The following is a 72089-nucleotide window of genomic DNA, read 5'->3' on the forward strand; positions in this document are numbered from 1 at the left end:
GGAAGAATGGTATACTAGTATCTGTTTTCATATAGCATACACCTAACGCTTATATAATGATAGGTGAAGAAACCCGGGTATTCGTAGGTAACATGATCGATTTAACAATAGCTATATTGAGTTTAGAGGTTCAAATGTTGCTATTATGTGAATGAATGGATAAAATGGTAGAACTGTTTCAGACGGTACGTCCAAATGAATAAATGTTATTACCTTACATCAAAACAATTTTGATGCTTTTAGCAAGATTTTGAACACTTCTTTTGATATACAAATAGTTAAACAGCAAATTTACGTAATAAATAATTGTTGAATGAATCCGTATATGTGTAATAATATTGTCCGGCGGTACCACTTAAAGTTTTTGACAATTAATTTCCATTGGTAGAGATACTTTATTACACAATGTCATGTATTATGTCGTACTTGTGAAATCCATCTTGGGGTCAGTTACGTCTTGTGGCCTTTCGTTTGAGAGCAACTACAATTAGCATTACACCGGGGTCCATCACGGTGCTGTCTAGATCATGAGACAATGAAAAGAGCCGTTTTTGTCCATGAAAGTTGTAGGTACCTCGGCGAAAACGTTGAAAGTTACCTTCGAATAAATCAATTTGGACACAATTAATTACTCGGTAAACGTTTAAAATAAACCACACATTGACAGATCATTTATCCCCTTCTATGTACTATTTCAGTACATATTTTTCAACAAATAAGCCGTATTCAGTTTTGCATGGCAGGAATGTATGTGAATTCGCAACTTTCATCAGCATATGATTTGATAGCGAACGTAATTTAGTGCTTCCTTAATGTTGCCAATTGCATACATTGGTAGGTAAATCACGGGTTTTCCTTAATAGCATCAAGCTTTTAACGCATCACATGCTCCACATCCCACTAGCCCTATATTTAGAAACTCTCCAAACCAAAGTGATAAAAATATAATTATACCATAGCAACCATACTGCATGAACTATTGATTGGGGTTTTTCATTATATTTTTGATTCAGAAAATTTGCATCTATGTTTGGTGTTCACACACGGAATATTTTTCAAATTCGATTTATATCATTGTTGTTGTGCTTGTTGCTATTTTTGTTGCTACTATTTTTTGATGAAAATTATACATCTACCTAAGGATCAATACTCCTTTTTCAAACATTTTTCAAAACTTCTTGCCCAAACAATGGCAAAAGGAGACTCATCAGGAGATACATTATTACGACATATTTGGTGTAAGGAGATGTCGTACATCTTTCTAATAAGATCATCAATCTACTGGAGGAACTAGATTCTCGGCACTCTCTTCCACCATCATTTAGCGTGTGAAGGTCCGGTTTTCAATCAATTTACTCTTGTCTCTGAAGTCGAAATCTCCGATCTGATAAAGAGTATGCCAACAAACGGTTGTATCTTAGACCCGCTGCCGACCGACCTTGTGAAACAGTGTGCTGATGATCTTGTTCCCCTGTTAACTTGCATTATTAATAAGTCCCTTGCATCCGGTATTGTTCCTGATCACTTTAAGCAGGCCATTGTTGTTCCTATTTTAAAGAAAAATGGGCTGGATCGTAACGATCGTAAGAATTTTGGACCAGTTTCGAACTTATCATTCATCTCAAAAATTCTTGAAAAGGTAGTTCTTTGTCAACTACGGCAACATCTATGTGATAATAACTTGTTGGAAATTAACCAATCTGCTTATAGGAAGGGCCACAGTGTGGAGACCGCAGTACTGAGCGTCATGGACAATTTGCTGACCAATTCTGATGACACGTTAATCTCTCTCACGTCACTCCTTGACCTCAGCGCTGCGTTTGATACGCTGGACCATTCAATCCTCCTTAGGCGCCTTGAATGTAGTTTTGATATCAGAGGCGCTGTACTTAATTGGTCTACATCATATGTCTCTCAACACTTCTAATCTGTCATTGTCAATGGATTGATTTCCGATCCCCATCCTCTTTTTTACGGTGTCCCTCAAGGCTCCGTACTCGGTCCAGTATTATTTACATTATATTCTCAACCACTTTCCGACGTCATCATCCAGCACAACTGCTCTTTTCATAAGTACGCTGATGATACCGAAATAACTCAATGTGGCATGCCTCAGGACTTTGTGTCAACTATTCAAGAGTGTATTAATGCTGTTTTGTGTTGGATGGATAGTAATAAGATCATGCTCAACACAGATAAGACGGAGGTTATCACCGTTGGTACGGCTTCTCGTGTTAGCCAGATTGAAGATAATACTATACACATTTTGGACTCTGATATCACCTTTCAAAAATCTGTTAAAGCCATATTATAACATTTTCAAACAAAATAGATTAGCATTTCTTTGCCATAAAATGTTAGCTTTTACTGTCAGATGTATCCCCTTTTATTTTTTAGCCGAACAACTACGGCAAAGCAAAGAAAATTGGAATTTACTACCAGCGCACATGTCGCCAATACGTACCACTCCTTCGGTCATGCTGTGGTACTACCCTTTGTTGTGTATATCACCGTCCCGCACGCCGTGTACGTACTGTGTGTTATGAACATTGTGTATGCGTTCGACTAATAATTCCATCGTAATAATAAAGCGCCGAATCCGGCGTTTTATTCAAAATCTCGGATTTTGACAAAACTACAGCACCTAGATTCTTGATTTTTGAAGGGTATATTGGTTTAATAAAGTACAATTTAATCGTGTAAAAAAAGGAATTTTAAAAATTCAGTGAGGGCGTCTTCCTCAGCAAATGTTATAATATGGCTTTAAGTACCTCGGTGTTCGATTAGATCAAACTTTGTCTATGTCTGAACATATCAGTGATATATGCCGTTCCTCATTTCTATCTTTGAGACGAATTGGCTGCATTCGACCTTACTTGTCTGATAAAGCAACATCATGTCTGGTTAATTCAATAATTCTTTCGCGGCTCGATTTCTGCAATTCCATCTTGGCAGGTATCACTGCTGATCAACTCAACCGTCTCCAACGAATTCAAAATTGTGCGGCCCGTCTTATTGTCAAAAAGAGAAAGTATGAGCATATTACAACAATCTTCATCGTGCTTCACTGGCTGCCCGTCGACTTGCGCATCCAATTTAAACTGTTCTGGCTTTCCGTCACTTCGATGGCACTTTACCAACATACCTGTCATCTGTGCTTTGTACTTATTAAACTTCCCGCTCCCTTCGATCATCCACTGAAAAGATACTCAAAACTCCTCGGGTTAACCTCATATCAGCTGGTGAACGCTCATTTCATTTTGCTGCTCCAACTGTTTGGAACTCGCTTCCAAACAGCCTTCGTAACATCCCCACAATTTCTCAATTTAAACGTCAGCTTAAAACCCATCTCTTCCGTCAAGCTTTTTCCCGATTCACAGATTTAATTGCTTCTTTATTTGTTTGTCTTTTTCATGTTTTTGCGCGCTCTGAGTTCCGCGGAAGACTTTGCGCCTTAAAAGAACCATTCATTATTCATGTTCAGCTGTTATTATTATCTTGTCATAATCATGAAATAAAAGCATTTATTTATTTCGCCAATGTTGCCAATAAGTGTTAGTAAGAGTATGAGCGGCGCTACACGAACTAATGGCATTGTGCTGTAATGCTATTATATATAATTTGGAAGGTGTGCTGTTGATACACTGCACGATTAGGAAGTGAAAAAAAACAGCACGCTAATAGAAAACATAAAAATTTAAAAAATCCACGCCGTATTTCCAAACACAACACACAAACACAGCACTATAGGGCGAATAGAAAACATATGAATTCAAAAACTCATGATGTTTTTCCAAACACTGCACTATAATATAAAACATAAAGAATTAAATAAATTTATGGAGTATTTCCAAACACAGCACCCAAACACAACACTATGATATAAAACATAAGAATTGAAACAATCATGCTGTATTTCCAAACACAGTACATAAACACAGCACTACAGGCTGAGTCAAAAAGAAGTAAACTCAAGTTTGAGGGGCTGTAACTCGAGATCTGTAAGGAATCTGCTAAAAATACCACTAAAAAGAGCAAATTCTACACGTTTAAATAAAAAAAGAATTGTTGCAATTGCTCACAGCAAACTGAAGTTATACTCTTTTAAATACAACCACCCATTTTTGTAGCTGCACACGATTCCACTTCAAGTAGGGGCCTACCTATTATATTGATTGGTAAGGCGCGATATTCAAATGCAAATAAAGTTCTGTGGCAGGTGCGGTTTCGATCAATAATTCCTACAATGTTAAAGGGCTCTTTTCAATATGAATTTTACCTCATTGCACTACATTATAATAATATAATAAAACGGGCCAAATGACAACATGGCACCACAATTTACCGCACGGGAACGCACGTTTCTGTCAACGAAGTATCATGAAACTAAGAGTCCCACTGACATTCAGCGTGTTTTTCGTCTCCAATTTCCTACAGCTAACCAGGTTTCATGTAAGGGAGCAGTATATAAGAATGTGAACAAGCTCAATGTGCATGGGAAACTAAGGAATAGACAGCCGGAAGCTTCAGGCAGACCACGAATTGCTAGATCACAAGTGAACATTGCTAGAGTTAGACATGCGTTACAGCAAGACCAAAGATCAGCTCAATCCTTTACCCAACATTCCCCAATCAAGCTTCTGCCGGATCGTTCGTAAAGACTTGAATTGGTATCCCTTCAAACTATAGTACCGTCATGGACTTTGTTGAATATTAATTAAAAGCAAAAGTTGTCTTTTCAACAATCAATCCTGTTAGCACCTTGCTGATTCGTCGAAATTGAAATGGATGAAAAATCAATCAGCCGTGTGCAGCTACAAAAATGGGTGGTTGTATTCAAATAATTATAACTTTAGTTGATTCGTCGAAATTGAAATGGGTGAAAAATCAATCAGCCGTGTGCAGCTACAAAAATGGGTGGTTGTATTCAAATAATTATAACTTTAGTTTGCTGTGAGCAATTGCAACAATTCGTTATTTAATTTAGACGTGTCGAATTTGCTCTTTCCAGTGGTATTTTTATTTTAAGCAGATTCCTTGCGGATCTCGAGTTACAGCCCCTCAACCATGAGTTTACTTCTTTTTGACTCAGCCTGTATAATAGAAAATATAATTTTACAAAATCCATGCCGTTTTTCCAAACACAGCACACAAACACAGCACCATAATAGAAAACATATGAATTGGAATAAAATCCATGCTGTATTTCAAAACACAGCACTTAAACACAACACTATGATATAAAATACAAGGATTAACAAAATCATGCTGTATTTCCAAACACAGCACGCAAACACAGCACCGTATACTAATAGAAAACATAGGAATTGAACAAATCATGCTGTATTTCCATACCCAGCACTAAAATGAATACACGGGATCGATACACGTGAATGTGCTATGCACGATTTGATATTCAGACGATAAATCTTTGGATACCGGGGTAGAAAATGATGAATATCTCCGTAATTTTTTATTCTAAAGAAGCCATATTTTATCACCGTTAAGCGCCAAACATATTCAAGGTCATGTCAAGGTCATCTGAGGTCTGCTGTTGGATTGGTGTTATCATCTTTCAGTGGGGAACATTTTCCAGGTTATCTGAGGTCAACAGAATATTGATTGTCGGATTGTCAGGAAACTTGCTTGGATTGATATGCATGGAGATTTTTGTAATACAATTATGAATTAGATATACTTAGCACACATTTTAAGAGTAAGAGTAAATTTGTATTTACTATATCCTTGGTGGTATTTACCAATAAATACCCATATGTCCCATCCGGTAATTAGTTTACACATAAAACAAATTACCAGCATATCATGGACTATCAACATGATCAATGCAAATTATGAAACATGGTCTTCATCCGTGGCATTGTCTTTTTAAAGACATTTCTTGTTTTCCTTGCACTTGAACATATGTGTTGAAAGGATATGATAGTCGTTAGCTTGCGTATTGAGAAAGAAGCGTGCGTATTGAGCTCAAAAACTGACAAAAATTCTGATTTTATATGTGCCGAACTATAGCGCAGCGTAGGCTAGCTGCACTCACTCGCTCGTGGAGGCAGTCTAAAAGCAGATGACCTCATGGCGTATAGTATGTTCACCCACACACACAGAGGTCAGTTACCAGGCTATTATCAGTAGCCTTAGTCGGATGTCCCTCGGCTCATTATGCGTCTCAAAACTATTAAACAGGTCGGAACAAAATAGCCATGCGTGGCTGTGGATTCAACCTACCATGGCGATTTCTGCCATGAAGATATCGGGGCGATGACACTGTGCAGCACCTAAACACAACACTATGATAGAAAACATAAGAATTGACAGAATCATGCTGTTATTTCCAAACACAGCACGCAAACACACCACTAAATAGAAAACATAAGAATTTAAAAATCCATGCTGTTTTTCCAAACACAGCACTATAATAGAAAACGTGAACGTGTGGTTCTTGCATTTGCTCAGATCTCTCAATTTGAAGGATGTTATGATTAATTGCTGTGTGCTATGTTGTATAGCACCTATTAAGGGGAGGCGGTCTTTTGTGCGTAATTATAGAGTGCCAGGGGATTCACTCTATCATTATAAAAAATATTTAAAGAAATCAAAGAGCCCTAGTAATAAAAATTGTAGTGTAATTCACGCCAGATACAATTTCTTTTAATGACAAAAATGAATTTTTGTAATCGATCAAAAACCAAACGTTTTATACAAATTTTGAATTTAACCTGAATCCGTAAATATGGCACCTCTCGCCCTTTTTCAGGTCAAGGCTGTTTTTACCATTATGCAGCGAATCATTGTTGAAGCTATTTCACATACATGTCTAAAACACTCTAGAGAAAGAATTTTGCCATATACTGCTGAAATATCTTTTGTTGATTTCGAATGATAATGTCTTAAGGGATCTAAAATGAGCGTTTATTGCGTTTCGACAGTATTTTTTATGGGACATGAGAGCACCTCAGACCTATCGAATTGCATTCTGAATACGAAGCATGTCTTTCTGATATCAAATAATTTTCATTTTTTGAAAATCACAATATAATACAAATTTTATGACAAATTATAAAAATTTGATATTTTTCAAATTTTTGATATATAACAGTCCTCGAAGTAAATTATATAAATCTAATGATATATTCTTAAAGTAGGGATGACCAATGAACCATCAACTTGATTAGAACACTCCCATAGACATGCAGGGAGCTCAACTGTGCACTGCTTGCACAGACATTTCTAAATTGATCCCATTCTTTTATTTTTCAATATTTTTCTGTAAAAATTGGGAAGTTAATGCCAATTATATTTTGTAACTGTCTTGCATATTACAGCAACATAACTTATTTCATTTTCCTGTAAGTGCGAGTCAAAATTGGTCCATCGCCACAGTGCGCTTAATTGCCAGTGGCTGAGTTCAGCACTGCTCAAGAATGGCACAAAATATTCATGTCAATAATTTCAGGTGAAAAACATGGCCTACTGAGCTGTAATTTGGCAGAGTTGCCAGTAATACCTCTATCATACCCTCTGTAAAAAGGTTAAAAAAATGAACAAGTAGATCTCGAGTTACAAATTAAATCACCAGCTTCCCTTTGGAATTTCCATACTCCTTTCGAATCATGCTAAGAAGACACCTTTCTGAACATAAATGTGAAGTTTCGTGCCCATACGATGTATTTTTCACCTGATTTCAACCATAAACGTTTTCTTATATTTAGGCCTATACCATATACAACTTGCTGCTGGCTATACCTTGTTTAGAACTTTCAAAAGAAGTACCTGAATGTGCAACCATAACTGTTTCAAAATAGCCCGCGAAAGTCATGCAGGTAACTCCGAGGTCATGTATTGAATTGTTTTGAATGAAGAATACTACGGGAACCAGCACCTTTTGTTAGAAGTCACACATGAGCATGATGAGTGAAGTGGATAACCTCTATTGTTGTGAATGAGTCAATGACCTTCAATGACACTTAAGATTTAATTTGCATACACCTACTAATTGGTCATATTAAACCCAATAACATTGAAATTTTTGGTTGTGAAAAAAAAGTTTACCTGGACTTTGATTTTGCAATTTTGATTTTGTGCCATATCGGCCATCTTGGATGATTTTGGGCAAAATGTTCTCTAAATCCATGATTTCAATGCCTCGGTTTGAAAAAATAATTTATGCCATTGACTAGTAAAGTGCCATTTCATAAGAAACCCTTTGATACTTTCACAATATGCTTGTTTCATGTTTGCATATATGTTAAAATAAAGAAATATATAAAGGTAAATATATGCTTATGCCAATTTTGCTCCCAATTGATATTTTTGGACCTTGTCATTTTATTTCGTTCCAATGACCGGTCAGAATGGGAAACTTTGAAAATTCATAATTCGAAAAGTTTTTGACCGATTTTGACAATTTAACCACCAAAATACTTCTATTGATGAGTTCTATTCAGAAAACAATATTTTGTAGCAATAGGGGCAACATGAAATTTTGATGGTTATCCTATTAAAGTGTATGTAGCAGGGAGGAAAAGTTGACGGTCAATTGAAAATTTTGACCTTTCATATTGAAGATATGGATTTTTTTCCCAAAAGACCTATTTTTTTTGGAAAAAAATCCATATCTTCAATACGAAAGGTCAAAATTTTCAATTGATCGTCGGCTTTTCATCCCACCTACATACACTTTAAGTATAAATCATCAGATTTATAAAGTTTACTTCGAGTACTGTTAAATATCAAAATACCAATTTTTAATGATTTGCCATAAAATGTGTATTACATTGCGAATTTCAAAAAATCAAAATTATTTGATATCAGAAGGACATTCTTCGTATTCAGAATGCGATTCGATATGTCTGATGTGCTCTAATGTCCCAAAATAAATACTGTCCAAACGTTCATACCCCAGCCCTTAACGTCCTAAATTTTAAGGTCAAATTTCTAAAATCAAAACAAAACATTGCGACGCAGATATTCCCCGACTTATGCAATTTCATCATCGTATCAGTGTCGTTATTATTTGTTTGAGCCCTTTTCCAAATGTTCGTGCTATTTATACATAAAACGGCCAATCTATCTTTACAAAATGCGTCATTTTAATGTAAACAAAAGGCTAAAGATAGCATTATGAGATTTATCTTTTATTATTACACTCTTCCGTTCATCTGCCTCAGTGGCAGAGCGGTAAAGACCGGGACTAGACTGATAATCAACGACGCGTGGAATCGTTGGTTCGAGTCCCCTCGAAGCCTGTGGGAACTTTTTATTTCTTCAAAATTCATGATCGCATTCTGAAATGAGTCACTTGTCGCTAAATCGTGTATCGTATCCTTAATCATACTGTTTTGTTGCTTCAACTTGCAGGATATTATATTAATGTATTTCATGCCCTCTGTTACATACTAGTTTTTGTGCCATTGTAAAAATTCATTGCATTCACGCTTTGTGCTGTTGTACAACACATTAATGTTGTTGCTTGAAATTGCTTGATAATAGAACTGATAATCAAGTTCAAGTCATCTGAAATGGTTTCATGATGCAGTCATGTCTACAGTAGAATTCATCTCGACCTTTGCAGGACTTAAACCCCATTTAAAGCTATTAAACCAAGATAACACTCATTGAAGCAGCTCAACTGATTAAATCAGATCTTCTCTGGTTGTGCACAAGTGTCTGTTTTACATGTGCGACATCGCAATAAAGCTGGTATTATAGCTTCAGTTGGGTAACCGATTATAAAGGAAACGAAAGGAAACAATGGTATGTGTACCTTTGTTCACGAAATGAGACAATGACCTGCTTTTTGTTAACCAGCATTCTTCAAAATGAGCAACATAATGATTGTTGACTTAACACGGTTTGGAAATAATTTCTTCATATTTTTGGTGTTATCTGTCGTTTACATAACCTTCCTAAAACACAAAAGTGCGACCCTCTCCAAACATCTAAATTAGCTAAAAATTTAGGACATGTTACAAAACTATATGTTCTAGAACCTATTTAGAATAGTTTAAATGTAGCTTGTACCGTTTTTTGTGGCATCCTTCAGAACGGAGCGGTCCGTTACCAATATAGCTCAATATTTTCGGTCAAATCTCCATTCAATTAACACGGGAGTTGGCTAGCTATGAGCTAGCTATGCTTTGCCCTCACTCATATTCTACGAAAGTGCGACCCTTCTGAACATCTAACCTAGCTGTAATTTTAGGTCATGTTAGAGAAATATATTTGCTAGAAGTTTGGAGAATAGTTAAAATATTGGCCGGTTATTTTTCACACAGTGATGTTAACTAGGCAATGCCCATGTACCTATAACATACACTGTTTGTAGAGGTCACGCGTCAATGGTGAGAGCACTGTGTATTGTGTATAGGAAAACGGACAGTAACTGCAGTATGTAAAGTATAGTCGTCTGTGATAGCATCTGAATATGGGTGATAGTGTCGGTGCAAATGAAAGTTTGGAACATAAATTTGTTAATTCAACAAGTTTTCACGGTATTGCTCAAATCGCAGACAGAAACAAATCAACATGGCTACGTACTGCTTGGATTCTTGCCTTTGCTACTTGCACCGGTGTATGCGGATGGCAAATATACCTAAGATTCGAGGCGTTACACGATATCAACACAATTGTGTCTCGTGTATACAAAAATGAACTCGACTTTCCGGCAGTTACTATATGTAATTTTAACAGGTAATCATATTTTATATACTATGACACAGATTTCCTTACATTGAACCAATAGACCAATGAGTAAATAGTCAAATATCGGTGTAACACTATAAAAGTCTCGTCAAGTTAATTAACTTCTTGAATTATTTTGAAAGAAAACTGCCTTTTACTTTGCGCATAATGTGAATGTGATGCCGACAAAAATTAACAAACATCGGACTGGTGACAATTCAGCAGTTGTCGTAAGCACTCCTAACAAAAGTTGTGCTTTTAAAAACACTTTTGTTTTTCATTTCACATTAGGCAGTAGCAGATACAAATATGACAGTGGTTGTTCTTCACCCGTTTTGGGGGTGTATTTTGAATACATCCCAGCATACAAAACGTGTTTAAAACATATATATTAAGCATGTTATACTTTGCTTTTTGGTTTTAGGGAAAACGTTTTAATAACATTTGTATGAAAATACGCTGCAACAACATTGTCAAAATTTTAATAATAATTTTGGCAAAAAATTTTTGTCAAATATTTTGTAAACACTTGAATAACACTATGTAAGAATATTTTGCAATAAGTTTTCGAAAAATGTTTTGAATGTTATGAAAACATTTTATACCCTTTATAAATACTCTTTTTATAACCCGCCATTTTTAGACAATGATTTCTAACCTGTAATATCGAAAACATTTTGTGTTTGCTGGGGATGCCTCTTCCAAACGTACCATTAATTAGATGATAAAATGTAAAGTATAACGTCTGGTCATTTCAATCCATTGAGACGTTTGCACTAGCTAGACTTTTCAAAAACAAAAAAAAAAAAAAAAACGGATTGGAAACAATCACTTTGATGCAGCTTGTGTATCCACTCTGCCAAACACATAAACCCTTTAATTATTAAAGGCATTGTCGGTGATCCCCGCTAAGGTGTAAACATATTTGAAATTTTGAAGGAACAACTTTTAAGTGGACAAAATGTGTAAAAATTCTTATTGATCATTTTTAATATGAAAAAGTGATGCGGAAGAAAACATCAGTGCTGAAAATGTTAAGTTCCGTTCAATTGCGTAGGGGCGTACATGTCTGATCAACAGACTCATCCAACATAACGTCACCCTCACTGAAAGCCAAACTGGAGTCTAGGTGACTCTAAAAGCAGAGTCCAGCCACTCTGCGACTCTATGTCTAAAATGACTCCATATTGGGAGTCATTTGATTCCCTTAATGAGTCATAAATTGCTTGACTCCGCTGAAGAGTCACTGTTGATGACTCTACACAGGAGTCATTTGACTCCCAATATAGAGTCATTTTAGACATAGAGTCACGTAGTGGCTGGACTCTGCTCCTAGAGTAACCCAGACTCCATTAATAGAGTTACCCTGACTCCATTACAGGGTCACTGCGACAGTCTTGAAAAAAAGACAAAATAATGATACACATAGATGTATTATCAAGATAAAAATTCAAAGTAAAGACCTACCGGAATAGGAGACTTTACTCTGAGTTTAACGCCATAGGCGATTGTCAGACGATACGATGGAGACAATTTAGCTTGACCACCCTCCTCTTGGAATGGGAGAATATACATTCCATGGTGTCAAGAACCAAGCAATTACAGAGTCTGACTCCCTTGAAGAGTCATAAATTTCTTGACTCCGTCGACGACTCTGAATGTAGAGTCAATTGACCCCACAGGTACAGTAAACTGACTCTCCTGTGATAATCAGGTGACTCCTTTGGAGAGTCAGTGCTAGTTTACTCCACTTAGAGTCACTTGACTCCATTCTGGCTATCAGTGCTCATAACAAAATTGCCTATTAGTCATTATTATATGTTTCAAATTTGCAATTTTAAGTTTCTGAGTAATAAACCCATAATTTCCAGCCGCATTCTTCATTAAAGTCATAATGTACGATCTTTTTTCAGAATTTACCTTTATTTTTTTCAAAACCGATTTTTTGGCATATTTGTAATACTTACACATGTTCTAACTTAAATCTATGAGCAAACTGTCAAATTCGTCCTATTTGTAGTAAAACGGGACGATTTTCTGTTGGTCCGACATAAAGTCATAATTTTTTAGATTATGACTTTATGTCGGCCACGATCGCAAACCGTAGTCTCCTACAAAACTAGTTGGTTACGCTCCCTCCACATGTGGAGGGAGCGTAACCAAACTGGCCGCGTAGGAGACTAACTCTGAGGCCGCACTCGCTGTCCTAATCCAAATAGTGCGAGATGTTTCGAGTCGGATAGAGGTGAAGTTTATGATGTTGTTTCTTTGCAAATTCCCAATGTTTTTCGCGTCCAAATGTATTGGGAACTTTTATAATGATTGCATATTATCATTTTAGAAGAAAAAAGAAAAATCTAAAAATTTAAAAAGATCGTACATTAAGGCTTTAACTTGAATACATCTCTTTTGATGTTATACTTCATTGTATTAAGAAACACATCCAAGGTTTTATTGGTTTATTACTCAATAGGGTCAAAATTGCAAACAAGTTACATGGAAAAATGACTTAGGCAGTTTTGTTATGAAGCTGACGATATCAAATTGTGCCCTTATTAGTGTGGGTGAGCCCGGGGGAGGTACCACTTTTGGGGCAAAGCTGCACTGCTGCCATATGTAGTTAACATCATTGGCTACAAAAAATGCGTCCTTGAATTCTTTTGAGGAGTGTATTATTAAATACTACCCGGAGCAAACGTTATTAATTGAAAATTCCATTATATTTTCCCCAGGTATCGAGCATCACAGGTAACAGAAGAAGATTTGCCATTTATTCGCTATGCTTTGTTTGCTGAAGAAGACTATTACGGCGACAGTTATGATGATCATAGTCAATTTGATATGTCTTCATTTGATTACTCGGAATTTATTCAGAACCGTACATTCAACTACACAGAGTTTACAAAACGCACTGGGTTTGTTTTGGATAACAATACGTTACTTGAGTGTAAATGGCGTGGTAGAGACTGTATTGCGGACGTAAGTAGCCTCATCCCTCAATTATCTTTAAAGGTATTATATAAGGGATATTAGAGTAGAACCACTCTTTTAAGGTATAATACAGGGTGGCCCATAATTAACTTTACCCAAATTCAAATGTTATTTTCTAAAAGTTGAAAAGTCTGTTTCAAATTGTTTTTCAATATTCTAAACACTCACCTTCTTAAGGGTATTTGAATGAAAAGCAATTTAAATTAAAAACGTAGCTCCATTTCAAAGTTATATGGCCAAGTTTGTCCACACGTAACCCTGTGGTGTGTGTTTATATAAATAATGCATTATTAGCTGCATTTTTTTTCTACATGTAGCTGTTTTAAAATTTATTTGCAGCACCTCTAAACATAAAATCTCCACGCATTTTACGTTCCGTTTCTGTATTTCATCCTGCGTACAATCACGTCCGAGGGACAAAAACACTCTATTCGTAAGTGATGTGACGCAGGAGCCAAAAGCCTTACTTGTGGACAAACGTGAGTTTGACCAATTCACTTAAAACTTGCGTCTCCGTTTTAATTTAAATGACTTTTCATTCACATTTTCATGAAATACTCTTAGCAAGTTGGTCTTTTAGAATATGCAACAAAAATTTAGTCTTTTAAACTTTCAGAAATTAACCTTTTGAAATTGGGTAAAGTTGTTTTTAGACCACCCTTAAAAAGAATCACTTCAAACGAATCCTATATTAGGAGGACGGGTTAGTGTTGTTGTTTTCCCACTCGGTTCTCACCACTGCGGCCCGAGTTCAATCCCGCGCGTTGCAACATATGAGTTTGGTTAATTATAATAATATAATAAAAGACATTTGAGCGCACTAATGAATGAAAGGGTGACCTCTAGGCGCTATAAACAACATAGGTTTTTAAAAGAACATCAAAATTCAAATTACAAATAAATTCTATAACAGTATAATACAAAAGTAATAAACTACAATAGATAAAATCATATATCAAAACATTGCTACAGTAATACCATAAAATCTCTACTAATAAAATAACGAGCTCTGTGTGTCTGTCTGTCCGGCAATGCGTTTCGCCGCGCTTCGACGCATCGATCCGATATTTCGGATATATATAGATATCGGGCATTCCACGTTTATGGGGTGGTTTGAAAGGTCATCGGAGGTCAAGGTCAAAGGTCAAAATTTCAAACTTTGTCCGATGGGGCCCAAGCTTGGTGTGTGGAATCCTTGATACAAGGCGAATATATGCCCGAAATAAAATCGAGGTCAACCGAGGTCAAAGGTCATTACGGAGGGGTCAAATTTCAAACGTTGTCCGATCGGGCTCAAACTTGGTAGGTTGAATCCTTCGTATGAGGGAGCATGAAAAACATTATATGGAGGTCATCCGAGGTCAAAGGTCAAAGGTCCTGGATTTCAAACTTTGTCCTATCGGGCTGAGCACTGTGTGTCTGTCTGTCCGGCCATGCGTTTCGCCGCGCTTCGACGCATCAATCCGATTGGGCTCAAATAATGTAAAAGTATCAGGAACGCAACATTTCTTAAACTACAATTGCTTTCAAAATCATAAATAGTAAAAAGCAAGCATATATAATATTGGTTGCCGATCCATGCTCGTCCTCGCAGGTTTTTCTCCTGGAGTGAGGGTGAGGGGGTGCTTTAATAATAATAATAATAATAATAATAATAATAATAATAATAATAATAATAGTAGTAATAATAATAATAATAATAATAATAATAATAATAATAATAGTACTACTACTACTACTACTACTACTACTACTACTACTACTACTACTACTACAATGGTCCTTAAATTTAAATTTGTGCTATTTTCTTTATTTATTAACCGATTTTAATCAAATAAAAAGGTAATTATACACAATAAACAATTGCCATTCTTATAAACACATTAAATTTGATCTTCGATAATCGTATAAACAAAATTTGTTATTTTTTATTAAGTATTGGCCATTAGTGGACACTGTTAGGGACCAAAAGTGATGGCCTGTTAATTGATCTTTATAGATGATGTTCAGGTAGTAAAAAAATAGTAAAAAGCAAGCATATATAATATTGGTTGCCGATCCATGCTCGTCCTCGCAGGTTTTTCTCCTGGAGTGAGGGTGAGGGGGTGCTTTTTCCTCATCGGACCTCTTCCCATGTCCCTGTCCCGTCATTCAGCTGACATCCCTTTAAGGGGGTACTACACCCCTGCCCAATTTTGTGCCTATTTTGCATTTTTCTCAAAAATTATAGCGCATTGGTGACAAGTAAGATATGTATATTATAGGGGCAAGGACTGCAACTACTGCACTGGAAATTTTATTTCAGCACAGACAACAGTTGTGGAGTTACAGTCAAAAATGAGGGAAAACAAATATTTGATCAATAAATCAATAACTACTTACCTTGCTGAATTTTTCGTCTTAATATCGGCAATAAGAGTGTGGCTTCGGCCGAATGTTTTAAATACATGTCCCTATTAATCATACCTTGAAAGAGCGGTTGTTACTGTCCTTTATAATTTCATACCTTGGTTTCCACTCTTTTAGGAGTAATTCTCACTCTTTTAGAGTGATTTTCACTCTTTTGGGGCGTAAATGTTTCACTAAGAGAGTATAATAAAAAAAATGTCCTGAAGAATTTGTTAATAAAGAAAATAGTGAAACTGTCTGTTTGGACCTTTTCTCAAAACCCCTATACAATCCCAGTTAAGGGCAGAGTAATGGGAGAGAACATGGACCTTTTCGAGCTTCATTATTTCTTAATTGTATGTCCAAAGTATATAAAACTATACATTTTTGGAAAGGAAATGAGTCAAGGAATCCCATGGTGACGTCAGATTTGTTCAAAAATCTCAAGTTTTTGAAAAAATCACCAAAATTCACTTTTTTACCCAACTTTTTTGTGACAACTTAGAAAAAAATCCGTTCGGAGTAAAAAAAAATCAGTTAGCTTTTCATGAAGAAGAGACATGAACTTAGGGAAGGTTTTTTTATTTTTTTGAAATTCGTCTCTTTTTTCGAAATATTGAAAAAAACATGTGAAAAAAGACATTTTGTCACTCTATTAAGCTAAAAATTGCACATAATTGTGTATATTTTTGTTTAAAACAAATATTTTGAAAAAATGAAAAAACCTTCCCTAGACTTTGATGTACTCTGAAGGATAGTGCAAAAAGTTTACCCTTTGCTTGCATATTTTTCGAGTTATCTTGTCACAAAAATCGCACAATATTGTCAAAAGTGAACTCTGAGAAATCGACGTTTTAGTAAAAAAAATGTCAAAATTATGCACAAAACGTCCTTAAATTTTAAAACGGTAAGACTTTCACACTTGTAAAAGCTGTATTTGGTGCATGGTCTAAATATGCATCTTTTTGCACCAATGAATCTATAATCTCTGCTTTCAGTGCGCCAAAATTCAAAATAATTAAAAAATCTAAGTGGCATGTTGACTTCAAATTTTTGTTTTGTTTACACCACATTTGCTGGCGTTAACAACATACCGAATGCGCCTTGACTGCGTTGGACATACGCGCAGAGTTGCGCCGCGTCACGCGACGCGAATCGCGCGCGTAATCACAATATTTCGCATTCGCGCATTTCTGACTCATTATTTCCCGCCAATTTACTAAGCTGTCTTGATCCATGTGACTTTTTAGAGTTGAAAAGAGTGAAATGAATCAAGCAAAAATACGAATAAATATTAGCAAGTTGTATTTTATCAGTTTCAAGTGAAAGAATACATCTTAGTGTTGATAAATATCAAAAAATCTCAAATTCGGTCGTGGACGAATGTGTCTTCCATTACTCTGGCCTTAAGTCTAATTTTTTATAAAGGATTATTATTATTATTCCAGTTGAAATCAATATGCATCGCGTATGAAAGACATTACCTTAATCAAATCAATTCAAATTGGGTTACCTGAATGGGTGACTCCGTTTGATGCCAGTAGTATATACGGCTCTAGGGACGTTTTCTTCCGGGTCACGAGGTCAAAGGTCAACCGGAAGTGATCAAAGGTCAACCGGAAGTGGCCAAAGGTCAACCGGAAATTTCGCCATTTTAAAAAGGTCAATCGGAAATACCGCCATTTTTTTACCAACGTTAATATTTAAGGACGTTGATATTTAGGGAAGTGCATAAAGGCGTATATACTACTACTGATTCCTGCACCCCCTGTGTGGAAGATTAAAGGATTTCAACTGGAATAGCCAGTTGCAATTGTGCCACTCTCGATGATTTATTATTTTTCTGGAATCGACTGTCAGTAATTACATGCCTTCCAACAAAGTATGATCACGAAAATAAAATGTGTCCTTAAAGCCTTAATGTGCGATCTTTTTTCAGGATATACCTATATTTTTTTTCAAAACTGATTTTTTGGCATATTTGTAATACTTACACGTATTCCAACTTAAATCTTTGAGCAACTGTCAAATTCGCCCTATTTGTAGTAAAACGGGATGATTTTCTGTTGGTCCGACATATTAACATAATTTTCAGATTATGATAATATGTCGGAAAGATCGCAAATCGTAGTCTCATACGAAGCCAGTTTAGTTACGCTCCCTCCACATGTGGAGGGAGCGTAACCAAACTGGCTGCGTAGAAGACTAACTCTGAGGCCGCACTCGCCGTCCAAATTCAAAAAGTGCGAGATATTTCGAGTGATAGAGGTGAAGTTTATGATGTTGTTTCTTTACAAATTCCCAATGTTTTCACGTCCAAATGTATTGGGAACTTTCATAATGATGGCATATTATCATTTTGGAAGAAAAACAGAAAAATCTAAAAATTTAAAAAGATCGTACATTAAGGCTTTAATTTCAGAGCTATTTTAGGCGGGAAAAGTCACTGCACGTTGGCAAGACAATGTTGTTATTTTTGTCGCAGTGGGCATCGGAGTAGGGGTAGTAGGAGTTTCTGAGATTTTTAAAAATCACGCGTTAAAATCACTCATTTTGATGACATATTTGTAACCTCACATAGACTTCTTTCAAACATAGGAGGTAAAGGTGTGATATGCACATTGTGCAACTAATTACCGACTTAAAGGAAGTGTCCGGCAATCACAACATTAGGTCTTATATGTTAGAAAAATAATTATCAAGCACGAATCACATGGTTTTATTTCAATCAAACTCATATTAACCATAAAAACGAATAAAAACAGCCGTCTCTCAACACGCGATATTCAAAATTCCCGCGCCGAAATGTTCTAGAGCAGTGATGTCATGGTTATTTGTGCTCATTTGTCGACAGGCTTCATTGAACTATTGGGACGTCACTGCTCTAGACAATTTCGGCGCGGGAATTTTGAATATTGCGTGTTGAGAGATGGCTGTTTTTATTCGTTTTTATGGTTAATATGAGTTTGTTTGAAGTAAAACCATGTGATTCGTGCTTGATAAATATTTTTCTAACATATAAGGCTTAATGTTGTGATTACCGGACACTTCCTTTAACCAAAAGAAGAAGAAGAAGAAGAAGAAAGGCGGACCAGCCAGGTGAAGGGGAGGCAAACCCGTCCTGCCATTTTGCTGCTAAATTGACTTTACTGGAACAAATGCGCGCATAGCTCGCAAAATTTTTCAATTTTAATGCTGAAATGGACCAAATGAGGACAATTATTACGGCGTAAAACTGGGCCAAAGGAAGATTCACTCATTACAGCTTTTGGTTAAATTTCACGGTCCTGGTATATGGAGTCTGGAGGTGTCTACTACAATCCATCAATACATGTGTAGTGGAGGCTCATACCAGATGCTTTTCCACTTGAAATCCATACACCCCATATGAAAGATGCCCTTAATCTTCCACATGTACAGGGAGTGTGAATTTCAAATCAGGTTATTTGAATGGGTGATTCCATTTGAAATCTGCACCCCCTGTGTGGGAGATTAAGGTCATGTCTTAATATATTAATTTTACAATTGGGTTTCCTTTAACCATCATGGTTTCAATCTCACTAATTTCCATCACATCACATATTGAAGCTGTCATCATACACCCCTATAGATATGTAGGGCTGTGTGGATTTCAACTGAAATAACCCAGTTGATGAGGATTGCGCTCTATATTGGTGACAGCTTTAATACGTGATGTGATGGAAATTAGTGAGATTGAAACCACGATGACTAAAGGAAACCCAATTGGGAAATTAATTGCCATTGTTAAGCCCTTTTCACATCAGTTGTCCATAATTAAAGTGAAAGTTTGCCATAAATGGGTATAAAAGAAGAGGTCCAAATCCACTGCACTGCATTGTTTGTCCATTTTCCCCGATATTGAGCCAGAGGGGCTACCCAGCAAACACAAAACGTTTTCGGCATTATTCGCAAAAGGTTATAAAAGGTTGTCAGAAAACGTTTAAATGTCGGGTTATATAAAGGGTATATTAAGAGTATAAAACGTTTTCGTAAACTTAAAAAACATTTTTTGATAATCTACTGCTCAGCAAACAAAAATGTTTTACAGAAAACGTTTAAATGTCGGATTATATAAAGGGTATAAAAACGTTTTAATAACATTCCAAAAACATTCTTGAAAACTTGATACAAAACATTCTAAACAGAATGTTATTTTGGGGTTGAAAAATATTTTGCAAAAATGTTTGCCCAAAATATTTGCAATAACGTTTTAAAACGTTTTCATGACCTTTATATAACCCGACATTTAAATGTTATTAAAAGGTTTAAAAAAACATTTTACGAACATTTCTGTGTTTGCTGGGTTCAAATATTTTAACATAATGTTATTTAAGTATTGACACAATATTTGGCAAAAATGTTTGCAAAAATAGTTTACAATAACATTTGTTGAAAACATTTAAAAATATTTTGTATAGTGTGTTTTCATACAAAACGTTTTAAAACGTTATCATGACCTTTATATAACCCGATATTTTAATGTTATTAAAACGTTTTTACCTAAACCTAAAGCCAAAATATAACTTATTTAAAACGTTTTTAAACGTTTTTTGTGTTTGCTGGGTATCAAGATGCCTTATTTATTATCAGGCCTACATGCCATATATGTTGCGCGCGTCCTTGCTTTTTTATTCTCATCCAGGGCATAGCCACCGAGCAAAGGGGAGCATTATTATTTCCAAATCGACTCATTGACCTGCTATATGTACTAAAAATGACTTAACCGAGACATTTTCGATTTTAACACTAAGTGATTCGTCAATTTGAAAATCCCGCTTCATTCTTACACGTATAAGATGCAACCTTACACGTGTAAGATGCAATCTTACGCCTATAACCTTACACGTTTGTCTTACACGTTTTTTGGACCACTTGGCCATTCATACGTTTTTTGGACCACTTGGCCATTCATAGAGAATAAACGCACAACGTGCGTGGGCATGCGACGCATAAGACAACAGGAAAATTGAAGACAGGTGCATGTATATACAGGTGCGAGTAAAAAGGCTGGTGATGAGGTTACTTCAGACGGACATCCCTCAGAGCAGTCTTGAAGCAGTTGAGGGATGTGTATGCAGTTGGGTCTACTGGTAAGCGGTTCCACTCCCGGATGGTGCGAGGGAAGAACGAGCTGGCATACGCTGAAGAGTGGGTACGTGGAAGGAAGAATCTGGAACTGTGGCCTCTGGTGGACGATGCAAGTTGAGACATGTAGTGGTTCCAGGGGATGTCGACTATTTTGTTACTGATTTTGTACATCATGTGCAGCCTACTCTGAAGGCGGCGTTCCTGGAGTGATGTCCAGCCAAGATGTTTAAGCATAGTAGAGACGCTGCTGTACTTGTTGTAATCCCCCATGACATACCGAGCTGAGCTGCGTTGGACTTGTTCCAGTTTACCTGTGTTTCTCTGTGTGTGGGAGTCCCATGATGTAGCAGCATATTCTACTGTTGGACGGATGAATGTGTTGTAGACAGCTTCCTTGACCTTGTGACTGCCATGGCTCAAGTTTCTAGAGAAGAAGGCTCTGGTACTGTTGGCTTTTTTCGTGATGGTGTCGACATGGGTGTTGAAGCTCAACCGAGAATCCAGGCTGACTCCAAGGTACTTGGCAGAGTTGACAACTTCAAGATTCTGGCCATTGATGGTGTAATTGGCTGGAATTGGTCTACGCTTGTTGGTAATCTGTAGTACCTGACACTTTGAAACTCATGAGCCATTTCCGCTCCCATTCCTGTAGGGCATCTAGGTCTTGTTGGAGGCTAGACTACCTCGTAGTCCACTTGCCCATTGTGCATACTCTGGATATTGTATTTAAGCTTAAAACTCTGATTTAATTAATGTGTGCACAATTGATAGATTTTCACATCTGATCTTTTCAGTCACCCTACTCCCTCTGTTTGTTAGCTTCCCAAGTGGACTACTGACTTTGGATTGCGGTTTACATGCTTAACACGGCTGTCTATGAGCTTCTATGGATGAGATTGTCGGAAATCTGGCCTACTAAAATTGGCCATGATGTAATGCATCTTTAATTGGATCTGGCTTGTGATTGGTCGACCAGATCTCGTTATGGTTTAAATCCTCCGGGTACCTGTCATTACCATTAATAACTACATGGTACACAAGTATGCGGCATTTGTGTTGTGTAATTGCATGAACGCGTCAGTAAGTGCGTCTTGTATTTGCTTGCGGTTAAATTTGATTGATAAACAAGTATGATTGACAGTGTGAGTGTTAGGGACTTTGCCCGTTCGAAATCACGTTTAAAATTGAAAGTCCATAGTCGATTTTTAACCTGGAATTTCGCGATTAATAAACGTGCAGATTCTAAAATCAGAATTGTTCAGTATTGAAGTGCCAATACATTTATGACATTATGATTATGTTGCATTCAATAAATATAAGCCTACGTACACTTTACTTTTACTGTCACTAATATAATTATATAAACTTTTTCATAACAATTTTATACTAGTATTTTGATGTAATAAATATCAGTATAATTTCGAGTTCAACTGAATGCTTTCATCATGATTAACATTAATAACATGCTTTTACTTATCAAAAATCGACTATGGCATAGTCTAGTTGGAGGCTAGCTGAGTCATCTGTAGTAGAGATGGAGCGATACAGAACACTGTCATCAGCAAAGAGTCTGGTGGTAGATGTGGAGACACAGTCAGGCAGATCATTGATGTAAGCTAAGAAGAGAAGGGGCCACAGAACGCTGCCCTGGGGCACACCTGAGGTGACAGTAGATTCAGTGCTTCTCTGACCATCGACGACAACAGACTGGGTGCGATTCTGAAGGAAGTTGGTGATCCATTTCAGGGTCTGGCCTCTAACACCACAATGGTGGATCTTCTTCAGGAGGTGGCGATGGGACACTTTGTCGAATGCCTTCTCAAAATCAGGCAGCACCAGATCGATTTGTGCCTTGTTGTCCAAGCCCTTGGCTAAGTCCTCTACAGTGACGATCAACTGGGTCTCGCATGATCTATGCTGGCTGAATCAGTGTAGAGCGTCAGATAAAACGTTGTTGGCAGAGAAGTGGCGGATTACGGCACAGTGAATTATGTGCTCACATAATTTACACAGCACAGATGTTAGAGAGATTGGACGATAGTTTTCAGCCTCAGAACGACTTCCCTTTTTGAAAAGGGGGACGATATGTGCCTTCTTCCAACTGGATGGTACGGTGCCTTGGTTAATTGATGTCTGAAATAACAACTTAACTGCTGGTGCAATCTCTTCGGCTGTTTCCTTCAGCAGCATGGTAGGAATCCCATCAGGACCGGGTGCAGAGAATGGCTTCAGATTTTTAAGAAGCTTGATGACGCCATTAAGGCTAACGTGAATGTCATCCATGGAGGGATACTGGCTGTCTCCCAGGTCAGGGATTGGTGCACCACTGTCTCTGGAGAACACAGATGTGAATTGCCTATTGAGGATGTTCGCCTTGGTCTTTGGGCCGGTGTGTAAGTAAACGCCATCCTTCAGAGGTGCAATACCAGAGCTGTCAAATCTCTTGGACTTAACTAAAGCACCTAGCTTCTTACTCCTGTTGCCTGGTTCACTGCTGATGATGTCGTGAACATAACATAATATAAGATATTAAAGGCCCATTCAGTAATCCCAGCGCAAGTTAAAAAAAATATTTATAAATAATTGCTTAAAAATGAAGGATATGTCATTCAAATTGTCACTTGATGTTTTTGAAATGAAGAATTTGGCAAAAACGAAGAAAACAGCAGTAAGTTGAAGCCCTATTCAAATACATGTAGCTAATTTATATACTGTCAGTATAAATTACAGATTCATGTAAATGCCTAATTCTGACTTAAATACACGGCTTTCGGCTGAACCACTAGTAGGCTATGTTAGCACATCTATGACAAGGACAAAAGTACCAACATCTGAATTTTGATGATTTTTACGACCGTCCGAATGAGCAAACCACTGAATGGGCCTTTAAGATTGAATAGTAGCTGTAATATATGACATACATAAATACAAGAAGGTGATTTGGATTTTGGTGAGTTAGTTTGAAATTCAAAATCAGTAGCATAATAATGACAATATTGATAGTGAAACATTCACATCCATGAGCAGTAGGGATCTTTTTGGAAAGCAATCAGAATAAATTATAACTAATTAATCTTAGCCGGTTTTATAGCCGGGCTTTTTTTAATAGTAAATGAGGATCATTTTGCTAAACAAGAGAGCTAAACCAAAACTTGCATGGTATTATAAACGCGCTAGAACAATTTGAGTATAGTTTATAATGTAAATAGCTACAAATCAATTAATTGCACTTGTCTCTTCGCTGAACTTTTGAACAGGTTGAAACAAGTAATGTGCATTATTTTGTAATATAAGATCATAGTTCCCAGTGCACTTTGTTGCTGTTTCTACAGAGGTGAGCTCTCTCAGACAGTCTGTTGATAGTTGTTAATATTGATGATATAAACAGAGGAGGCATTATAGCCAGAAAACCATTTTCCTTGATATTCAGATTCTATGCCTTGACAGACACTAAAACAGAGTTTGTTTATGTGGGATAGTAACACCTGTAATCCAATAAATTGCCGTAACAATCGTGCAATTCACGGTTGTTTGACGTATATAGAATTGGCTTCATTATTAAGTAAATGCAAACTATAGGTGGCGCTATTTATCATAAATCATATTTATTAATTTGCCAGGGTTAGGTAATCAATACTGCCATTTACACAGGTGAAATAAGCAAGAAAGAAATTTTATAAACATATCATATCAAAAAATAAATGGAATTATTTGTATTAAAGGCCTAAAAGAGTAATTTCCAGTATCTAAATAGCGCCACCAATCTTGTCATAAATAGATACATTTTATATCAGAAAAAGCTTGAAAAATGCTGTGAAAGTGACTAATGTTGTTAATAAGGGGAAATTAAAGTTGAAAACGACTCAAAAGCATCTGTAAACATTAGTAGGATACCGCATTAAGCTGTTTAAGCCTAAAATTGGGTTGTACATGATGTTTTGTTTGAAAAACTAATAAATGATTGCTCCGACTTGGTTAAAAAAACACAGGCAATGAGTTTCTCTAGTCATAAGGATTCAGAAAAAGTATAGTTGGACCTATCTACGATGTATGGTGTATTGTTGATGAGCAACATGCGCGTATTTGGGGGGAGGGCTTTGGGGGCGCCAGCCCCCCGGGGTAAAAGCAGGGGCGGCAAAAACGAAGGGGCGGCGGAAGAAGAAGGGGCGGCAAACGAAGGGGCGGCAAAAAGAATTAGTAAAGAAAAAAGGGCGGAAATTTTGGGAAAAATTGTACTATACATGAAAAATGTTGGGTCAACCTTTTCGGGCTGTAGAGGAAGGGGCGGCAAAATTGAATTTTCTTCAGCCCCCCCGGGGTAGGGGCGGCCACGGTACGCCACTGAGCAAAAAGGTAACATTGTGACGTAATAAGTCTCCGATTTTGTTGAATATGGTCTCATATTGTAGGTCTTTCTATGATAAATCAGCAAAATAATAGTTTGTGTTATAGGATGTTTCGTTACCTCAGTAACACATTAAATTCGACAATACCTACTGAGTTCTATTGAATCATGACCTTGCCAAATAATTATTGTTGTATTACCTGAATAAGAAAGCACCCAAGATAGTTAAAACTGTTCTTTTCTGATTTCTTGCAACCAGAAAAACAATTTGAGACCAGTTTCATCAAAATCAGAGCTAATTTCATTTTAGTCCCCAGCGGGGGCAAAATTTGACATATGACGTCACAATTTTGCCCATAACTCCATAACCGTAAATCATACGTAGGTCATCAAAGTATACTTTTTTCTGAATCCTTATTACCAGAGGATCACAATGGTGTGAGTTTTGAACAGGTCACGTCTGAGTAATTTTGAACTCGACCCTTTGTGCAAAGTTCAATGACCTTTTTCTACTAGAATGAGGGTACTGTTAAAATGCCTCTATAGCCTAGATTAATTAGCACTATGGGGTAAGATGGGGTAGGTGGGACAATGGGGTAAGTGGCACACTTACTATACTAGATCTTCATTGCAGCACTAAATCCACCAATACGATACCGAATGGGGACTTACCCACATTGCAAATATGTTTGTTATAATCTCACTGCTCAATATTGGACTTTATTTGGTATTTGAGCTGTGGGAGATGCTTGAGACCAACACCACCTTGATGTGGCGGCCAACTTTGAGGAATTATACTTATTTATTACCAAATATTTAAAAGTCTTTGCTGAGAATTAGGAGACATTGAGAGATAATATAATTATTTCATTTACCATAAAAAAGAACGCTTTTTACAAGCCTGATAGCAGAAAATCATGATAAAATCATGCAATTTAGCCAATTAGCGCCTATTTAGTATGGTGTCCCACTTACCCCATCCACTTGGGGTAGGTGGGACAGTGGTTCTTGAAATTAATTTTTGATACAAAAAAATAACAAAATTTAATTGTATAAATAAATAATGTATAATATAATGCCGCCAACAAGCTCAAAAATTAAATTAATACTGAAAACGCCTATTGAATGATTTGATTATTGATTTTGTGGCTGAAATCCGCAAATCGTGGTTTTTTTTTTGATTTTGTCACCAAAAACCAAGAAAAAAGTCTGCCTCATGTATAATGTATTAAGATGAAATTAATAAACATAATGATAGTATAGTATTACTATGTTTTTGGTATAATTATGTTATTTTTATAATAATGCCCAAATGCTCCAATATAAATATACATTGCTGTAAAACAATGTTCTTTTAATGTAATAATATCATAAATATATGTGTCAAATTTACCCCTACCCCTTATGTGTCCCACTTACCCCAAAGTGTTGGGGGTAAGTGGGACAGTTGAGTCATTACATAATTGGCCCCGCCATTCTGTACTGAATTGGAGTATCGCCCCAAAACTAACACCAGACATTGTCCTAGGATTATACTTGAATTATAAAAACATAAGTCCAATCTTTATTCACTTACATGAGTTTTATATCCAATAATATCCTTAAGTGTCCCACTTACCCCCATCTTACCCTAAGCGTATCCTTTAGGGGTTTAGTGGTTGGGGTGTATATAGTACATGGTGTTACGTAGAATTATCATAAGTCAGTGCAAAATTTGCTACACTAGTGGAATCTAGGTTATTTTGCTTCCTTATACCCCAGGTAACAAAACCTGAGTTGGTTCCATTTTTTTCGAGTGTGTCTTCGGCGGCCATTTTGAAATTCAAAATGGCCACTATATTTAGCCTTTTTAAAGCCGTATTTGTCCATAAAACGCACAAAGTCATATTTTTCTTAATGATTATTTATACTTTTGATTGTCAAAATCCACTAAGAACACAATTAGGATCATTGTCTAGAATCCAAGATGGCTGCCAAATCCAAAATGGCCGCCAATTTGTCTAAAATGGTCTGCGAGCTATAAGGACATTGATTTCTTTCCTTTTTCCTGATTATTTTCACTGCTTATGTTTCTGTAAATCCACTGAGAACTAAAAACTTAATTTGGTCCATTTTCTCCAATTCAAGATGGCCTCTAAATCCAAAATGGCCGCCTTTTATGGCATACCGCTTTGAACAATTACTGTCATTGAGAGTAAAATCTTATTTCTGTCAGATATGGATAAGAAAATGATTCTAAACATCTGTAGTGCAACAAAATTGTTTAAGGAGATTATAGGTGCATTTAACCTTTCAAAATGGCCGCCAAAGTGTCTTGAAATTGGCTAAGATTAATTTTTCAGCATTTATGCAATGAAATGCAGAAAATCATGTTTTTAAAAGTTGAAATTTCAATATTGTAATTCAACTTCAAACATTTATGATAGAGCTGACCTTGAGGCATTCAAATGCCTAGTTGTCATCATAGGTTCCTCAGTTGGTGCACAGCTGCAGCTGCAGGCCTATCATATTGGTACACTTTTCATTTGCTCTACAATCACATTCTTCTGTACAAGTCAGATTATGTCGTCTGCAGGAACATCTTCTGGAGCATTTGCTTATTCCACATCCGCACCTAACAAGCTCGACAACAGACTCGGGAGCTATTGCAATGTCTGACACGATAGGTACTGGAATGTTATCTGCATCACTCGACCATCCTAGCTTGATCGGGTCTGTAATATTTGGATTTACCACAAGGTCTTGACTCCAAACATATGCTTGCATATGCGCCCGCATAATGTGTTGATGCCACGCACAGAAGTTGGAGGGATGCTTCTTCTTGTGTACTAACACCTGTCGATGGCTGCAAAACTTTGTTTGCCAGGTAGATTGTGAGGGAGTCCTTAGTTTCATTGTTAGCCAAAAATAGTTTTGAGTCATGGATGGGGGTTGTGTCAGCAACAATGTAGGCTCTCGCTGATGATTGGACTCCTAACTTGCGACGTCTGATTATATCTTTGATTGAGGTTTCTCTTCCATAATTATCAAATATGACACGGCAACCTTCATAGTCACTGTAACACGTCTGCATGTGAAAAGCAACATGAATGATGTTCCGCCATCGACAGGAATGTGTTGATGCCACGCATCAGAAGTTGGAGGGATTTTATCAATCCCCTGGTTGGCTCTTGAAGCGTTTCCAACTCAGTTTTTCAGCTGTGTTGGCATGTAGGTCATATTTTTGCCCATGAGTCTGCACAAAAACCTATCACAACCTGAAACAACACTTTGAGAAGGCATTTCTGCATCACCAAGTTGACTCAGTGCTGTGAGTTCTTCAGGTGTTGATTCAGTAAAGACCTTGAAGGCGGTCTTCTTGCCTATACCTCTGATATGTCCACATGTGTCGCATCCTGTTAAACAATGAAATCCCGGAAGCGCTGCTGCTTTTGATGTCCCAAGACATTTCAGCAAGATTTTCCTTTTGTTGTCACCTGTTCCCATAAGCGTGGTTGTCTGAAGACCAAGAACCGTGAGTCTTCGAATAGCAAGGACCATAACATCTGTATCTTGGGTTATGATATTGACATTCTTTCCAGCTTGAGAGATCTCTGCTAGCTGCATATCAATATAGCATGATTAGAGTGTACTAACACCTGTCGATGGCTGAACATAATTCATGTTGCTTTTCACATGCAGACGTGTTACAGTGACTATGAAGGTTGCCGTGTCATGTCATATTGAATAATTATGGAAGAGAAAACTCATTCAAAGATAATCAGACGAACATCATTCAGACAACTATGCTATGGGAACAGGTGACAACAGAAGGAAACTCTTGCTGAAACCAATACATATCCGTCTTGGGACATCAAAAGCAGCAGCGCTTTCGGTATTTCATTGTTTAACACGATGCGACACATATGGACATATCAGAGGTATAGGCAAAAAGACTGCTTTCATGGCCTTCACTGAAGCAACACCTGAAGATCTCACAGCACTGAGTCAACTTGGTGATGCAGAAATGCCTTCTCAAAGTGTTGTTTCAGGCTGTGAGAGGTTTTTGTGCAGACTCATGGGCACAAAAAATGACCTACAGGCCAACACAGCTGAAACACTGAGATGGAAACGCTACAAGAGCCAACCAGGGGGATTGATAAAATCCCTCCAACTTCTGGTGCGTGGCATCAACACATTCCTGTCGATGGCGGAACATCATTCATGTTGCTTTTCACATGCAGACGTGTTACAGTGACTATGAAGGTTGCCGTGTCATATTTGATAATTATGGAAGAGAAACCTCAATCAAAGATATAATCAGACGTCGCAAATTATGAGTCCAATCATCAGCGAGAGCCTACATTGTTGCTAACACAACCCCCATCCATGACTCAAAGCTATTTTTGGCTATAACAATAAAACTAAGGACTCCCTCACAAGCTACCTGGCAAACAAAGTTTTGCAGCCATCGACAGGTGTTAGTACACAAGAGGAAGCAGACACTCTAATCATGCTACATGCAGCAGAGATATCTGAACCTGGAAAGAATGTCCGCATATCATGACCCAAGATACAGATGTTATGGTTCTTGCTCTTCGAAGACTCGCGGTTCTTGGTCTTCAGACAACCATGCTATATGGGAACAGGTGACAACAGAAGGACAATCTTGCTGAAACCAATACATATCCGTCTTGGTACAACAAAAGCAGCAGCGCTTCCGGGATTTCATTGTTTAACAGGATGCGACACATGTGGACATCAGAGGTATAGGCAAGAAGACTGCTTTTAAGGCCTTCACCGAAGCAACACCTGAAGAACTCACAGCACTGAGTCAACTTGCTGATGCAGAAATGCCTTCTCAAAGTGTTGTTTCAGGCTGTGAGAGGTTTTTGTGCAGGCTCATGGGCACAAAAATGACCTACAGGCCTGAGACGGAAACGCTTCAAGAGCCAACCAGGGGATTGATAAAATCCCTCCAACTTCTGTGCATGGCATCAACACATTCTGCGGGCGCATATGCAGAAGGTTTGGAGTCAAGACCTTGTTGTACATCCAAATATTCTAGACCCATTCAAGCCAGGATGGTCGAGTGATGCAGATAACATTCCAGTACCTATCCTGTCAGACATTGCAATAGCTCCCGAGTCTGTTGTCGAGCTTGTTAGGTGCGGATGTGGAATAAGCAAATGCTCCAGAAGATGTTCCTGCAGACGACACAATCTGACTTGTACAGAAGCATGTGATTGTAGAGCAGATGAAGAGTGTACCAATACAGCTCTGGGCACCAAACTGAGGAACTTAAAAATATTGATAACATAGATGATGAGTATTGATGACAACTTGGCATTTAGATGCCTCAAGGTCAGCTCTATCATAAATGTCTAAAGTTGAATTACAATATATTTCAACTTTTAAAAACATTATTTTCTGCATTTCATTGCATAAATGCCGAAAATTAATCAAAGCCAATTTCAAACACTTTGGCGGCCATTTTGAAAGGTGAAATGCACCTATATTCTCCTTAAACAGTGTTCTTGCACTACTTTAAGATGTTTAGAATCATTTTAATATCCATATCTGTCAGAAATGAGATACATATATTTTATTCTCGATGATAGTAATTGCCAAAAGCGGTATGCCATATTTTAATAAAAGGCGGCCATTTTGGATTTAGAGGCCATCTTGGATTGGAGAAAATGGACCAAATTAAGTTTTTAGTTCTTAGTGGATTCTCAGAAACATAAGTAGCAAAATAATCAGGAAAAAGGAAAGAAATCAATGTCCTTATAGCTGGCAGACCATTTTAGACAAATTGGCGGCCATTTTGAATTTGGCGGCCATCTTGGATTTTAGAAAATGATCCTAATTATGTTCTTAGTAGATTTTGACAATCAAAAGTATAAATAATCATTAAGAAAAATATGACTTTGTGCGCTTTCGGGACAAATACGGCTTAAAAAAAGCTAAAAATAGTGGCCATTTTGAATTTCAAAATGGCCGCCGAAGACACATTCGAAAAAAATGGAACCAACTCAGGTTTGATTCGTAGGGATATTCAGAAGCTAAAAAGCATTGGTTCCACTAGTGTAGCAAATTTTGCACTGGGTTACGTAACACCATGTACTAATACGTTTCGTGATTTATTTGCGATCTGAGTTCAGGGTTTCTTCAATGCTGTGCTTGTTATAAACGATACCTCTTTGGAACTTACCACCTAAAATTAAACGGACAAGCCCCAAAGTCATAATACAAGATGGAGCACATTAAAGACCAATACATATATTACCACTGAAAATTCAAAGCATCATATTGATCATTATTTATATTAAAAGCATAATGTCCAAGAAGTGTTATGAATAAGATATCCATTTCATCTCAGAACAAATATTGTATTCTTTTAGCTCTCTAACCATGTATCAGGGATATTAATCATATCCTGCGTGTATTACCTATGGCATCCTTGATCGTATGGAGAGTTGTATGTAAAGGCCACATAGAAAATGTTAAGCAGCTTAAAACCTCTCGTGGCGAATTGTTTTCAATAGTCATTACCAAAGTCATTGTGGACCCTATTATTGTTTTCTAAAATGTAATATTTTGTATTAATGTGTTGGACACTATACAGCAACCTTTAATATGAGTAGTTTTATGTGTATGCCAATTTGAAAGCTGATATACAGGGCGTATCAAAATAAAGTAAACAGTTTGAAAGATGCCACTAGAAAACAGAATTAACATCTTGTCCATTCACATGTCGCTATGTCAGGCTTGTTTTTCTTCCTTTTTCACAAAAGTTTTATTTTTTTTTTGAATGGTATATAAAGTAACATATCTGTGGTAGATGTTGGTATTCCCAAGTGTGATTTTGACGATGCATGTGCGTGTCGGAGATTTTGTGTGATTTTGCAACCTCAGCGTGACATTTACTACCATTGCGTGACATTTTACTACCTTGGCTTGAGAAAGTGCCCGAATGCGTGACTTTGACAGCCCTGTAAATTATATTGACATATTTCCCAACTATAATTGATAATTCAAATGTTTATGTTGCCAATTCTTACATTAAGGGAACGGATAGTAACGTTTGTACAGTACTTTTGTGGAACATGAGAGCACATCAGACATATCGAATTGCATTCTGAATACGAGGAATGTCCTTCTGATATCAAATAATTTATGGCAAATTATTAAAAATTGATTTTTTTTTTTGTTGTTGAAAATTTTATGATTTTTTGGAAAAAAATGTATAACTGCAATACGAAAGGTTAGAATTGTCAATTGATGGTCGGCTTTTCCTCCCAGCTACATACACATACCATTAGATTTATAAAGTTTACTTCGAGGACTGTCAAAATTTAAAAAATATATACATTTTAATAATTTGCCATAAAATTTGTATTATATCGCAAATTAAAAAAATATCGGATGCAATTTGATATGTCTGATGTGTGCTCTCCATCTCTCATATCCCACAAAAAATACCGTGCAAACGTTGCTACCCGTTACTTTAAAGGTCATATATATTGCTCGGACAACATCATATCATTGGCAAGCTAATATTATGAAGACAATGAAAATGACACCTTTTTTGAGAAAATAAGATGTTTAAAATTGATATTCCGCAAAAACCAACTTAAGCGGTGAGTTTCTTCGAACGAGACAGATTTGACCTAGAAAAAAGTTGACGTCATGAAATGAGATGTGCCTGCTTTCAGAGAAGGGAATGTAAACGCTCTCAATGCGCAGAACGATACTGTTGTTGTCCTCAAGTCTAATCAAGTGTTACAAATTTAACGGTTTTTAAACATATGTATAAAATCAGCCGCTTCTTTTTTATATATTAGGAAATATTTGGACTAAACAATAAAAAATATTTTAGACCAATTTTACCGTGCAATTTTAGAATTTGAGCGTGATGTATACCCATATTGTATTTATTATGCAAATAAACAATTTGAATGGCCTTTTGTTCCAACATTCCCGATTTATCGTGGAACAAGGTCGCATATTATATACATGACTGAATGTCAAAAGAGCTCATATCCAGAGGTCATGTGTATGTAACATGACTCTTCATTTACTGTGACGTCACCAGTCTCCTGCCATGGAAATCAATTTGCTTCGAACAGGGGGAAGGACCGTAAATTGGTGTACGAGGCAGAATTTACAAACACAATTTCTCTTTTTTCAGGAGAAATACGAATAAAAAAATTGCAACGAGTGTCAACTTATAATGTAATAATTATTATCTTCGAATGGAGTTAAACTTGTTTTTGCAATAGATCTGCCCTTTAAAGTAAATAAATAGGCCCAAGTGTCGCACAAAATAATAGAGACCCAGGTACACAGTCAGAGTTGAAATGTGTATAAAGTATAACAAAAACAAATAACTACAAACATAACATGTCTTTTAAATATATATGTAGATTGCTTGCTGGAATTATAATAATAGAAACAAAAATGATAATAATAATAATAATAATAATAATAATAATAATAATAATAATAATAATAATAATAATAATAATAATAATAATAACAATAATACCATAATAATAATAATAATAATAATAACAACAACAACAACAACAACAACAACAACAACAACAACAACAATAATAATAAACAACAACAATAATAAACAACAACAACAAAATCTATTAAAAAACACGTCATTCAAGATTCCCAATTCATCGTGTTCATTGGCTCAGGTTTTTTGTGGGAATTGCTCAAAATAATTTTCAGTATTTAGCTTCCGATACCATTGTGTACTGTGTAATATGTATTCCTGTTCCAAAGTTGTAACTGAATAAATTGACAAATGCTATTAAAGAAAACATACATCAATTATTTCAACATCACTTTCAAAAAGCAAGTTGATTTCAAGAGATGCCCCATAATTTCCCTCATCCTTCAGACCCAAACTTCCGACATTAACTTAATCGAATAATATTCATAGGAATGGTCACCTAATAATAGAGTTTATTGTTTATAACATTCTAAGAGACTATTTTTCTCTTTATGGCAGAACTTCACTCATGTTTTTACGTCTTATGGGAACTGTTGGACGTTCAATAGTGGGAAGGACAACCGTGGTAATGATTTACCCATCTTAACAGAAGACCAACCTGGCTCTGAAAATGGTTTGAAATTGATCATAAATATCCAACAGGTAGGAAAAGTTAATATTAACAATATCTACTGATACAATAAACATTTGTAAAGAAAAGATTTGTCTTTTGTAAAGATGATCTTATTGTGAAGCATTATCTTCTTTGAAATAAGCGTTTTCTGTTAACGGTACGGGCAATTTAAAATCGAGTTGCGAAAAGTTTTTTGATACGTTCATTGATTTCTCAAAAAGTAAAAATCGCAGTTTAACAAATAACGGTTCAAATGAAAGCCAATATTGGGGGCTAATTATTGTATCACTATGAAAGGCCTGACACCAATATAAACATTTGTTTCGGTGACCCAAGTTCATGGTCATTTCCGCCCACGCACTTTTTTACAGATGGCCTGGAATTTCATATTTCGGTTTCAGCGATTGCCCGAAAAAAGGTGGTATGTTTTTGAAAAGCGTTTCCGCTTGGAATGTAGATAGTTATTGTTACTATTACTCTTCGCGATTTTAATTTATGCACTCTTTAGCCGGCAATTTTCAATGCATTTTACATATTAGAAATGTCGCTTGCATAAATACCGATGTTTTTAACAGTATCGTTTTACCTCATCAATTATGCAAATTAGGGCATGTGTACAATTGTACACATTGTGACTTAGTGACGACGTTTACAATGATTTTTTGGATTTTATTTGCATTATGACTAAGTAATGGCAGTAAAACTTGGTAACATGTGTGAAGCAACAAACTAACTTCAACCCTTTGTTTCTTTTTTCTGTTGTCTTCATACGTCCGTATCTGTAGGCTCTTAACTGTCACTAATTTGGTATAAAATGCTAATAAACAGTTCTTGTCTTTGGAGAGACCGAGAAAGACATCACCCTTAATAAACTTGATTTCTGAGACTAATTTTGTTACTCCACCCTACACGATCCATTTTCGGGCACATCACCGACCAGTTACCTCTGTAATAATAGGCCTACAGAGTGGTTTTGCCAAAAAATGTATCCAGAGCAAATTATAAATTGAATGGAAGCATTAACAAAAGAGTTATAACTACTTATAATGATGTACAAAGTATACTAAATAACTCCTATATATTGATAAGATTAGTCACACTGTGTACAACTGAACACAATATATTTACAAGGTGAGACACACTTTGTACAATTGTACACACCATTTTAAAAAAAATCTACACCACATATGTTTGAAGCATTTGATCAAAATAGTGTTCCATGTTTTCTACAGGTCTTACACTAACCCCCTGACTAGAATTTAGCCTGTCCGCAATGATATTTCATATAAAATCAAAAAGGGAAAGTACCTGTCTTCTGGCAACGTGCTGTAGTGGGTGATGCCCTCTTAGATTATGAAAAGTGACATTCAGTTAGGCGATAGCATATGAATACACAATTGTGCACATGGTGTTTGATTGCAGTAATAGGCTTCCCCTGGTATACAGGGAGCAATAGAAGTCCATGTGTACAATTGTACACAGTATGTACGAAGGGGATAATAATTGTTACTCTTTTGCGGACGGCTAAATAGCGAATATGTGACCGTACACCACGAATGAGCCGTAAATTTCGCAACTTCAATTTTGTTTTATTTCGTGTTAAGAAAATATATATCATAAGCTTTAAAATACATTTGACTTCAAACGATGTCCAGAAGATGTCCAGGGTTATGGGGTTATGGTTTGTTGAACTTTGCTACTTCAACAATTAATGGTATACCTTTTCGGTTCTACACGTGTCTCTTTTCCCACCTTGTTGGCGGTCATTTCAAATCATCCCCAAGTCAACGAGGTTCAGGAATGTCCTCTCATTGTTAATTGTTGGCTATACATACCTAGAAAAAATACAATACTTCGTAACCCATCACTTGAACAGGATTTAGCCAAAGCAAACAAAGACTAGAGATAATTAAGAATTCTATAGACATAATTATGTAGAAGCTTATTATCCTCTTCAGCAATAATATTATTGATTGGTTTAAACGGTGTTTGACTAGCGTAGGCGTAATGAATATTTAAGTGAAGTCCTTAATTTTTGACATTTTTTGCCCAAAATAGAAAGTTTCAAAACTAATTCGCTTAATCATGTTGACCTACTTACAAAGATATCATAAAGTTTCAGAACTACATCATACGGAACGTGCCAAGTGAAACAGGTTTTACACGGGAAAATCAACCAATGTATAATTGCATTTCTAACAAATAGGCTATGGCCTATAAAGCTAATAATGGTCATACGGCTGCAACGATTCATTTATCTTACTTAAAACTGAACACTCTGTTTATCCTTACAGGATGAGTATACAGAAACATTGAGTGGTAACATCCAGGCAGGTCTCAAGGTTCTTGTTCATGATCAGGCAGATCCACCACTTATGGACTCACTTGGTTCAGCTGTACCACCGGGATATTATGCATTCATGGCGATAAGGAAAGAAATGGTATGTATAATTGTGTATATGAGACTGGACTACTTGAAACTAAACTAATCTAAACTAGTACTTAAAGCTACTGAACTAAAATGTAAATGTTTAAATTTTGTCATTTTGCAAATTGGAATTCAGTTATTCTTCGGCTCAGACAGTCTTTGGCTATAACACAGAAAGATCTCTCCAGACTACAGAAATTGCAGAACAAATGTTGATATATCGCAAGCCCAAGTCTGATCATGTGAGCCCACTCTTAAAGAGGAAGTCCCATCAGAGCAGTTCTTCTGAATTTGACAGGTGCTAATTTGACAGGTGCTAATTGATGTTTTAATGCTATTGTCAAATTCAGAGATAATATTGTCACTGATTAATTTGATAACCAGGCCGGTTTGGTTCACCCCAGAAGAACTGCTCCGGCGGGGCTTCCTCTTTAAGAGATCTTCATTGGCTAGCAGTTCATAAGAGAATCAAGTTCAAGACACTCACGCCTGTGTACAAGTCCTTGGGCTCTTCCCTCAGTACATTTCCAACTGTCTCACGGCCAAGAGCTCCATACATGCTATGAGTGCTAGGTCCAGTGAGAGTGTTAACCATTCCTCGCACCAGGAAATGTCCTGGGGATAGAGCCTTTTCAGTGACTGCTCCAAAGTTATGGAATGACTTACCATCTACAATGCAGAATGCCATCAGCCTGGACTAATTTAAGTCATTGATCAAAACTCACTTTCCTTAATTTTTGCTACAACTGCTTTCTGTATTTGCATTTTGCGTTTTCTTTTCAAGGCGCATAATTGGAATTGATTCCTCCTGTATTATTTTAATATTTTAGTTCATGAACTTAGAGCCTCCATGGGGCAAATGTAACCGAAGTAAAACACTTGAATACTACGACAAATACACACTAAGCGGATGTTTTATCGAATGCAGGCTGACACTTATATTCGAGAAATGTGAATGTAGGCCTATTAGGTAAGTGGATTTATTTTCTTTGAACAGCAACTTTTATGTATAAATCGTGGGGTCATCCTTTGTAGCCATATAATTCAATGACAAAAATAATTCGAAGATCACTCCACCTGGAGCTGGGGCTGATGGCAACCTGCATTACCAAGACAGTTTTAATTGTATTACATAATTTATATATATGTATATATTATATAATACTTTATGGCACGTGTTTGGGACCTGAATTCAAGCTCTGGTATGTATTAGAAAAACAAATGAGAAATAGACCATCACCTGAAACAATTGGCGTCTTGTTGAGATATGGTGTGCAGTCGCAATAGTCGCTTGGAAGGCGAGACCCCGAAAAGTCAAGCTTTCTGAGCGACTAACATTTAAGCCTGGAAACTGGTCCAGTCCCTGGTTTTATAATCACAAGAACCACAAGTATTGTTATAATTGATATTGAACATATTGAACCAATGTCATGAGTCTATCATGCAGATCTCATCCATAATTTGTATTATTCCCTTATATAATAGATATCCAGGTATTGCCGAAGTGTGTACCCCATATCAAACAGCAACCTGTGTTAAAGATGTGCTTAGTAAGTATTCTTCCGACCGATATACCAACTGTGGTTTAAGACAGTCAGAATTTCAAAAGGATACGCCCACCCATCACATAGCGTGATAAAATAGCGTGATCACATTGATATTGGGTGCCTTGATGGGAGCCAAGGACCAGGGCATTGACTTAAAAAATTGATTCTTAAAGGAGTGTTTCGTGATCCTAGCAACCTCTTTTTATGACATTTTTCAGTACATATCCACGAAAAATGCCTATTCCTAAAATTTCAGTTGATTCCGATTTTGCGTTTGCGAGTATATGCATGATTATGTGTATTACACTGTTCCATAGACAATGTTGTAATTTCGTTCTGGTGCACCAGAACGAAATTCAAATTTCACGATATCTTTGCAAAACGAATTAATCTGCAAGAAATATTTTGTACTTAAACATTATGTAGCCAGAGGTTTCCAGTGATATAAAAATCTCAACTTTTTTTGAGAAAAATGGGGGATCAGGCTGTGGATCACGAAGTGCCCCTTTAAGAAGGATCTCCTTTATTATGTTGTGAAGTTGTATCAAACTAGTCCAAAGAATTCACACTTATGTGCAGATTTTTCGATAAGTAGCAGTCTTTTTCGTTGCTAATCTTTATGCGATGACCACTGCACATAATGTTGTTAATGTAATGAAAAAGATTGGAATAAGTGAGAATTACATCTGCATCCTGTAGGACATAATTATAAAGATGCCACCGCCAGAATACATTATGGTGTTGCCAAAGAGATGAGAATAGCGAGAGGAGTGATACAGGAAGGCCGTGAAGTACATTTTCACCTAAGATTTTCACAGCCGAACTGGAAGATATTTTCGAAAAGTCCGGCTGGAGGGAAAATGAATCAACAGCGGCGGGGAAATGAGTGAGGGGTGGGTTGAGTGTGTGAGTGAGTATAATGAGCGAGGGATTGGAATAGTGAGACTGAGGGATATTTTTGTTTTATAGGTAATCATTATATTAGTGCTTAAGCATACTCATGCCATGTTCTCTTCCGATGTGTTTATCATTGGATTCAAAAATTAGTACAAAATTACTCATGCTTGTGGGTTTGTGAGTTTGCATGATTCATTTGAAGGTAACGGCAAACACTTGAAGAAATATTTTGACAGCGGTTTTAATTTCAATATTGTTGTTTAATCAATTCTGGTTGTTTTGTCTTTCTTTCTTTTTTGTATTTTCCTTCACGGAAAATGACAATAATACTTCTCACAAACATGGTCATTTAAGGCGAGTTTAAATCCGGTTCTTTAGGGATATGCGAATGTCCAGTTGCATGCAATCACACAGAGTATGTAACATCGATATCATACGGAGCTGTACCCAGCCAAAGCGTAGCCGATGAAGCATATCAGCATTTCAATGAAACTCTTGAATATCAACGGTAAGTTTGCAAGACCTTCCACAAAAACACCTCAATGTTGTCAGAACTACATTAACATCATATTCATCCGGAAACTCATGAAAGTCGATCTTAACATTAATAGCAAAATGAAGTTTCTGGCCCCTCACTTCGGGGTGATTTCAAATACTTTTGATACCCTCTTGTACAACATATTAATCAGTAATAATGCCATTATATTGCCATCTGAATGTTTTTGTTGGATAACTCAATAACGATAGGTCGTAGATAGCACAAACTATACATTTTCTTAATCCTCGTCACCAGGCGAGTAATTTGATATGTCTTTTTAACAAGATCGAAGCATTTTCAGTTGTTTACCCCTGTGTGTGATCTTTCGTGACCTCTACCGAAAAACGTACCCTACAATTGGAGTCCACTACCCCCTAGCAGTAATCTAGAGGGTCTATACGAACACTCCATGGTATCAAAGATAGTTTGAACAAATAACATTTCAAAATAAAGGAAAGGGAAAAAATTGCTCGAAGACTATGGTTATACCAGTACATTGTGACAGGTTTGTTAGTGATGTGCTATGTCAAGCAATGTATCAAGTTGGGGAGGGTTTATTTAACAGTCATTTCCTCCCTTTGGCTAAGGGCAGGTTTTATAACTTTTATGCGTGATTGCCCTCATACAGGGGCTGTACAATAATTATGCGTAGGGTGAATTAAAAAAAAATAAAACCACTCTCCCCCCCCCCCTTTTGACTCGCCAAACAAAACAGTACCCCTTTACACGTGAGTGGGGGAATTTTGGCAGAGAAAAAATAACTTTCAAGCATTTCTTTTTTTTGGGGGGGGGGACATCTAATTTTTTGGGTTACCTGTCAGTGTAACGCAATCAAGTAATATGTTTTTTTATCATTTTCTCTTTCAGAATGAATTTTGTTGTAATAGATATTTTCTACGAAGCGCTCAATTTCCAGTCTTTTAAAGAGAATAAAGCAATGACGGTTTCAACCTTGATAAGTATGCATTAGCTATTATCCAATGTTCTCGATAAAATACAAAGTAGCTATAAATCGTATATTTTAAATGGTTAACCCACACAATTCACACGTATTGAACACGACCTATATTTTGCGATGTTACTCATAGCAATATTACATGAAAACAATTTCCAGAACCAATGTTCTATTCATTTTAATCACATTAAACTCCCATGCCATTAGCACTTGAGCTGCATTTACTCGTGTTGTTAATCTCGCTCATTTGATCATTTCTCTCCATTGTTGACAGGTAATATTGGAGGAAACGTGGGATTATTTTTGGGAGGCAGTATTCTTACATTCGCAGAAATAATAGATTACGTATTGCTCAAGTGTTGTGGTCTTTGTAGTGCCGAAAAGAAACGGGTATCAAAGGAAGATGTCAAATCAACTACAGGAGAAAACACGCAACAACAGGGTCTGGATAATCCAATGCAACTTTATTAAGAACATTCCAAATAAAGGCCACAGTATCTAAATTATTGTTACCTATCGGTTTTCATTGATTATGTTGAAGACTGCCACAACAAAATACAACCTTACTGGTATAGAATACAGCCATTTTGGAAGCAGGCTTTCATTTTCAAATTTATAGGTACCAATCATTTTGATACATCCTGCTATGTCTTTAAAAGCGAATTTCTCGACGAGTGGCTTAGCAGTTGGCCTGTCTAACTTCAAGACTTAAGAGGTCGTAAGACCAGGCTTAACTGAAAACGCTTTTCCCGAAGCACGGCTACAATAGTTTCGAGGCTTCGTTAGCCTGTGGGCCAGGCTTGTAGGATTAGCCCAGCCTTCGGTTAAATTTGTATTTCTCGATATCAGTCTTATATAGCCGCAATCTACGAAAGCCTGTTAGGCCAGGCTTACAGCGGCTTTTTGTGGCATTGCCTCAGAGCAGGTCTTAGATCGTAAGCCTTGGTCTATTTCAATTTAGAATTTGTTTAAATTGTAATGCGAACTTTTTTTTCATATTTTGTTTGAAGTGTGTAACAATTTTTGCTTTACTTTTTAGGGGAATCACATTTTTCTTCCCTGTAGGCTAACAGTTTTACTATTTTTGGGATGCAAAGATAAAATAATGAGTAAAAAGCATAGAAGAATCATTCATACAAGCAGGACTCATAATAAAGTCAAATGGAAAAAAATACATAAAAGACACAAAAACAGAAAAAATAGGCTTGCATCAAGTTATACGGTATAAGCCCAAGCACAAGACCGCGGGTCTGGGCTAGTCTTCGCGCTGGTAACATTGCGATAATGAAAAGGCAACCTTGTTAGTACGGTAAACCGTGAAGGACAACAGCTTATATGCACATCTATATACCTCCAACTGCCTATACAATTAAAGTCGCTGGTAGAAAGGGATACAGTTGTCAAGCGTTAAGCCTGTATGGCCACTAAGACTAGGTTGAATTTGCGTTTAAGGGTATACGACGTATTGTTGGTCGAAGCAGCCAAAAAGTAATTTTCATTATTTAAATCAATATATTATTGAAAAATAACACTTTGATGTTTTTCAAAAGTTCATTCTACAAATTATATACTTTGAAAAAGTGCTTGATTTATTGTTGTTAATGAGTTATATACCTTTTACAAAAGTGTTGTTGTTTCAGCCCTCTTTACAACATAACTTAAGAACCACAGGAGCTACACAAGTATATCTGTGATCTTTGAATTCTTCTACACGTTCGCTATGAAATGATCACTGCCGTTTTTGCAATAGCTCACTACCATTTGCAAGACGTTGTGAACTACCAAATCGCAACAGTTTAAAATAGTTGCTAACCTTAAGTAATCCTGCTTGAGGTACGACTCAGGCTTCGAGAGCGGGGTAGGCTTAGTAGCCTCGAGGCCACCTTAAGACTACTTAAGGCTTACTAAGACTGCTGTCGAGAAACTCCCCCATAGAGAATTTGTTGGTGCATAAATATTTTTGACTAGTAAGAGTGGGTGCAATAAAATAATAGCAAATAAACCTTCACTGAAAGCCAAACTGGAGTCAGGGTGACTCTAAAAGCAGAGTCCAGCCACTCTGCGACTCTATGTCTAAAATGACTCCATATTGGGAGTCATCTGACTCCCCTGAAGAGTCATACATTTCTTGACTCCGCGGAAGAGTCACCATTGATGACTCTACACAGGAGTCATTTGACTGCCAATATGGAGTCATTTTAGACATAGTGGCCGGACTCTGCTTCTAGAGTAACCCAGACTCCATCTATAGAGTCACCCTGACTCCATTACAGGGTCCCTCCGACAGTTCGGAAATAGCACAAAATAATGATATAGATGTACATCAAGATGTGTAATTCTATTTTCTAAATTGTATAAATTTTATTGTTACACCCTGTACATAAGCCTGTTTTGTTTTTGAGCTTCCCAAATGGCTTTATTAGGGTAGGCCTAGCAAAAAGTTTGTATTTTACACTATTTTCGGCCATTATCATGATAAAAAACAGGGCTTTATTACGACAATGTGCGTGCGGAAAATTGTTGGTATTTTACACTATTTTGGCCCAATGGGGGGTGAATTTTGGTGGAAAAGGCCTCCTTGCCCTTTTTCTTTTCCTTTGCCCTCATTTTCATTTTTTTAGCCCCCACCCGCTGGCTACCCTACTGCATTCAGATGTCTATTAACAACACTTTGTATATTTTTTTCCTATCCCCCTGTTGAACCGAACTTTGCGGACAAGCGCCATCACAAAATAATGCTGAAAACTCTGCTTTTAATATATACATTCGTATCAAATATTCAACAACGCTCTTACTACGCAATTTTATACTTATTTTCAAAGGATGAAAATTTAGTTGTAATATGGTTGTGGTGTTGTAGTATGTATGTGTTGAACAAGTACATCAGGATCGGTATAATTAAGGTTCTTTGTATCTGATCCAGAAATTGCACTTACTTGTGTATGTTTTACCAACCACAGCACTGTTGGTGAGTAGTGACTGCTAGCTGGCAACCGATGCTATAATGAAAGCCCGGAGGTGTCACTCCCATTGTGGCCTGTACACCATCCGCGATAATGAAAACGCGTAAAAGGGTAGTTTTTCGTGGGTAGGCACGATACGCGCGTAACGTGTTTAGGGTGTCAAAAACATGAAATATTGGAAAAAAAGGGTAGCAAAATTGCAATTGCTAATACGCGGAAATGAAATTTAGGGTATGAAATTTGATGCAAGGAAGAAAATCCATGTTTAGGGTATCGTTTTAGCCAAGGGTTAAATCCTTGTTTAGGGTCCTTTTCAAAAGTTGATTATCGCGGAGTGGTGTACAGGCCACAATGGGAGTGACCCCCCCCCCCCCCGGAATGAAAGACAAAGATACAGAGAATTATCGCGTCTGACGTCATCTCAAACTCGAGCACGGTTTGTTTACAAGTGTCGTGATGATGACTTGCTGAACGCGGATTTATAACCGGGCGCCTTATTGTTAATTTTGCACCTTTCGACATCCAAACCATCTCAAAAGTTAGGTCTTTATAGTAGGAAACTTTCTTAACCGAAGGCACCATGTCCACAATGCCTAGAAAATCTGCTTTTTGCCTTGTAAAAGTACGTAAGTTTTTCGCCATTTGCTGCTATTCCTTTTCTCCGATCAGCACCAGATAGATTTATTTATTTATTTATTACACTTTATCACTGGTATATACAATAATTATAATATAACATCAAAATATATTGCACATGAATATTCAAAAGTACATACAAAAAAAAAAAAGGAAGTATAGAACAAATTTTGCACCAGTGAAAGGCAAGGACTAACAGGTGCAAAGCACCTCTAGGACAGTCCCACCAAGGATCAAAACAATGAGGATACCCCCTCCACCCTCCCCCTCCCAAAAAATTTGAAAAAAAAACCTACACAAGCCTGCAACCAGAACACTGGCAACATGTAACCCAAGAGTTGTAAGGATCAAAACTCTCCTCTAGTTTGTTCTTGTACCACTCAGAGAGCTGGCTCTTAAAAGAGGACATGTTGACAGTGGATCTAATTGTGAGAGGAAGTTGATTCCACAGGGGAACGATACGGTTGAAAAACGATGCCCTGTGAGATTCGGTTTTGCATCGTTTGGGAATCAACAATAGGGGGTCAGCAGATGAGCTGGTGGTGGGACGGTCCTTGAGGGTGGAGTTAAAAACAACAAAACGGTTAAGATTAAGGTCATAAAGTTCCATTTTGCATCTAAAAAAGAATGTGAGATCAAGGATTTCACGTCTAAAAGACAAAGGAAGGAGGTTTAATTTAGTTAACCTCTCACGATAGTCTAATCAGGGTAATGTAGAGTATAGTTTGTTGCTCTCCTCTGGATGCCTTCAATTAATCGAATATTACGATTAATTACGATTTGATGTACCACTCCCGAGAGAGCTGGCATACTCCACATCACTCCTGACCAGTGCAGTAAAAAGTGTCCTTGTGACCCTTTCGGGAGCATTAAAACCTACTGCACGTTTTATCATACCCAACTTTTTATTGCACTTGTTGACAACACGTCTAACATGGTCATTCCATACAAGACTAGATGAAATATCAATACCAAGATCCTTGATAGAATCAGTTCTGGGTAAAATATTGTTATTCATACGATGGTCAAATTTCACCATATTTCTTTTTCTGGTGACTGAAATTATTTGGCATTTGGATGGATGGTAATGCGTGTCCCATGTTTTGCCCCATTTATAAAGAGAATTGATGTCATCCTGAAGGAGCAAGCAGTCATGTGTACTATGGATTGATCTAAAGCATTTGGAATCATCAGCAAATAACGCAGTTGTGCTGTTTCGGGTACAGTTAGGCATGTCATTGATGTAACACAAAAAAAGCATGGGTCCCAAGATGGACCCTTGAGGGACACCGGATAAGACTGGGAGCCAGTCTGAGTTTGAACTATCAATTACTACACTTTGCTCCCTATCAGTCAAGTATGCTTGAAACCAAATAAGAAGATGCGAATGGAACCCAAACGACTGTAACTTGTGAATGAGCAATTTGTGAGAGACGCTGTCAAATGCCTTAGAAAAATCCAAGTACAACATGTCTACTTGCCCGGACTCATCCATTATGGAGCTTATTTCATGAAATACTGTTAGAAGCTGCGTGACAGTTGATCTTCCTTTAACAAAACCATGCTGTAAGTGATGAATATGATCTTTAATTTGTGGAAAAACAATATTAAACACAGTTCTTTCCATGATCTTACCACAAATGCACAGCACGGAAACAGGCCGATAATTTTCCACAAGTTGTTTGTCACCCTTCTTGTAAACAGGCTCAACATTAGCTTTTAACCATATGCTTGGTAGTTTCCCAGACGAGAGAGAACAATTAAATATGTGACACAGGGGATGAGCAATTTGAGAGGCATATTCTTTTAATACCCTTGGTGATATGCCATCAGGCCCAGTAGCTTTTGATGTGTCAAGACTGCATAGTATTTCCAAAACATCAGACTCCTCAATCTGAATACTACCAAGTAACTGGTGTTGAAACATAGGGATATCAGGTAATTCAATATCATCCCTGGGTTTTGAAAACACAGAATAAAAATATGAATTGAACAATTGCGCTTTATCACTGGCTTCTGATGCAGTACATTGATCACCCTTGATCACCTGTGGCAAAGTGCGGACCACCTCCGCGCTGCCATAACAGCTTACAGAATGTGTAATAATTTTGCTGTTCAATTAATACTTAAATTTTAAGGTATGTAATTATCTAAAGAGTTACTCTCCTTTTCAGTGGCATGAAGATTTTGGTCACGCTTTTTGGACTTGGTATGTCGTGCCCATGGGTCTCGTGCGTATTTATAAGTACGTATTTATAAATATAGTCGATGGTAGCTGGATACCAAAGTCAAATTTAATTACTGCGTGGATTAATGTATGGCTCAATGTATATAGCTATCATATTTGATAATATCTCACAGTTTGAATGATAGTCAAATTTGTCTTGCGGATATGAAAGCTTGCGATTCGCCAATACATCTTACGCTTTAAGGCATTACGTCACAAAATTTCACGTTGAACTCAGGTCACAGCAAAGTGAGTTTAAAATGACTAATTGGGCTAAGTATTAGCAGCTCGCCATCACGTGCTTTGTGATGTTTTTAAAATAGGACAATACGTTGATATTTGTTTGCATCATTTTAACAAAGACGTACTCTGGAATAACTGAGACGAAATCGCATCATGGGAGATAGTGACGTTGAAAATGAATCTTTGGAGCAAAAATGTGCTCAATCAACCACTTTTCATGGCCTCTCCAGTATAGCAGATAAAAGCAAACCAACGTGGCTGCGAATTGCGTGGATTTTAGCCGTTGCTACTTGCATGGGTGTATGTATTTGGCAAATCTGCCTAAGATTCGAGGCTTTATATGATATCAACACAATAGTCAGTAGCGTATACCCGAATGAACTCGAATTTCCGGCAGTTACTATATGCAATTTTAACAGGTAAATTATGCTCAAGTGACTTATATTATTATATACTTGTACTTGAAACAGAATAAACAACAACAGTAACAGTGACGATATTTGAGTTGAAATAATTATTATAATACTATTAATACTAGGCCTATAATGATTATTGTAATTAGTATAATTATATTTTCCACATCATCTACATTAACATCAACATTAAACAACAAGCAAGAATATAAGAATATAATAAAAAATATGAATATAAAATAGACGAAAGAAAAAAAGACAAGTAAAATGACATTATTATTATTATTATTATTATTATTATTATTATTATTATTATTGTTTTTGTCGTTGTTGTTGTTGCTGCTGCTGCTGATGTTGTTCCTGTTTTGTTATTTTATAGTTCAATTATTGTAATAAATATTATCAAAACCATTATTTTTATTGCAATCAATTTCATTTTGTCCTTAGGTACCGAACATCACAGATACGACCAGAAGATCTACCATTTATTCGCTATACCCAGTTTGCAGTGGAAAATTATGACCTAGACCTAGAGTCTTGGCATGATTACCCCGACTACAACACTACATTTAATTTCACAGAATTTACTAACCGCGCTGGGTTTATTTTGGATGACGATACTTTATTAGATTGTAATTGGCGTGGCAAAGAATGTTTTGCAGAGGTGAGAATTAAGCAATATTGTATTATTTCCACCAGAAACAGATTTGTATTTTTCTTAGGTTTCACTGTCAGATATGCTCCTCTTAATTTTGAGTCGAGCAAGCTAGGCAAAATAAAGAAAATCACTATTTAGTTCCAACGCATAAGTCACAAATATGCGTGCCACTCCGTTGATCGTGACTGAGGTCGGTATTTTTAATGTATAATCCTCTTTATATTTCTCATGGCAGAATTTTACTCATGTTTTTACGTCTTATGGGAACTGTTGGACTTTCAATAGTGGGAAGGACAACCGTGGTAATGAATTACCCATCTTAACAGAAGAACTACCTGGCTCTAAAAATGGTTTGAATGTGATTATTAATATTCAACAGGTGAGACCGCTTTACTTGATACCATTTTGAAATCGAGTACTCTATGTACTATCAAGTTCAGTATAATTTATTATTCCACCAAGTCATACAAAATACAAATCAGGTGCATGGCAAAAGAAATTGACAGGAACCTTTGGTTGACCACTGTTAACGGAAATACACACAGAAAAAAAAGTTAGGAGGAGGAATACATTAATAAAGCGGTTAATAAATGTATCCTAAACAAACACTAGCAGGCTGTATGCTTTAGCTTTGGTTCAAGACCCCATTTGTTGAGATCGCGAACTCCTTGGCAAGTGTGATTATCTTGACTAATAATGCACTGTAGGCCTACTCAGTTAATTATAGTTATCATAATCAATGGTATTGCAGGGATGTATACAATTAAAACAGATTTTTTTTTCTTCAATAAATCGTTTTGTTCTTGCAGCTCGAGTATTCTGAATCTTTTGCTGGTAACATCCAGGCAGGTCTGAAGGTTCTTGTTCATGATCAGGCAGATCCACCCCATATGGACTCACTTGGTTCAGCTGTACCACCAGGATTTTATGGATTCATCGGTATACGGAAAAAAACGGTATGTAGACCATGGACTAACACGATTACAGACGAACACCAAACAGTCAAAGTCTAGCATCACCCGATGAGGGCCGATCGTTCCATGAAATGCGAACGGCGAAACTGCTACTCACGTACCGCGTATTTTTACGATCTTTCGCGTAAACGCGAGGAAACGCAACGCTCTATCGCGTATACGCGAAGGCAGGGAACGCTGGCGTGATTGTTAGACACGCACGATCGAACGAGTGGCCCTCATGAATATGCGAGAATTCACAGCATACAATGCACGGGCACTTTCTTGGAAAATAGTCTGTATTAGTCAATGATGTAGACGGTAGACACGAATAATGGGTTGGCGTATACGCTGGCGAAGTTACGTAATAATCGGATTAACTACCATAGCAATAGGTGAAAACAATTTTTGAATATACCGCGCTGCACTGATACTTTCACGCGGTACCTCTGCATTGAACCATATCATGCTGATCATTTGCACCTGTAAGATTAGTATCTTTGAAAAGACCAGTATTGTGTTCAATCTATGATTGCAGACATACACAGGTGGCTAGTTCAATCTGCTTGTAGTGCAGCGCGGTATGTTCAAAATTGTTTTCACCTATTGCTATGGTAGTTAATCCGATTTATTACGTAACTTCGCCAGCGTATAGATGAGTTGACTTCTGACGTCAATGCCTGGCAGTATTCGCACGCATCATCACAATTTCAATTGTTTTGTGCGCGCACCATATTTTCAGGGCTCGTGTTTTTAAAACTCCCGCCACATCACAATAAGGCTATTGAACAGTGTAGTCGTTGCATGGGGTTCACTCAAGCATATAGATATACCAGTCCATTGCTTTTGTTGATAAACATTGAGGTTCACTCAATATATAGCATAATGGTGTTGTGTAGTATTTTGTCTTGTTGCATAAGGCTGCGATCACATAGAAGTATACGGTATACGGTATTCGCTATACGAAATCATACGCTCATTCGATCAGGCTGAGTTCACATAGGAGTATACTATGTGAACTCAGCCTGATCGAATGAGCGTAAAAGCGCCTATACGAACGAGAGGTACCTTTTGTACTAGTCCATCCCAAGGGTGTGCGTGAGTTGTCGCATGCACACAAAACAGAGGTTCACCTACAATACAAACCTATTGCAGCGCCCAAATTGGTTTGGGCGCTCATTTGATTATACTCAGTGAACACGCTTTGCTCTACCATTTCGCTACGGACAGTTCAGCAGCATAGGCAAAGTGTGCGCTCTGTGTGGCGGATATAAGAATCTACACAAGTAAGTTGTCTACATTGTTTGCCAATAGGTCTACATATAAGGATTTGAAGTAATTATGATATCACTCCTACTGTGGTATTTTTAAGGACATTAGCCGCGGTCCACATCGTGTTTTATTATGTATAGGCCTACCATAGTATTGCACATGAGCATCGCGTATATAGGAGTCTACCCTGGACCTCAAATGTGATATATTTGCTGATAACTCGAGAAGCATACAGCTCAACTTACCGTACTTTGCCTAACCAGACAGTCCATGCCAAAATTGTTACTACACCTTTACATTTCATCGACTCTCTTTTTGATGTCTGTCATTTTGAACATCATACTTGAAAGATGTATGCTATGTAGAAACTTTATTTTGCAATTTCATAATTTGCATATTATTAGCATATTTGCAAGAAAAAACATGAAAATCAATAAATACCTATATTTTCACAATTTCAATATTTTATTAGAAATTAAGCATGTAGGCCGTTTGTTATGACTTGATGAATGAAACTGTTAGACAGATTTTGATATTTTTGCTTATTTTTCCTTTTTGCCCCAAAATGTGTAAAAATCACAATTTTTGGATGACCTATATTTTCTTTGAATATTTATCAAATTTCTTAATTTAGGTATAATACAGTGCAGAAAAAGATGTCAAAAAAATCTGTTAAAACAGATTTCCAATAAATTGTTCCATTTTCATTTTTGGGTTAAATACTCAATTTTCATGCGCGGGATATTTGAAACATAAAATGAAAACATGTCCATTGCACTTTTTCCTCGAGATGTACTATAATATCAAGGTTACGGATATATTATAATCCCTTCTTATCTTCACTGATCCATCAGATACCTATTGTTATGAATGATCAATGAAAAGGTTCAGAACTGGGCTACTAATGGTCTTGTCAAGTATCTATAGTTATTTTCATGACTGTGTCAACTCAAAAATCATGCAAGGTCGAATGTAGGAAAAGTATGATCAGTTGAGCTGTATAGCCATACTATTTCTGAATCAATCAATAAAGCAAAGCAAATCATACTTGTAGGCCTATAATACTATATTAAATATAATTGCGGACCAACCGATACAGCTCGATACGCCCAATGTATGAATAAAAGCACCTAACAATAAAGTCGCCCAATTCAGCATCGAAGTGGTTACGTAATTCTCTTGGTTACCGGATCACGCTATTTTGATATCCTTCGAGTACCATATACTTTGTGTGGTGATTGTTTCGATCGTAGTTCATTACTCTGGCGCGTGATCCCGTTGGCATAGTAACATTACGTAACTTCGATACTGAATTGAACAGTTGTAGGTGTCGATCGCACGACTTCATTAATATTGATTGGCAACATTTTCCAATATGTCAGCGCTCAAATCGGACACAATAGAACAATAGACTCTTCAGTGCGTTGAACAGAATTAGAGAATAAACGATAGGAATTTTATTTTGCCTATCCTCTACCGTGTGATAGACGACAGGCAGGTCAATATTTTGAGTAGTGGATGCCGGCGCAGCCGGTATCCACTACGATAAAAATATTGGACCTGCCTGTCGTCTATCATAGGTAGAGGATAGGCAAAATAAAAATTCCTGTCGTTTATTCTCATTCTTAGTCAGTTAAATATTATTTTAATAACTGTAAACAATTTTTTAAAGCAAAGACTAAGTTACCGTCATAAAAACTCCCCTCATTATAAAATGAACGAAACTTGTTTACAACTTTCACGTATTCTGTTCCGCGTACTGCTAGCGAGTCGCGTATTCCGCACTAGTCTACGCATACAGCGCGATACATACGCGCACCTCTACAAGCGTGTAAAGCATTATCAAGACGCATGATGACGTGGGGTCGTCTACGGCCTGATAAACGGCACCCGAAATCTTGCGATTGTCCAATCAAAAATGTGTCTACGAACTAGACCACTCCCACTGACTAAGAATAGTCAGTAGCGTATACCCGAATGAAATCGAATTTCCGGCAGTTACTATATGCAAACAGGTAAATTATGCTCAAGTGACTTATATTATACAGAATAAACACCAACAGTAACAGTGAAATATATCGTGCTTCCAAGCTCAGGTTATAGACGTAGATCCCGGAGGGATGGGGGGGGGGGGGAAAATCCCCAATATTTTGCCAGGGGTGTGGTCCATACAATCATCCACTCCCCATGTTGACGCCTGTATGTGGGTTTCTGACCAAATTAACCTCATATTTGGCCATTTTAACCTTTAAAAAACATTTTTGTGTTCTTCGCGCCCATTTATTCCACTTTTATATCAATTTTCACCAGTTTAGCTTCAATATGCCAAAAAGACTGATTTTCGCGCGCGCGCATCGCTCGCATTTTACCATAAACTTCTTTTATCGCCAAAACGTGCTGGATTCACTATTCTTAACGCGGCTGTGTACTATAGACATTGTTTCTTTCGCGAAATTGAGTTTTTTTGATATGTTTGTACTTTGTTATGTTTTTTATAAATACAAAGAATGAAAATCCAGATTTGTAAACTCCAACTGCAATATTTTAAGGATTTTATTTCACTATTCCACTCGTGTTTGAAATTGAAAAGGAAATAAAATCTTTGTTGTACCAGCCAGGGTACACGCGCGCAACAACGCATCGCGTTGTGTATCGCGCAATTTGTTAACGCACAAATACGCTACGCATACGCGACGCTTATCTGCTTGCGCGGCGCATCTTATGGAAACACCACGGAAGCACTGATTTCACAAAACCCTAGTGGTCAAATGGCTCCGTTTTAGCTGATAAAATGTGGGTTTTTTCAAGTTCTTCCCCCGATTTAAATATCAAGTTATGAATGGATTTCGCTCAAACTTCTCAAGGGGCTGTGGATTTACCCGATGTTCACGTAATATAAGGTACAAAAACGAAAACTGCCGCATTCTCCTGTGAGATTCGATGAAAGTGCAAAATGTGACCACTTTAAACTTCAACGGCCATTATTTCAATGTTCATTTTCTCGGTAAAATGACGATTTAGGTACACGATAACTCAATTAATACAGCATCTATAGGTAAGCAAATATGATCATCGTAAAAAGCATGATCGACTCAAGAAACGGTTTTCTCATTTTCTTATATTTTGGTCTATTTCCGATTTTAGGCATCATTTTGTGCAAATAGGCGTTTGTGAATTATAAAAAGTTCATTTTGATGCCTTATATGGTCAATATCTCAAAAACTAAGGCCAATATCAAAACAACAAAAAAACCGATTTTGGAATAGATCCTCAAGATTGAGCTAAAAGCAAAATAAAATATTTTGGAAAGAGTGTTTTTTTGTTATGATGTACCTAACAAATATTGCCAAAAACTCACTTTCTTGTGATTTTCTTCATAATTGTTGTTTTTACCCCAAATCTGTATTTATATTAAGATTTATTGATGTCTTGCCTTTATAAAAATGTATACTTTTATATGTCTTGCGCGAATAATTACAAAGTTATTGCACTTTTACTACATGCATGTCTGAGAGTACACAGCCACCTTAAAGAAAATATTCCCCCCTCCATGTCAAAAAGAAATATACGTCACTGGCTCAGGTGGCTGTAATTTAATTATATATAGTGGTCCATCTTTGTCATTTAGAAGATTACAAAATTTCAACATGAAGGCATTCATTAAGTTAAATGCTGCATATCGTCACTGAAACAAATCATTCATTAAGTTAATTACTGCAAGAACACCAAGTGTAGATGCAATACGGTCTGTTTGTTTCAAATAATAAGTGTCTTGTGAGTTGAAGAAATAGCCGATAGGAAGACGAAATGATAGAGGAAAAGAGAAGTTACAAGATTATGTTTATTATTCTCCTTTCAATGGAGATGATCAAAACCCACTTTGTCTACGGATAAATCGCTTTAAAATGTGGTGTTTCATACAACCTCCTACCAAAACCATACTTTACATGACTGTATGTTACTTTGGGTGAAGGAAGTAAAATAAGCCCAGGGCTATCTCAAATTTTCCGTACATCAATTAAGGGCTGGGGTATGAACGTTTGGACAGTATTTATTGTGGGACATTAGAGCACATCAGACATATCGAATTGCATTCTGAATACGAAGAATGTCATTCTGATATCAAATAATTTTGATTTTTGAAATTCGCAATTTATTACACATTTTATGGCAAATCATTAAAAATTGATATTTTTGATATTTAACAGTACTTGAAGTAAACTTTATAAATCTAATGATTTATACTTAAAGTTTATGTAGGTGGGATGAAAAGCCGACGATCAATTGAAAATTTTGACCTTTCTTATTGAAGATATGGATTTTTTTTCCCAAAACACCAAAAAAAAATTAGGTCTTTTTGGGAAAAAAATCCATATCTTCAATATGAAATGTCAAAATTTTCAATTGACTGTCGGCTTTTCCTCCCTGCTACATACACTTTAAGAATATGTCATTAGATTTGTATAATTTACTTCGAGGACTGTTATATATCAAAAATTTGAAAAATATCAAATTTTTATAATTTGTCATAAAATTTGTATTATATTGTGATTTTCAAAAAATGAAAATTATTTGATATCAGAAAGACATGCTTCGTATTCAGAATGAAATTCGATAGGTCTGAGGTGCTCTCATGTCCCACAAAAAATACTGTCGAAACGCAATAAACGCTCATTTTAGATCCCTTAAGATAGCGGCCAAAATCCACTAAAATTCCTAAAAACTCATGTTTACAGTCTTAGAATGTTATGGAACTATTTCATTTTACCTTCAACTTACATGCAGATATGCAGATATCGGTTAACATATGCGCACAACAAAAATAAATGGACTCACCGTTGACCCAAGATGACCCAAATCAGTATGAAATATAATGAAATGACACACGTGTCCATGTGTCGTTATGGTCATAGTATATAAATACTAAAACTTCAAAGCTGCTTGCATGTTCATTGAACCATGATGATGAAAATAAATCCAGAGGCCACAACAAAAAGTGTACTAGAGTCCGTCCAAGATGGCGCCCAAATTCGCAAACAGGTCATTCCATGCTAATTTAAAACAGAATGGATGTTGTTCTACCATTGGTCTTGGGTACTATTTGTGCCCCCTAGGTAAAGTAATAAGAAAAAAATTCAAATTCCCTTTTTTTGCTGCAAATTTCGTGACCTTGAGCATGTTGAGCTGAATTTGGTCAATAGCAGGCCACTTTACAAAGTACCATTTTTAAAGGGCAATATCTCAGCACGTCAATCAGCTACGACCTTCTTATATAGGCCTACTGCATAGGATTAATAACCATGATAACCAGCTAGTCATTAATGAACAACAGCAAACATTTTTGGATATTTACATTTAGAGGGGGTCAATGTCATTTTATCATATTTTTAAACATCTAACCATATTGAGTTGGGTCATATTGGGTTAACGGTGAGACCATTTAGTGAATTACCTATTTATTTGTTGTGCGCATATGTTAACTGCATATAAGTTGAAGGTAAACTATACATAACATTCTAAGACTATAATATAACATAAGGTTTTAGGAATTTTAGTGGATTTTGGGAAGCCTGTTAAAAAGTAAGAATTGTCGTGATTCCCAAATTGTATATCCACTGAAACCTCCGGACTTGTGTGAGTTCTTCGTTTTTAAAAGCAGGGAAAAAACCAGGAACCAGGAACTGCCACAATTCCGAAATTGTGACCATTCTTACCTGTATAGCTCTGTATACAAGCTGACTGTAACAGTTGACACTGTCAATATATATCTTTGAATGGTGATTATTCGTGTCAGTAGCATTTGACACCAAAGGGGTACGAAATGACTGCTGTGATTTTATTTTTAGTTCATCAACTTGGAACCTCCATGGGGTACATGTAATCGAAGTAAAACTCTTCAATACTACAACAAATACACACTAAGCGGATGTTTTATCGAATGCAGTCTGACTCATATCATCAGCATATGTCAATGCAAACCTTTAAGGTAAGTGGATGCATCACTCATCACTGATACGCTAATATTCGCGGCAATTCTGTAAGTGATTTTTAAACAACTATACAACCACTACATTGCAACAGGCCATAAATTACCTAAATGACAATTTTGGATAAATTTGAATGTAATTTAAAATCCATATTAGGACGGGTAATGCCATTTACAACATTCTTTGATGGAACCCTGGTCTTTAATAAAAATGCAAAACTTGACAAATTTACTTGAATATTCATATAATTAGCATAAGTTAAAGAAATGTATGAAAGAAATCAATTTTAATTTTTCATGCAAAAAGTAAACGTGTTATAAACATCAAACCTGCAAGAAAAGTTGTATCTTATCAAAACCTACAATTTTGTTAGAGAAAATATTCACATTTGTATTTTGTTTTTTAATTTATGCGCATAAATAATGAAATTAATTGGTGATCATAAATAATTTTTTAATGACTTACCATAATTCAGAACATGTCATGCAAGGTATCAAATTCAAGCAAACAAAATGCCTAATATTTTGGTTAGAGCATATTTTGCAAAATGCATTTAGTATTTTAGTTACAATATTCCAAACATTAAATTAAAATTTTGTGCTATTTACACACAGGAGCCGTGCTTTTAAAATCCGCGCCCAAATAATAATGGGTCTTTTACTCAATGGTCAAACTATGCATAGTCCCTGGATAATAATAATATACCAGGCTCTAAACTGGGATGGTTGTGTCATGTCTGATGCTCAACCAAGCCTATCATGAAGGTCAGCCAGTAGCCACTTGCTGAATGGCTGGTCATTATGTAGCATATCAAAGAAAAGCTTCATGCAGCTGCCAATCACAGTATAGGTTTCATAGCATTTTGTTCAAAGCTGCAAAGTGATACAAGGGCAAAACTGGGAATGTTAGTACTAGATTTGTTAAAACTCCCTTGTAGTGTTATTTCTCTTATGTGCAATTCATATCGTACATATGTATTTCATCATTTAAATTTAGGGCATTTATGCCTTGTTGCACTGTAGGCCGTTCCCGAAAATTACTTTAAAGTGATACAGTGATTTCAATATTCCAATGGGGTTCCTATTATGACAAGATGACAATTGAAAATTCCCATAGTTTGATAGTAAACACAGCCAAATTAAAAAGTCTCCAGTAGTTCCGCCCCCATTTAATCAGAGTCTGATGAGTTTATGGCAAGATAATGTGTTTAATAATTTTCTATACACTTTCCTTCGAAGGATGATACCAAATTTGATATCAAAAGTTTAATCATTGTGAGCATAGGAGCCGTTGTTTGGACATTCGTGCAATTTCAAAAATGACAAATTACGAATTGACCACGCAAAAGTCAATGCATTGTATCAGCTTATTATGTGGCCTGAAGCAACCCGTACAGGAATCATTGTACACTTGCCTGCGCACAATTACTCGGGGAGTTAGGACAACTTTCTGTGCACCCCCCCCAGGACCAAACCAAACCAAATCTTTTAGGTTCCTAAGATGACCCTAAAACATAATCAGGATGTTCCCAAAAATATAAACTGGCCCCAAGGGGGGTAAAAGGTCATCGAACTTTGCTATTTCAAAATTTCATTCCAATTTCAGCTGCTTTTCTTGTTGTAACAGCATTCCTCAGTACCTTTATATTACAATGTTACAAAAATAATAATCTCTGGATTCAAAAGTAACTCACCTTTTGAACCGATTATTTCAGAGAAACCATTCTCCGTCATTAATTCTGTTTTTGCTGCCTCGGACATATTATTTGGATGTAAAGGATATACTGCACTAACCAAATCCAGATATTTAAGTGTATTAAAGTATTTACAATGCAATGTAGACAGTTTTTATTTACATTTTGTAATAAAATAAGTTGAAAGAACGGCCACTGTTGTAGTGAAGCATTTGATGCAACACCCGTATTATTATGAGGACCAATTGAACTGATTTGACCGTTGGTATACAAATATATTGATACGTATCATCGTGAATTGTTGGATCTCATGCATGATTTATTTCGAATTTCTACAACAGATATCCAGGGACAGCTGAAGTGTGTACCCCACATGTAGAAGAAACCTGTGTAAGAGATGTTCTGAGTGAGTATTGTGATCTCACTCTGAGACTATTTTGTTCAAAATCTGTGCATTAGCAGGATTAGTTTGTTTTTAACCCTTCTTGACCATAACCACGCAGAGAACAATAACGTCGCTGGGCGGGAAAAATCTCATATGTAATTCCAAAGGTCAAATGCAAAACCTCATAAGTAAAAAGTAAAATAACTAATAACCACGCAGAGCACAATAACGTCGCTGGGCGGGAAAAATCTCATCATACTGCAGTTACTGTCCGTTTTCCTATACACAATACACAGTGCTCTCACCATTGACGTGTGACCTCAACAAATGATGTATGTTGGGAGAATGGACACTTGCCTAGTTAACATCACTGTGTGAAAAATAACCAGCCAATATTTTATTTATTCTCCAAAACTTCTAGCAAATATATTTCTCTAACATGACCTAAAATTACAGCTAGGTTAGATGTTCAGAAATGGTCGTACTTTTGTAAAATATGAGTGAGGGCAAGGCATAGCTAGCCAACTCCCCGTGTTAATTGAATGGAGATTTGACCGAAAATATTGGTATCGGACCGCTCACTTCTGAAGGATGCCACAAAAAAACGGTAAAAGCTACATTTAAATTATTCTAAATAGGTTCTAGAAAATAAAGTTTTGTAACATGTCCTAAATTTTTAGCTAATTTAGATGTTTGGAGAGGGTCGTACTTTTGTGTTTTAGGAAGGATATGTAAACGACAGATAACACCAAAAATATGAAGAAATTATTTCCAAACTGTGTTAAGTCAACAATCATTATGTTGCTCATTTTGAAGAATGCTGGTTAACAAAAGCAGTTCTTTGTGTCATTTCGTGAACAATGGTACACATACCATTGTTTCCTTTCGTTTCCTTTATAATCGGTTACCCAACTGAAGCTGTAATACCAGCTTTATTGCGATGTCGCACATTGAAAACAGACACTTGTACACAACCAGAGAAGATCTGATTTAATCAGTTGAGCTGCTTCAATGAGTGTTATTCTTGGTTTAATAGCTTTTAATGGGGTTTAAGTCCTGCAAAGGTCGAGATGAATTCTACTGTAGACATGACTGCATCATGTATGTAATTCCAAAGGTCAAATGCAAAACCTCATAAGTAAAAAGTAAACATTGCACATAATGAGGTTTTGTAATTGGGCCCACTTTTTACATAATTATGAGGTTTTGCATTTGACCTTTGGAATTACATAATGAGGTTTTCCCCGCCCAGCGACACCTTGCGGATAGACCAAATAATACTTTTTGAATAGTTATTATGTGGTGTGATTATGATTTCCTATTTTTAGGTCAGTTCGGGACTTTAATGACAAAAACGACGATTGACAAGTAGTTTACGTAACGCCAAGTTGTTCTTTCAACGGTTTGAAATACGCCCGTGGCCGGTAAAATTTAGGCTGTTATATTAATTAGGTTCAGGTATCTCTTACTGTAATATTAATTCAAATGCTGTTTACGTTGAATGTCATTGCTGTTATAATTTTTATTATTGTTTCTCATGTCTTTTTATCTCTTTGTGTTGTAGTAGCAAATAAATATTGATATTAATATTAAGCATATAATAATATTATTTATTATAGGCCAGCTTAGTTCCGGTTCCTTAGGAATATGCTCCTGCCCAATCCCTTGCAATTACACCGAGTTTGCAACATCGATATCATACGGGGCTATACCTAATCAGAGCGTGGCTGATTGGTTTGGGCTGCTTTTCAATATCACTGACGAATTCCAACGGTAAGTTCACATTCATCCAAGCTGATCTTCATGGGGCCCTTGTGGACCGAGCGCGAAGTGCGAGTGCTGACGCAACCTTGAAAAATCACACTCAGTTTCCCTTGAATACGGTAAATGTCGTACAAAACTTATCACCTAATTTAAAAAAACTCCCCCATCAGGGCTCAACACGGTTGCTTTTCACCATCGCCTCAAGTAGATTCCGATGTCTTGCTTGTTCTACATCTAGTTCATGTTTGGGGTTCACTTCGAAACTTGAGATAGCGATTTGATGCATTTGCTTATTTAGTCTTTTTTGTTCAAGATCCAGGAAATAATTGGGGTATAAGTTTTAACTTAAAAGTATACAGCAGACACGTATATCATTGTATACACCTACTAAAATATATAGCATAGACCTACTATGTTAAAATGTTATTGAACTCATTAAATTAATAAATTAATAAACTATACAACTGCAACCACGTTTTTTGAGAGGCTACGGTATGGTATGGTATTGCACCTTATCCTATGTGTATTTTTAGGTCGTCTGTTGATTATCGGTCGATCAGGAACAGCCCATTAGTCCGATGGATCATTTAAACATATTAAAAGGGTTAAAGTTAGCCATTAGGTTTCACTGCCTGGACATAATTGATCATGTCTCACCTCCTTTTTCAATGAAATCGACGGTAATAACTCTTATACGGAGGGATCAACATTTAACCACAAATTGCCTCGGCCAAAACTCACTTCCTATGAACTAAATGCCACACAAGGTCATTTTGATATAACTCATTGACCCATGTGTGTCATATACTGCTTCTAGCTATAATGACAGTCTGGTGATCTGGTCAATTCATTGACAGATACTAATCTCAGGAGGGAATTCAATTTTTGATCAATTCTCTTCAGGTAGTGAAACGTAATGATCTTATTTTAGATTAGGGTTAGAGATAGGGCTTAGGGTTAGCATTAGGTTAGGTTAGTCTCTAATTAACTATAGGCTTAAGGTCAGAGTTAGGATTAGAATCAGTGTCATGTTTAGGTTAGGTTTAAAATTAGGATTAGAGCTTAGGTTATATAGGTAAGGTTAGAGCTAGGGTAAGTAACCTGCCGATCTGGCTTTAAGGGGGTACTACACCCCTGGCCAATTTTGTGCCTATTTTTGCATTTTTCTCAAAAATTATAGCGCAATTGGTTACAGGTAAGATATGTATATTATAGGGGAAAAGGCTACAACTACTGCACTGAAAATTCAGCAACTCAAGGCAAGTAGTTATTGATTTATTGATCAAATATTAGTTTTCCCTAATTTTTGACTGTAACTCCACAACTGTTGTTTGTGCTGAAATGAAATTTCCAGTGTAGTAGTTGTAGTCCTTGCCCCTATAATATACATATCTTACTTGTCACCAATGCGCTATAATTTTTGAGAAAAATGCAAAAATAGGCACAAAATTGGGCAGTACCCCCTTAATCCACCCAATTGGAATAGTTACAACTTCAACTTATACATGGTTTAATGCGGTTGGGCCCCAGTAATGGCTTAATGAATTCTGATCATCGCTTCGCTCGTTGGGTTCGTCTATAATTAAAGGAGTTGAAACCATCGCCTTTTAGTTAGTTAGTTAGTTAGTTAGTTAGTTAGTTAGTTAGTTAGTTAGTTAGTTAGTTAGTTAGTTAGTTAGTTAGTTAGTTAGTTAGTTAGTTAGTTAGTTAGTTAGTTAGTTAGTTCCGTTTTTGTTCCAATTTGTCACATGACGCACCCACAATACATCAGTTTTACATTCTGACATTCACTTTCAGATTAAATTACGTCGCAATAGATGTTTACTATGAGGAGCTTCATCTTCAGACATTTAACGAGAACAAAGCAATGACGGTTTCAAGCTTGATAAGTATGCATTAGCTACAGCATGTAAACCTGTTTTAAAACCAAAATTAATTAATTACCGATTAATGTATTTTGTGCATCAGATCAGATTTTTCTCCTTTACCAATATTAGTATTGTCGTTAGTGAGATCTTAAATATTTTTAAATAGGCCTAGACTATGTTGTAATAATCATCTAAAATTAATGTTTCCCTCCTTCGGTATAATGATCTATGCTGTTAATACTTCATTGAAATATTCCAATGTTAAAGTTTCTGTCATGTGTTTCGACGTCACGTTATTCTCCTGAACCTCGGCAATACCTTTTTGTAATATTTTAATAGTCGTGTAATGGATTTGGTGATTTCATACAAATTTTGAAACAGACTGTATTACATACGCTATACTCAACATTTAAGGTTTATATACTACTCGTAAAATGCTAAATGATTACATCGTCAAATGTCATTACGATAAATGAACCACTAATGATCCACAAACCCGAGGGAGGATTTAAGTATAATCTGAATTTTCAAATACGCCAGTCTATGAGGGGCAGTCAGTAAGTAATGAAAGTTGTCTTGTGACCCCATATATGGATTATTATCATCACATAAACATTGTACATTTTTCTTTCAAACAACACATGTAAAAATTATATCGCACACTTGATTTATTTTACGTAACAGTATTAACATAAAAACAATGATCTGTTAGTCACTCAAGGGCGTAAATCGGGTGGGGGACAGGGGACACGTCCTCCTCACTTTTCAAAGTGGGGGGGACACAATATCAAATGTCCCCCACATTTTGGTCCCCACCCCAAAAAAAAAAAAGGAAAGGGGAGAAGAGAAAGGAGAAAAAGAGAAGAGAAAGGGAGAAAAAGACAAGAGAAAAGGGAGAAAAAGAGAAGAAAAACGTTAAATTGAACGTAATTGAGTAGGCCCATCACTGCCCATACCTAAAAATCCGCACAGCCGAGTCGATCGTAAGTATAATATATTATAGGCCTGTGATTATTTTGGGCATTGCTTGAAGGCGGGTCATCGGCCCAAAAGCCTGTACTGTGGGCCCGTCGATATACAGGGCCCGTCACATTTTATCACCAAAGTCAGTTTTAAGACGGACTCAATGCTGACTTCAACATCAATCCATGCATGCTTTAGTAATAATTCCGAATTTCAAATCTCAAGTAAACTTTTGCAACTTGAGTTCGGTCCCTTTTTTTTAATTTTTTTTTATGATAACAGTGTAAAAATTATGCACCAAATGACTTCAATTGGACCTTCATTTCCTCTCAGACACCCCCTACATATACATAAACAAGTGGTCGCTTTCGCTTCTGTTTTAGTGAAGACTTGTCCACAAGTTAGGCCGTCATTTCACAATTTTTCAGCTGTTTCAAGCTCAAATTTTACACAATAATAGTGCCAAAATGGTCCACCAAATGGCTTCAATTAGGTCTTCATTTTGCAAAAGGTTCTTACTTCTCAGGGGGAACATCCCCTCAGACACCCCCCTGCGTATACATAAACAAGTGGTCGCTCTCGCTTCTAAGACTTGTCCACAAGTTAGGCCGTCATTTCACAATTTTTCAGCAGTTTCAAGCTCAAATTTTACACAATAATAGTGCCAAAATGGTCCACCAAATGGCTTCAATTAGGTCTTCATTTTGCAAAAGTTTCTTACTTCTGAGGGCGGAACATCCCCCCTCAGACACCCCCCTACGTCGCGGATCGCGACGTGCGGCGCTGTCGCGCCGAAGTATCAATGACTTATAATTTTCATTGTGTCCCCCCCACTTTCAAAAATGGATTTACGCCCCTGTAGTCACTGGCTGAAAATGAGTCGATTTATCAAGGGAAATAAGATGCTGGAATGAGGTATTGCCGGGAGGTATTGTTGTGTTTTTTACATTTTCTCAAAAATTAAAGTATGAAGAATGCTGCCCTTTGGAATAATAGTAGTGGAACACAAACTTCCCGCTTATAAAACCACCTTTATCGAGCTGTTAAGGGGGTACTACACCCATTGATTTTTTTTTTTGCATTTTTTTTGCATTTTGTGAAGAAATTACAAAACAAAATTGGACAAAGTGGTATGCAAAATGAAGGGGCAAATCTTCTCGTTTTATTGGTGGCATCGGTATCAACGTAGCTTACATGCTTTTAAAAGTAGAAGCCAAAAGGTAGTACATCACTGATGATTTAAATTCACTTCATTTTGGAAAGCTTACTATCAACGGATTTCGTTAAAATTTTGGATATGTGTTGCTAACACGTTAGGGAAATAAAGTTGATATGTAAAATGGGAATAAGTGGTTCCTGATTTCTTTTATGACTTCATGAACTTGGTGCTCCACAACTATCAAAAAGGAACTGGTTAAAATGCTTCTATTTTCAATGTTGAGCTATATTTTGTATTTTTAACTTGCGACATTATTTCACTGAAACTTAATTAAGCCACAGGTAACAGGTTACCACAACCATACTACAGCAATGTTGAAAAAAATTGTATTTCTTGTCACCTATACCACCATATTGGGTAGTTTTCCGTAAGCTTAACGTTTGTGATTTTGGTAACCATTTTATATTTATTTGTGAAATCCGTCTCAACTAGGCATTCTAAATTGTACTCACCATTTACATCCCAAGGTATATTTGTATATCCACCTTGCACTTCTCGATATATATCCAGTTAAAGGCAGAATATCAAAATTATTCCTCATTATGATATCACAAACTCTCACATGTGTATTCAAAATTGATGCTTAAATTTGACCTGAACCAATTGACCTATAACCTGACATACGGTGACCTAATAGCCTTTTCTTCTCCTAACAACACATTATAATATTATTGACTAATGACTATACATCCATTGTGTAAGTGTTTATATATTTTGCATGCACCACTAGATTTTCTATAGAGAGTATAACAAAGGATTTAATGTATTCTATTCATGTACCCTACTTGAACATGCTGAATAGAATAAATCATGGTTTGTTATGAAACACGCATCTGAGTAACTAGGATACAGTAAACAAAATATATATAGGGCTAAAATGACTTACTACAATTGTTTAAAAGCACTTTTTTTCTTCTTTTTTCATATTTTTTTTTATTTCACATGATCCGTGCATATATCGCCTAGCTATAAATGAAAAAATATTTATTTAGATCAATCAAACCAGTATATGGGTGTAGTACGCCCTTAAGCTTTTAGCTTATTTATAATGTGTGGTTTGTATTATTTTTGACCAGTTCTGTTTACTAACACCTCAACAATAAAACGGGAGTCTCCCCAGAAAAAGATTTGAACCCATGATTAAAATATAGGCCTAATTGTTATTCTACTATTGTTACATTTATACAAAAAGAAGTGGTACAAAGGGAGGGGTCATAGTTTGAATGAAAAATGTATAGTTAAAAATTTCACTGATTATTTCAGGTAGAGATCATCCATAAAAAAGCACAAGAATGATTAAATTTCTATTTACATAGCATTTTGTAATATTTTAAGCACTATTTACATGAAATTGTGCAATTTTCATACATTTCCAGCATGTTATATCGATCATCCCACCTACGCATGCGCAGGTTGTTGTTTGATTTGCATCAGTTAACATTGTCCTGAGTACCAACTCTAACACGAGACCAGTCATTATATTTTTCTCTGTTTTGTTTTGGAGATAAATAATGTCATTTGTAATAACTGATTTATCATTTTCGAAATTGTTTGCAGAATAATATTGCTTCAAGTCCTAAAATTGTTGAAGCTCAAATACGTCCCATTTCCAACCAAGTATAATGATTTCACTAAATGCAGACCCAGGACCTAGTGTTTACTCCTGCCTAAAATGAGACATATGCACCGTGTACTTTTTCTGTTCTCGAACCTTCTATACACGTGCCTTCGCTGTAATCTACAAGGCCCGCCTTTTGTGTGATTTGGCAGTGTCCCTAGTCCTAGTCTATTGATTTTATGCTAACACTGTTACATAATCAAGTATATGGTATAATTTATACATAATTTGAAAGACAAAGGTACATTCTTCTAAATATTCAATATAAGGGGTCAAGGTCAACTTTCATTATATACTGACCGACCCTCGTATTAACTCGTAAAATGCTAATTAATTATTACATCGTCAAATGTCATTACGATAATGAACCAACTAAAGGTCCGTTCATACTATTACTACGCCGTAATTGCTTTGCGGTACGGTGCGTTGCTGCCATGCATCATAATGGATGGACTGGCCAATATTTATTTTTATCGTTGTGGATACCGGCTGCGCCGGCATCCACTACTCAAAATATTGGCCAGCCCATCCATCGGACACGATATCTCATTCTTATTCAGTTTACGAACATCTAAGCCGCCTAACTGCATTCTTAGTTCGCCCATGTGTATTACGTGAATGTATTATCCGCGCGATCATTGAGGATCTACTAGCGTGCCGTCGTCGTTGCGTATCGGCGTGCGCGCTGTCTTATATGACTATCCACTATCGTGTCATATGTTTAGGTGAAAACCAATCCAATTGCGTGTATTTTTGACAAGACGCACCAACTGAATTAGAATTAGGGAATAAAATATAGGATTTTGTCTTTTGCCTATCAAATATCGTGTCATAGTGGATGGGCTGACCAATATTTTGAGTAGTGGCCACTACGATGATATTGGATATAGGCAAAAGACAAATAAGTTACATTTTACTTGGAAATGAGACGAGTTGCGGCAAAAAGCAATCAATATATCGGCAACGCATCACAAAGCAATTAAGGTCCAATCATACTACGCCGCAATGCAGTATTTTACATTCTAATTCAGTTGGTGCTTCTGGTCAAGAATACACGCAATTTGATTGGTTTTCACCGACACGCAACGGCGGCACGCTTGTAAATATCAATGATCCCGCGATATTTAAATGCGTTCGCGTAATACACGTGCGAGAATTAAGAACGCAGTTCGGCGGCTTAAATGTTCGTGACGGGTTAGTTCCTTTAAAACAACGGGGATGTTCTGACAAAAGTAACTTTATTTTTTTCTGAAAAAAGGGAGTTTTACTTATAAAAATTATATTAAACTGAATAAGAATGAGAATAAAGATAGATTTTGTCTTTTGCCTATCAATATCATCGTAGTGGATACCGGCTGCGCCGGCATCCACTACTCACAATATTGGTCAGCCCATCCATTATGACACGATATTGGATAGGCAAAAGACAAAATCCTATCTTTTATTCTCTAATTAATGATCCACAAACCCGAAGGAGCATTTAAGTATAACCTGAATTTTCAAATACGCCAGTCTATTAATAATGTCATTATTTTTAAAGTCGTGTAATGTTGTAGACATGATTAGAATTGTTTAGAAACTCAAGCTATTAAACTATTAAAATCTGAACATGCGGTACCAGCATGCAGCATCCATTTCTAAATATTGAACTCGCAATTACGACACATAAATTGGTGTCTTTATGACTCATGAAAAAAACACATAAACAGTATAATCAATCATTCGCATCAGATAATGTTATTCTATAGACACATACACACAGCAATTTGTTTGCTAATGGGTCGTAAGTTTGTCAGCAGAGATACTAAAAAAAATACCCGGGATCGATACACGGTAATTTGCTATGCACGAGTTTGATATGAGAAAATCTTTGGATACCGGTGTAGAAAATGATGAATATCTCCCGTAAATGATTTCGTATAAAGAAACCAGATGTGGTTCCTTGCACATGAATATATATTTTGAACAGATATGATAGTCGTTAGCTGCGTCTTGAGACAGTAGCTTGCGTCTTGAGTCAAAAACTGACAATAATTCCGCAATAATTCTGATTTATATGTGCCGAATTATATAGCGCAGTGTATAGGCCAATCGTGAAGGTAGTCTAAAGGAATATGACCTATGGCTACCATGCTCGACTGACACACAGCGAGGTCAGTCACCGAGCTAATAGGCCGAAGGACATCTGCTATTGTCAGTAGCCTTAGTCAGATGTCCTTCGGCCTATTAGCTCGGTGACTATTGTCAGTAGCCTTAGTCAGATGTCCTTCGGCCTATTATGCGACTCAAAACTATTAAACAGGTCGATAATAATGGCCATGCGTGGCTGTGGATTTAATCTACCATGGCGATTTCTGCCATGATGATATCGGGGCGATGACACTGTGTACCATATATTAATGTGCAAATAAAAAAAAACTTGAAAACAGGTCTTCCGTAGCCTAAGCACGATTACGTTATTGTTTAAAACATTCCCGGGGTTTACATAATACTTATCGAACAATGTTTTTCAATGCGTGACATTTTACTACAATGCGTAAGATTTTACTACCTTGGTGAGAGCGTGAAGAAGTAGCCCAAATCATGAGAGCATGTGAAGTACCCAAAGGCATATTACTGGTTAAGCGAATGAAGTGTACTATCCTATATTGTATATACACGGTCGATATGTTTTAACCCAATCATCTTGATTCCTTCCCTATTTTGGCAGGTGATATCGGAGGAAACGTTGGGCTATTTTTGGGAGGCAGTATTCTTACATTTGCAGAAATAATAGATTATGTATTGCTCAAGTGCGGATTTTCTCGTGCAGAAAAGAAGCGAGGCTTAAGTGGGAAGAAAGAGTGTGCGAATCCAGAAAAAGAACAACATCAAGGTCATGTACATTATTCTATGAAACCACTTTAAGCATTAAGGACACTGGGCTTGGACCATTTGTCAGCACAGAAAGTTTGATCAGCTCGTAAACTAAACTAGCATTATATTGCTATGTAACATATCCGTGTAATAAACTGTAATCTTTTAAATCGAAAACGAAACAATATCGCAATATTCTTAGAATATGACTGTGTTAATTTTTCCAAAGTACATCTAATCGTTGGGAAACCAGGTCATATTTAAAAAATAATTGCACCATGGTGCCTCTCCCGTCGGCCAAACGCTACATCATTCACGTTGCTGGCTTTATACTGTGTGGCATGGAAAAAACACTTACAAACATGCTTACAACGTAAAATGTATCGACTAGAATGTAAATAACACATCGAAATGACGACATTTTTCATACTGTATATAATACGCATTCATTCATTCATTCATTCATTCTTTCGTTCATTCATTCTTTCGTTCATTCATTCTTTCATTCATTCATTCGTTCATTCATTCGTTCATGTTCATTTAGTCTTTGATTCACATTAATTAATTCATTTACTAATTTATTTATTTATTTATTTATAATTTATTTATTATTTATTTATTTATTTATTTATTTATTTATTTATTTATTTATTTATTTATTTATTTATTTATTTATTTATTTATAATTATATATTTTATTCATTTATTTATTCGTTCTTTCATTCACTCATTTCCTTACTTCACATAAGATATCTACACTAGAAACTAGAAGTAACCAAACTAAGACCCCGATAAACAAAACAAAAACACGAACAAGGAAACAATACTCAGAATTAATCATATAAAAAAGTGCGTTTTGTACATTTTTGTTAAATGTTACACACAATTTTTCGTTAAGGCCCTTTCAGTGATCCCAGCGAGAGTGCAAAAAAACTGAAATTGTTCATATAAGTCATTAAAATTGTCTTTTTTTTTTAAATGAAAACAATTGGCAAAAGATGACGAAAACAGCAGTATTGACAAAGTTGAGGCCCCATTCAAATACGTGTAGCTAATTTATATACTGTCAGTATATCAATTACATATTTATGTAAATTGCCTTATTTTTGTCTTTGGCTTTCGGCTGAACCAATAGCAGGCTATGTTAGCACATCTATGACAATGACAATGGTACCAAAATATGAATTTTGATGATTTTTGTCGATCGTCGGAATGAGCAAACCACTGAATGGGCCTTTAATATAAGTTGTATCGGTTTTAATCAGCTCAAAGATAATGATGGGTGTTACATGTCACGTACGCGTTTAATAATTAGAGAGCTTGTGATTTCCAAAATACATTTCAAACGCCGTGCGATTCCACGGTTGTTTGATGGCATGTAAAACTGAGTCATTTTTAAGAAAGGTTGAACAATGATGGCGCTATTTATCTCATTGAAATCGGAACGCTGCAAATCTTGTTTGCATCATTACAAGGATTGGACACATGTATATTGGTGTTTGTGGCGTATTTGTGGCATCATGAAGCAGATGGCACCACTCAACCCCAAGTTGGAGTGAACGCCATAGGTCAAGGTAGGTCAAAGAGGGCCCCGGGGGAAAGCAGTGCTTTGTTCACTGATCTGGGCTACCCTCTATAAAGATGCCGTTAATAATAATAAAATAAAATAAAACATGGGAATTTTTAAATACTGTTTAACATACCATATCATTTGGCTAATGTAAGTTTAAAATATATGCAAATAGCGCCCTCAATTTGCACACAAATGTACAGTTTATAAAATAAAAAAAAACAAAAAAAAGTGATGAATAATTGATATAATTTGATATAACAAAATCTGTGTTAAAATTGCTGCCAAATATATGTGTATATACAGTTTATTAGTGTAATTGCTGTTGTTTTTTATTATTCAGGTCTAGAATTGAACATTATTATGTTTTGTTAGAAAAATTAATAAATGATCACATCAAACAACCGTGATTCACAATCCCGTCACATGAGAGTGATTTTAAATAGATTCACGCACGTTTGGAAATCTCAAGCTCTCTAATGATCCCTGTATGTGCAACTTATAAATTATAAAGGTTTTTTCTTTAAAAATCATGCTATTTTGAACGAATATTGAACAAAATTAGGCGAATCGGGTATCAAAATGCACGTAAATATTGTGTGAATATGACTAATCAGTTCTGAAGCTATTTGTAACGGCTGCGTCACTTTTTATATGCATGGTTATTAGAGTTGTTTAGGAACCGTACATATTAGAATAACAGTTTATGAATACCATATTAGTACAAACGACCAACTAGTCTTTAATGAATCCAATTTGGAAATGCCAATTACGAAGGGGGTTTGCAAGTCCTATAATTTTCTGTATTAAACATCATAATTTATACTGTTATATTTAGTATACTATAGCTATGTGTATCTTTAATCCAGTGAATTCAAAATAAGTACAAACATTCCCCACGTAATGTGTGCACGTCTAGTACAAGTATAAGTATATAGGTTGAAATTGAAACTTTTGGCCAAACATTATACGAAGATGATTTTGACAGGTTGAAAGAAAGTATGAAAGGAATTGTCTATTTTAGCGTAATAATACCAAGTTCAAACCCCATATCCCGTAGAATATTTTAATAGGGGAAAAGGTCATGAGGTTGAAGGTTAACATTTGTAATAAAATGAGCGCAAACAATGGCTTTACGATTAGTTCAAGTCATTTGTGAAATACGAGCAGTTTAGTCTACAATCCAGGAAAAAAAGGTTGGCACAGTTTGCCTTTCTTTTGGTATATCTCTGCCCCCACTCCCCATCATTCAATGTTGGACCAAGCCATGTTGTCAACAGGTCCGTGAGACCCTCCAACATTGAATGATGGGGAGTGGGAAGGATGAGATATAGGGGAGTCTGTACAACACATATATTGCATGCAGGTTTTCCTCGCCTCCCCAATTTTAATAGGGCACGCATTTCCATTGTTTAGTGCATGTGTGCCAACTATTAATTTCGCGGGTTGTCCGAATCAATTCCAAAAATATGCATCTAATTTCATATTTTGGCTTGTAAAATAAAAACCGTTAAAGGTATGGCCACCAAATTTTCAGGAAATAATCCTCACATTCATATCAATATATGAAATTAATATAAACATATTTAGATTTCTTTTTCATTTTTATTTTACAATATTCTTCATCATATTATATTTGTCATAAGCCAATGTCCGTCTTTTTTCTGTATGTCTACCTATATTTTACGGCACTGTACAAATATCATCGTAATTTCCGCACTGATGATGTTTTTATATAAACATACATAAAATTGCCCTATCTATGATACGGGTGCAATTA

The 72089-nt window shown here is 36.4% G+C and overlaps 2 protein-coding genes across 2 annotated transcripts; both read left to right on the forward strand.

Moving 5' to 3' along the window:
* The first annotated feature begins 10075 nt into the window (after positions 1 to 10075).
* LOC140160375 (acid-sensing ion channel 1C-like) lies at positions 10076 to 41618 on the forward strand. The gene is made up of 9 exons (XM_072183618.1): positions 10076 to 10707; positions 13431 to 13677; positions 34542 to 34685; positions 36951 to 37097; positions 37915 to 38054; positions 38570 to 38634; positions 39883 to 40036; positions 40934 to 41025; positions 41296 to 41618. Exons 1-9 carry the CDS (start codon positions 10442 to 10444, stop codon positions 41490 to 41492), a joined length of 1452 nt encoding a protein of 483 aa, XP_072039719.1. The 5' UTR covers positions 10076 to 10441; the 3' UTR covers positions 41493 to 41618.
* Positions 41619 to 46998: 5380 nt separating this feature from the next.
* On the forward strand, positions 46999 to 69253 carry LOC140161230 (acid-sensing ion channel 1C-like). The gene is made up of 9 exons (XM_072184683.1): positions 46999 to 47509; positions 47951 to 48167; positions 48397 to 48540; positions 48971 to 49117; positions 56233 to 56372; positions 58408 to 58472; positions 60071 to 60224; positions 62013 to 62104; positions 68594 to 69253. Exons 1-9 carry the CDS (start codon positions 47244 to 47246, stop codon positions 68788 to 68790), a joined length of 1422 nt encoding a protein of 473 aa, XP_072040784.1. The 5' UTR covers positions 46999 to 47243; the 3' UTR covers positions 68791 to 69253.
* The last annotated feature ends 2836 nt before the right edge of the window (positions 69254 to 72089 follow it).

Source organism: Amphiura filiformis, chromosome 9, assembly GCF_039555335.1.
Source record: "Amphiura filiformis chromosome 9, Afil_fr2py, whole genome shotgun sequence".
NCBI classification, from domain to species: domain Eukaryota; kingdom Metazoa; phylum Echinodermata; class Ophiuroidea; order Amphilepidida; family Amphiuridae; genus Amphiura; species Amphiura filiformis.

Excerpts from the sequence above, each read along its gene's own strand:
- LOC140160375 (XM_072183618.1), top strand. The coding sequence starts at position 10,442 with ATGGGTGATAGTGTCGGTGCAAATGAAAGTTTGGAACATAAATTTGTT. Across the intron at positions 34,686-36,950 it reads TGATCATAAATATCCAACAG|GATGAGTATACAGAAACATT; the intron begins GTAGGAAAAGTT and ends TTATCCTTACAG. Across the intron at positions 38,635-39,882 it reads CTGTGTTAAAGATGTGCTTA|GCGAGTTTAAATCCGGTTCT; the intron begins GTAAGTATTCTT and ends TGGTCATTTAAG.
- LOC140161230 (XM_072184683.1), top strand. The coding sequence starts at position 47,244 with ATGGGAGATAGTGACGTTGAAAATGAATCTTTGGAGCAAAAATGTGCT. Across the intron at positions 48,541-48,970 it reads TGATTATTAATATTCAACAG|CTCGAGTATTCTGAATCTTT; the intron begins GTGAGACCGCTT and ends TTGTTCTTGCAG. Across the intron at positions 58,473-60,070 it reads CTGTGTAAGAGATGTTCTGA|GCCAGCTTAGTTCCGGTTCC; the intron begins GTGAGTATTGTG and ends TATTTATTATAG.